This window comes from Prosopis cineraria, unplaced genomic scaffold, assembly GCF_029017545.1.
Source record: "Prosopis cineraria cultivar Desert tree isolate PC_DT_omini unplaced genomic scaffold, ASM2901754v1 PC13, whole genome shotgun sequence".
Taxonomy (NCBI): Eukaryota; Viridiplantae; Streptophyta; class Magnoliopsida; order Fabales; family Fabaceae; genus Prosopis; species Prosopis cineraria.
In genome coordinates, this window is record NW_026555344.1 from 22,678,931 (window position 1) to 22,751,019 (window position 72,089).

The window sequence follows — 72,089 nt, forward strand, 5'->3', positions numbered from 1 at the left end:
AAAAGGAAATTCAAGAACTCCTCACCAAAAAATTAATTAGAATCATAGTCCTTGGTCTTGTGCTGCCTGTTATGTTAATAAAAATGTAGAATTGAGAGAGGAGCCCCAAGGCTAGTGATTAACTACAAACTATTAAACCAAGCACTCCAATGGATCAGGTACCCTATTCCTAATAAAAAAGATCTTCTTAACTATCTACATTTGGGAAAAATCTTCTCCAACTTTAATATGAAATCTAAAGTTTTAGCATATCTAAATTCATGAAAAGGATATATATAAAATTGTAATCACAGTTCCCTTTGGCCAATATGAATAGAATGTCATGCCTTTTGGATTTGAAAAATGCCCCCTTAGAATTCTAGAGAATCATGAATGAAATCTTCAATCCATACACCAAGTTCATCATTGTTTACATTGATGATGTTTTAGTCTACTCCCAATCTATTGATCAACATTTTAAACATATTCACATATTAGTCAATATTGACAAAAGAATTGGCCTTGTTGTTTCCAAGAAAAAAATTAGCCTTTTCCAAACCAAAATAAGATTCTTAAGACATCATATCCATCAGGGGAAAATTACTCCTATTGACCAAGACATCTAATTTATTGATAAATTTCCAGATCAAGTCATTGATAAAACCCAACTCTAGAGATTTCTAGGATGCTTAAATTATGTAGGAGAATTCGTCGCACAATTAAATAATCTTACTCAACCGCTTTATGATCGACTTAAGAAACATCCACCTACATAGACAGATACCCACACTCAAATTGTCAAACAAATCAAATTACAAGTTAAAAGCTCTCATGCCTAGCTTTACCAAACCTAGATGCATTAAAAATAGTAGAAACCAATGCCTTTGATATTGAATATGGAGGAATCCTTAAACAGAGACTTGATGGGTAGGAATCTATTATTTCCTTCACATTAGCTAAGGTTGAATATAAATCAGCCAAAGACATTTTACAAAAAGATGTTAAAACCATTGCATCAAAACAAATTTTTGTAGGCGACAAGCTTTATTAAGCATTTTTGACTTTAATATTGAATACATTCAAGGCTCTGCCAAATTGAAGGAGAAGGCCCAAAAGGGAAATGGGAAAAGGGGGGAATAGGTGAGAAATAGGAAGCAGATAGACTGCTTAGTGAAGAATTTTCCTTTAAGTTTATAAAGGGCATTTTTGTCAACTAGAAATTTCCATTTGTCAATGTCTTGGAAGTAGATTTCTTCCCTAAAAATATTGTTGGAAGGAGGACGATCCTTTTTCATAGAGGGAGGAGGAGCTAGAGATAGAAGTTTGATAAGGAAAGGAAAAAATTTTGAACATTTTTTTTTAAATCTCCTCTTTTCATTTATCATTACCTTCAAGTTCCATAAAAATGCAAAGGAAGAATATTAGCCAAGATTTAAGAATCAGATCAAATATCAAGATATTAATATTATTTTGGTACTTAGTCCTAGCCATTGATTAAAGCGACTAATATATACAAAAAATTCATGCTTGCAAGTTTCTACCAAAGTATGGACTTACACCCTGTTCATTAGGGTTTTTTTACTGTCATAACCTCACAACAATCATGAAAATTTTGCCTATATTTGTCACAAAATCACTTCAAGTGGTACGTGCTATCAGATTAATAAGGGAAAAAAAGATTAATATGTTGATATAAAATCTAATATAATAAATGTTAGCTTGCATTCTATCAATACATTCCTACTTCCCCTTCCTTTAATTGTCACTATCAAAAGTAAACCTTTAAAGTCACCACTAAAAATGACCACCAAAAGTCATTTTTTTGTAATGTATATATATATTTAGTTCATTTTTAACTCATAAACAATCTTATGTAAAAAAAATAAATCTTTCTTTTTATATTTTAGTTATACCTTGAGGATTTTGTTCTTTTGTGAGTTAATTAAGTCTAGATGATAGTAAAATTTTATATAAAGCGCCCATAATTATCACTTAATTTAACAAGTTGATATATGCATAATGCAAAAACGTTATTTTAGACCCCTAATGATTTAAACATTTATTTCAATAAATGTTATCTTTTGCCATTTTTAAGAAAAATAATTCAATTAATTATTTTAATTTATAGACTAAATTTTACTCAAAAATATTTGTAGATTAAATTGAAAATTGGATTTGATGCTCATCATGCTTATTTTTTTTTATGAATTTTCCACACACACAAACATGCATTATAAAAGAAATGATTTTTGGCAATGACTTTACTACCAATAGTCCAAACTCCAAAAGTAGTCACTGCTAAAGTTTTTAGGGGTGACTTTTATCGTCACAAGTCCCATTGTTTGTCATTGCCAAAATCTTTTGCTATTAAAAGCTTATACAAAATTTTTCCTAGTGAAAATAATAAAATAGACATCTAACACAATGTCACCCACCACATTGTGCTCAATTCACGTTTTGTCACTTGTCATGTCTAGTGTTTTGCACATTAATTAATGGGAAATTTTAGGAATAAAGAGTTAAATAAAGATATTAGTTAAATATGCAAGAATGTGAGAAATGAATATTAGAATGTGGGAATTAATCATTGGACGAAGAGATTTATAAAAAATGAATAATAAATTGGGGCATAAAGAAAATGCAATTCTGTTAAATAATCATAAAAATTATAATTGAGAGTTAAAATTAGACTAAAGAACAGAAGGAAATTTGAAAATGGATGCTATTACAAAAAGGCCATATAGGATGGTTCTTTTAGCTTATATTATTGGACGATCCAATATTCAACCGTCATATATATTCACAAAACAAATAGTAGGGAAATCATAGTCTGGAAGCAGGATAGAATACCTTTAGTCGGGTGTTTCTACTACTAAGGTGTGCTCTAGTCAATATGTGATTAATCTAGGACAGCCTATGGTTTTGTGTTGGGGAGTTTCGGAGGATTGGTGAATAGATAATCATGATAGCTTGTGATTATGAAAATGTTATGTGTAAAGTCCTGACTCAATTCGAGCTTTACCATCTCCAATCACACAATCAAGAATAACCAACACAATAATATTAGAGTAATAGTCCTTTATTTGTTTTCAAATTGCGATATCTTAACTTTATATTCAAAAAAGAGAGCTAGTAGAAGTGCAAACACATTCAAACGACTCAAAAAGACACATCATTCTTAACCCTTGAAAGGGGCCATATGCCGTGGCGTGCAATACATGCATCGTAGCTTGTGGCACAGAGCTACATGCCTAACTTTCTGTGTCATGCGCTATGGCATGAGACACCATGTGCTAGGCATACTATTCTGAATTTTCTGTTGTCATTTATTAGCAAAAATGACAAACTTCCAGCATATGCCATTTTCAAATCTAACGTTCGATTGGAGTGATTCAAACGCCTACACAAAGCTTACAATGTATACTAGCTAATGGAATAAGTTTAGACTTGATCTAATAGTATGATTTAAAATTAGACACCCAAATGCAAAAAGTCAATTTTTCTTTTAAAACTTTTACCCTAAGTGTTCAATTCTCATTCCTTATCCTATTAGACCACTTTGGGCTTTGAACTAAGTCTAAAAGAACCACATATACCAAATTAACACCTCATATCACATATATCACATCATTTGCCTATTTTGGCCTCTCAATGTCACATTACACAATTGTGGACTTATATGAGGAATATACATACAACACATATTCACATATACAATTAAACTTGTTCCACTTTTAATCCTCTAACTCTTACATTTGGGGCTCCAACTCACCATATAGTCAGGAATTACAAATGTATTTGACTTTTTCAAATGGGACTCCACCTCACCATTTGTGTCAATTTCCTACATATTTACACAATTCATAATCAATTCACAATCAACAGCTATATACATAAGTGAAACAAGTTACACAATGGCATACACTTGCTTGTTTCGCATTTAGATCTACCCATATACCCTCCATTAGGACACCCTCAGTATAATGCAATACCATATATATATATATATAATATATATACAAGAAAGTTTACACAACACAAATCACTTTCTCATCTTCACATACACTTATGTATATTAGTTGGCAACTCAAACTCTATAAACAACTTTATATATTCATTTCATTCAATAGTAGTCATACCACTACCAAATGAAGCTACTCTTTCCTTGCTTCCTTTCTTGACCTTCTTGTGCTCTCTTCACCTATGTTCAAAAGTAACAGAGTGAGATATAGATACTAATAACTTAAAAGTAACCCCAATTATTGATTAGTAAGAAAAATCATAAACAAGCAATAAAATAGTATGTGATTCAGTAAAAACAATATCATATGCATATACAAGAATTCATTATCATTAATCTCGTTATGCTCACGCAATGCATTTCTGGTTCTACCTAGTGGAGTAATCTCTATGCTTGGACTAGGTCTTCTAGTCATAAGGAATTGGGCCCACTATACCACTACTCAGACCAGGTAATCCTCTTTGCATATGGGTAGTCTCTGAGCTTCGTCATGGCAGAGTTAAACTCTATGCTCTGGATCATCAGGACTTCTTAACTTTATATAGAGTAGGACCATTATCCCCTACCCTAATCTTGGGTAATCACATTGATCATTTAATATCCTAAGTCTGTCATGGCTAAGTTAAGCTCTACGCTTTGGATCATTATAATTCTTCTCTTAGGTCCATCCTAGTAGAGTTAAGCTCTACCTCTGGATCATCAGGATTTCTTAGACCTCCTCACAATAGGGTCGTGCCCCCCTCTAATCCAGGATATTCTTGTGAATGCAATGCATGGTAATGCACATGCCACCTTAAATTCATTTCAATCAATACTTACATACCTACATGCATATACTTTCACAATGCTATTATTCTATCATTTCACAACATATTGCACGTAGTTATATCAAAACACTTGCAAATAATTTCATAAATAAATAAGTAAAAGGGTTACTGTAGTTACCTTTAACCCTTGCTACTAAAGGTTACCAACCATATTAAGCTACCGGGGGTGTAGATTCTCATGAGTAATGCCATAGGTGCTCAATCTACACAACACAGTACCCCTCAATCAATTCTCAACCTTTCACATAAGCATTGATTTAGCTCAATTGAATCCTTAACACATAAAATAGTTCAATTAAATCCTTTTGAATTCACTTATCCATTATTTATAGTCACTAGCCCTATAGGCTACTTAAACGACCATAACAATCTTTTAACTCATTCATTCAGTGAAATTCTCTATTTGACATAACTTTTAGGCTATTTTGAGCTTAAATCCTCAAAGCTCAACTATTCAACTCCATACTAGTCACAAAACTTAGTTCTATATTTGATAACCCATTTTAAACCTTTTTTCAACACCTTAGAACTTCGTGATTCAATTTCTCAACTGATGAAATTTAATGAACATGGAGCATAATTGAAGCATGGGATTGCGTGATATCTACCTAACAAGTTATTAATTAAAGCAGACTCTCGAGCTCTAAATATTGCTTGCCCTAACAAAGCTGAGCTTCTCCACCCCTCTAGATGCATTTCCACACTTCCTCTTCTGATTTTACGAGCTAATCATATCAGCTTTAAGTGATCTCTAGATGATGCATCATGACACGTGCAGCTTCTACCACAGCGTGTGGCACAGTGAGTTCAATCTCACTCGTGCTCATGCCTTACACCTTGATTGTCCTTCTACCCTTCAATCCTATCAATATAATGTCCAAAAAATAAAAACATCAAATTAACACCTAAACCACAATCAATCCACTAATTACTAATTTACCCTTAATTAGAAACTAGTTCCTAGGATTGAAATTTAGGATGTTACATTATGAAAAGAGGAGATATGTTACTTTTAATATATATGTTATTTGTGTTAATAGACATTAAATGAACTATATTGATTACTCAGAATTTGATCTCACCTGTGGTTATTTATATTTTTTAAGTTTTGGTGGTAGTAGTGCCAAAAGGAAAAATTTAGGCTGAGAACTGTGATTTTCTTGATATAGCCTTGTAAGAATTGGTGTAATAAATTTGTATATAAGTAGTTATAAATATGTATATAAGTTGCCATAGGATTTGGTACATATGCATAATGTTGTGAATATTGTGTGTATGGTGGTTTTAGTTCCCTAACCCATGGTATATATGTATACATGGTGAAAATGACCATGAGATTTAGTTGATGAGTATATGAGTATGTAGAGATGAAATGCGTTTGTTATGTGTATAGTTGGCTAGATTTGGTGAGTTAAAATTAGATAATATGAACATACCTAGTTTATGTGAAATAGGCAATTTATAGGCCAAATGTGTGTGTCTGTGTGATATTATGATTTAAACTGCTTAATCAAGTGTAAATTGTTCATTTAGATGTGGTCAAGACCTAAAAGTGACTAAGTACATATAGTTTCAATCGATAATGCTCAAATGGTAAATTTTGACATTAGTTGGTCAAAATGCACTTGGGTGTTCCAACTTTTAAATAAGATGTCATCTTAAAATAGAATCAGTGTCATTGGTTAGATTTTGAAACAAGTTTCATGTGGGTGATTGAATCACCCCAATTGAATATCCAATGTGAAAACAACACATGTCTGAATTTTGCATCAAATTCTGCAATTTGACAATAGAATCTGATGTGTGCGCTGTGGCCCATATGTCAACATGCTGTGGTGCATGGCATAAAGCATAAACCAATGTCTTTATGCCACATGATGTAGCACATATGCACAAGTTGTGATGCATGGGCCACTTTTTATGTAAAATTCTGATATTTAAATTTATTTCTTTTAGGATTTACTTATTCCTTATTGTCTACTTCTACTGTATGTTGTTTTGAAATAACTTATTCCATTTTATAAAGTGTTTTCCAAAAATACTTTGGGATCCCATAACTTTCAAAGATATTTTAAATTGATTAGTCTAATGTGTGGAAGGTTGTATGATAATATTAATGAGAGCATTATAGCTTTGGTGGCTTTAAAGCTCTCATTTAGTTAGAGATGGTTTATCCTGTTTAGAACTTCCATTAAAGGTTTTCTAGCTACCATAGTTGCAGATCTTCTTTTTTCCTCCTTTGTCTCCCCCACTTTGTCTAGGATTAGGCTTCTTGCTCTTAGTAGAGTAGTCAATCAAGGACTTGACAGCTGTAATTACCTCATCCAAAGTTTGCACTTTGTGTCTATTATGCTCTACTCTATCCCAATCTTTGAGTCCATCCATAAATTAGAATAAACCTTCTTTGTTAGCCAGGTCCTCAATCTCTAGCATTATGGTAGTAAAATAAACTCTTTAATGTAGTTAGGAATACTACCAGTTTGTCTTAACCTACAAGCTTACCTTTAGCCTCCATCTTAGCATAGTGGTGAACAAAGTGTTTGTAGAGTTTTGACTTGAACAGTTACCTTGTGTTGAGAATGCAAAATCCCTTCTCTCTCTTGGCATACTTCTTGTGCCGCCATAGTTAGGCTACATCTCAATGAAAAGTTAAAGCATTATTGATTATGATTAAGTCATCAATTACTCTTATAGCCTCAAAGTATTGTTCTAGGCCAAAGAAAAAGTTCTCTACTAGTATCACATTGTGAGCACCATTGTACATCACTGGTTTAGGCATTTTAAACCCTAAGAAGTGGTATTTGAAGTACTACTACTAATAAGGCTACTTGTATGATGATGAGAATCCCTTTCATGATGAATCACATCCTTTTTGGAGTCTAGAATGCAACTTATCCTCGATGTATTTTTAAAGGTCAACAAGATCTTGAGTAAGGGAGCAAAGATCTTTCCTAAATTTGTGGCTAAGTTCTTCAGTCATCGTCTTGGCAGCATGCGTCACCTTAACATCCTCTTGGATGAGATTACTAAGTTGATTATCATGTTCCCCTACAATAATCTTCACATTCTCCATGTGAGTTTTCAAGCTATCAACATGAGGTTCAAGAGACTCACCTGCTGGAACCTTACTTCTGCCTCGTTTAGACTTGGTATGAGCTTGCTCCTCTTATACATGAGCATGCTCTTGTACTTCCATGCCAACAATCCTTCCTCAGTTATCATTACACGATACCTTCCTCTAAGCACAATGATTGAACCGTGCTATTATACCAACTATCACGAGGATAGTCTTTTGACCCACGCGACTCTTAAATACTCTTCACTGTAAGATGCTAAGTAAGCCTGATTTGTTGAGAAAGAAGATACTTGGCTAAGTTAAGGAATGGAAATCTTGAGAGCAAAGGATGATTGAGAGAGTTGTGGAAATGTGAGACTTATATTGCTTGAAAACTCAAGGGTGCTTCAAATGAGGAGAGGTAAGGTATTTATATGCCTCCCCTTGAATCTAGAAAATTTCCACCTCCTTAATGGATAATGGAGAAATAGATCCTATAATAAATGTCTAGCCTATATTAAAATATCTAGATATTTACTTTTAGCCTATGTTCCCACCTCCTTAATGTGAGACTTTTCTACAATTCTTTACTAGATATTTACAACAAACATCTAAATATTTACAAGAAAATATATAAAGTCTATATTAAAATATTCATGTTAGGGTTGTGTAGATTCTTCTAAAATGTTATTGCACACTTTAGCCTTCTCAAGGTTACCTAGGAGCCTTCTGGAGGATTCTGAAGCATTTTGGACCACCTTAACCTCACGAAAAATCACATATTGTGACATAATACTCCCTTAGGACCAATTCCAAGCCTATTGAAGGGTCTAATAAGCCTAATTGTCATCCATTAATATTGAGTTAAATCTCAATGTACTAATTTACACTTTATTAATGTCAATTAACCCTGATTAAATTCCAGAGATATTGTAGAGAAAGATTTCAATCCATCCATAATGAACATATGATTTAATGCATCCATTTTTTTAAAGAACAATGCTGGTTGAAAAAGTAGAAAATATTGGCAATAGTGGATAAAAAAGTATAAATTAAAAACACTTCAAAATTGAAAGTATAAAATGCTAGTTTTTTACTCAATTTGGTTTGCGATATAATTTAAAATAAAATAAAAGGCATCAAATAGTTATAAATAAAATTCTAGTTACAAGAAAGTATTAATATATAAAGTTTAACTGAATAAATAACAATATGTTCTTATTTGTGACAAAAATTGTTTTCATTAAAGAACTGATGTTTGAAACAAGAACAGATTATGTTATCAAGAAACTATGGCATCATATATATAGCAATGCGTCCCCATGGTTACTTGCACTAATTAACAACAAAGATTGAGGATACAACATTGTAATTGTTCTTGTCAGTAATTAGAAATGGCCAAGATATCATCTGTACTTGTGTTCTACCTACTTATTATAGTGATCTCAGGTAAAGTTTAAAATGATTGTTCTTTATTATATACAATAAATTTATATCTATTGGTCGCCTTACTCTTCCTAGAATATGAATGCTCAAATTTATTCTTAAGAATCTATAATTTCTTGTTAAATCATGTGTAAAATCTTTTTACTAGTGCAAAATCTTATGAAAGAGAGTATAAAATCTTTTTACTAGTGCAACAAATTAAAGGACATATATGGTAGAAAAAACGTGCATTTTAAATATAGTTTACTTTGCTTAAAAACATATTGAAATATCAATTTTATGAATGAATAATGTTCCTATTATCTTTTTATGTATACTATAAGATTCAATTTAATTTTGTTAGGTTTTGAATTGTGTTATGCATAAAGGGAAAGAGACAAGAAGAAGTTTAAATAATTTACAAAAAATAGTTTGAGGTTGTTCCAAAGATTTGTATGCCTCAATAAATTGAGTGTGTGAAATATAAGTGTTTTCTGATAAATATTTCAACTAAATAAACTTAAAGGATGAATGATTACGGTTACCTAAAGTTATGGGTAGATAAATGTGATTTGTGAATACTTAAATGATATGGTTTTTATATTAATACTTTTAATTCTTTCAGGTTTAACCTACAAAGGCTTAGAAGCTCAATATATATATTATGAGAACACATATTCACTCAAATTTCATGGGTGGCAAAGAATCCTTAACGATGAAACAAATATAGGCTCCTTTAATGAAATCAATGGAGATTTACATTCTTCTACTAAGCTACTACACAATAATAAAGGAAATGGGTGTTCTTTAAAAGGAATTGATAGAGAGAAACCCTCTTCTCTAGACCCTTTGCTCAATAGTATAGTAACAAGTGAATGCTCTTTTATTAAAAGAGAGGTACCCTCTTCTCTATACCTATTACACAATAGCATAGGAACAAGTGAAGGCTCTTTTATTGAAAGAAAGGTACCCTCTTCTCTATACCCATTACACAATAGCATAGGAACAAGTGAAGGCTCTTTCACAACAATTGATAGAGAGGCACCATTTTCTCCAGACCCATTACACAATGGCATTGGAACAAGTAAAGGCTCTTTTGCAACAATTGATAGAGAGGTAGCCTCTTCTCTAAACCCATTACATAATGGCATAGGAACAAGTGAAGGCTCTTTCACAACCATTGATGGAGAGCTACCATCTTCTCCAAACCTATTGCATAATACATAGTAGCAACAGAAGGCTCTTTGGAATAATTGACAAGGAGGTACCATCTTTTCCAAACCCATTGCATAATAGCACAGGAGCAACTGAAGGCTCTTTTATAGTAATTGATAGAGAGGTGCCTTCTTCTATTGACCCAATATGCAATTGAGTAAAAGCTTTTCATTGGCTTGACTTTGGTGTGGAAAAAGGGGGTTTTGTTTCCAATACTTGTGTGTGTGTGTGTGTGTGTGTTTTGATTTATAATTGACTAAGGTTATCATACTATTACTACAAAGAAGTCTATTTTACTGTACACACTATAATGTTCAACACACCATTCAATGTGTTCTGTTGAGTATGTAATGAAATATTGTAGTTTATATTTAATCTTTAATTTCTTAGATTTCATATATACACACTTTTAGGCAACAATGAAAGTTATTAGTTTTTAATAACATTTTTTGTTTTATAATATTTGGATGAAAAAAATAAATTGAAGGTTAGTTATATTAACCCAAAGCATATGATTCCTTGAGAGTTTTAATTGTTATTAAATAAAATGAAAAATGATAATTTTAAAAATTATTGCCAATTGAAAAATCCCTAAGTCATATCAAACTTCTTGAAAAAACTAAAATGTAGTTGAGTACATTCTAGGTCACCAAAATCCCAAGAGATCAAGCTTAAGAAAACAAGTTCAATTTATAAACCATTTTTACAAGTTTAAAACAATGTTTTTTCTTTTGAAAAGCATTCAAAATTTAAGGTGTTTATAAATTTTGAATTATAAAGGAAAATGTAGGATGAAGTGAGATTGATTTAACTAAGCAAACAAGTGAGTTCTCCAAGGTTTGAATTCACTTTCACCATCATAGAATCCTAAGTTCAATTCATTCAATTCTTGCAATTCATTTGACATTAAGCAAAATTTCTAATTACCATTAGGACATTAACTATGGCATAGAATTAGAACTTGCCCTACCTTGATAATGTTCTAACACTTAGAAGTAATCAAGAATTAATCAATGAACTTCAATTTAAGACCTAAACAAAAGCTAAATAGTTTAGACCTCACCACGAGGATTGAATAAATTTTACACAACAATAACCATTGAAGCAACATATAGTGTGAATCATCCAATTAAAGAGTCAAATCATAACATCTAAGTTTCTTAAATGAATAAAATCAACCTTCAATCTAACCAAAACTGAATCATCAAGTCAATAGCAACAATAAAATAAGAGGTGAATGATGGCAAAATTGAAAAAAAAAACTAAGAAAACTCAAGTGCAAGTCTCATCTCACTTAAAGAACTCTAAAGGAAATTTAGCTACTTATTTCAATCACTTCAACAAATAATTGAAGAGCACATCCATGAAGAGCTGCCATGGATGATTGCTTGAAGAAACCATGAATGAATTAGATTCATCCTAACTGAAACCAAGAGGAAGAATGTGCAATCATTTACAATGAACCTATACAACTGAGAGAAGAGTGTGTAATCATGAGCTTTGACAAACTAAAACTAATAAGAGAGATGAGTGATCGTTTGTGTCATGGCGAATGAGAGCTTTAGTTGAATGGCCAAGCTAACCCCTCTTCTCTACTGTTCCCATTCTATTCTCATTTCTCTTTCTTTCCTTCCTTTCTCGCTTTTCTTTGATTCTCAACGCCTCATCTGGTTTAAGGAAAAAAAAATAAAAGAATGACCAAATTGCCCCTTATTCCTAAAATCACGGAGCACACAAAACTAAATTAATCTAATGAAATTAAACTAAATAGTCCTAAAAATGAGAATAAAAATTGCTTAAGTAATAAAATGTCACTTCTACAAAAAAAAAAGAATATGAAATGGTTATTTTCACAAATATTTAATGATTATAAACTGTTGAGTAATCTGGTACTAAATATTTTAGGACCCTTTATTTAAATGTTAAAAATCATTGAATATTATTCCTTTGTTTAATGGTTTTTTAACCCAAAACTGTTGAATAAATGTTTGCAACATGGATATTAGAATTTACAAGAGATAATATTCAACAGTTCTAGTTTAAAAATGGCTGAATAGTTTACTATTATTCAACAGTTCTTTCTAGAAAACTATTGAATATATGTAACAATTCAGTGGTTGTATCACAAAACAGCTGAATAGTTTACACTATAGAATTGGTCATAATATTGAATGGTTTTTTCTCATAACCGTTGAATATCATGGCCTAATTTTTTAAAATAGGTAGACTACATTTCTAGCAAACCCTACATTATGAATTACAAAACTATATTCCAATACTCAAACAAATTCTAGCGAACAACATTTATATACAAACTTCCTTCATAAAACTTATATACAACTTGAAAAAATACACTTGATTGAGCACTTAAATACATAAAAACATAACAAACAAAAAATTTAGCCACTTAATGCCACTTTCACTCAATATAGCCAAAAACATAAAGTTAATACCACATACACCATTTGGCCTCTATTGCCACATAATTCATCACATATACATTATCACCACATGTATGCAACAATCCTTATACTTGTATTAATATTTTAGCCCATCATCATAAAAATAACCACATATTCACATCATATATAATGTTAGGCTAAATACAAAATATCATAGTATAATACAAGTGCAACCAATCAAAATGAAATGCATTCCTAGTTGGCAACTCATGTTATCATCCATATAAGTTTATGTACACAGCTCAAAATTAAATCGGGCTTTACAATGGTAATGCAGCAAGTACACTAGCCCTTGCCCGATTCCTTCCCTTGCTCAGACTCAACGGTAGAACCTGTAAAATGATAACCATAAGATAAGATAAAAATTTCAATAACTAAGATAATCTACATTATTGATTAACATGCTAAGTTATAAACAAGCCTTAAAATAAGCATAATAAACACACCATATACAATCACCATAATTTAAATTCATAATCACTAATCATCTGGTCTACTATACTCTTGATTGAATCGGTAGGCTATTTCATGGAACTAAATCACATGTATGGTCCCTAAGTTCACCATCCAAAATAGGACTACTTAGCCAAGGTATCATAAACCACTTCTGGACTATAGGTTCTCCTTGTTACAAGTAATTGGGGTGTCGTTACTCCAACACCGCATCTTATGGATGCTAAGAAGCATATCTCTAACTTCACACCCTTCTAGGTACTGAGGAGAGTAAGTCTCTAACACCACACCCTTTTTCGAGCACTAAGGAAAAATATGAGATGCACCTAGCATCCTAAGGTACTAATAATGCCATATAGACTGGATCTCCATAAACTCTACTAAGTGACCTCCTACCCTCTAATATATCATATTTCACTACATATCTCCATTTGACCGTACGTAAACTACTTTTTAAACCAAAATAATGAATCTTACACTTCAAAAACATGACATTTTACAAAACAATACTCCACTCATTTTCTAAAATAGTTAACATTTACAAAATGTATACACACACACATATATATAACTAATCATAGAAGAACACTTGAGAATAAGTTATACAAAGTAATAAACAATGTAAATTATCTAGTTACCTCAACTCTTTTGTTTCTAAAAGTGAAGTGTTACCTATGGTACTAAATCTCTTCTTGTATCAAGCAAGTTTTCTCACACCACAATTTACATCAACAAGTACTATATATTAATTTTTAATTAACACAAGCACTATTAGCTATCAATAACATCTCAATTCTTCCACTTCTCACTCATATTATCAATAAAGAGGCTTGTTAGGATTAAAATTTGTCCACACATTCCCCTCAAACCTCCCTCTCACTCTATCACAATATAACACTTAATATCTCAACTTATCACACTTTAAAACCCTATAATCAAGCTAGGGCTTGATCCAACTTTTACCAAACAATAAAATAGCTTAATATTACCACTTATCTAAGGTTAAGAAACTTAAATCAAACCTTTAGAATCAATTTAAATCTTTAAAACATAGACCCATATCTATTCAAAGAAAATTATCCCACTTCTAAATTCTATGGAAAATGAGATAAGAAGGGTGGAAAACTTACTCTAGAGTTTAAAAGCCTAATTTATCTTCAAAATCCTCCCAAACTAAAGCCCTAACAATGCCCAAATCCTTTTCCTTTGTGCTCTAGGTTTTCCCTCACAAAACTGCCTTTGTTTGATGATTTTTGAAATTTAACTTGTCCGTGCTGTGGCGTGCATTGCCACAACTCACGATGCAGTGAGCAAAATATTATTTTTTTCTCCCCCCAATACTACTCCATTTGATCTAACTTTCATCCTAACTCAATTTAAAGCCAAATATGACTCAAAAAGCCAACTAGCAACCTAAAAATATAATTAGATTAATTAATCATCTTTTTAACTAATTTATCCCTTAATTGGTCAATTTATTTTAGATTTGAAGTTTTCATATGTTACAATTACCAAATGAAGCACAATAAAAAGTTCTAAATAGCATTCCAAACAATCCAAATAAAGCTAAATAAAAAATGCATGACAACAACCTTATACCCTCCTTTCTCCAAACTAATGTCTACATTTGGTACCTGATCTATCTCATATTTTACATGTTAAAACACTTGGTTTTTGACATCAAATTGTGCATAATAGGGTTTAATTCTCAGTTTTGAGTTGTTATTTCTATATTGACTTTATGAATCCTAATAGTGCTATTTGATGATTGTTTTGACACTTTCATATCTTAATTTGAGATCTTGGGCATTAATTCTCTTCTCTTCCTTTTTATTTCTTTTTGTTTAGAATTTATTTAGTCTTGTGTTTTTATTTTCAGATTTTGTGGGGGCAATTTTGGAATCAAGGATCAAGAGCTAGTCAACATGCTTGGAGAAATTCAACAGATAGCAAATAAATAAAGATGAAGAATTTAGGGGCTGTTGGGCACAAATTCCAGAATTATTTGAGGGATGATGTGGGACAATTATTCAAATTTAATTGGGGAGAATTAATTAAATAAAAAAAATCAAAGGAGCATGGGAAGCATTGAGGGACACATCATCAAGTGAAGAAGAAGCATGGGAGGTGTGACATGATTAAATATAATGGGAGGACATGTGGCAGATGATTGGGAGCCTAAGGAGGAGTCACATTTCTCATACATTTCACATGTCCATTGCCACATTTTCCACCTCATTTTTATTTCTATTTTAGCTTATTTTCATCCATTTTTCCAGCTCATTTCAGATCTGGACCTTCCTTGTTTTTATCACCATCCACTTTGGTTTTATCACCACTCACATTTTTCATACATACTTAATCCTTCATTTTTCATTTTCACCTTCATTCTTCACCTTCACTTGTCAGATTTTTCCAAATTTCTCTCTCATCTTCTTCATTCATTTTCGTCCAGCACTATTCATCTATTTTTCAGATTTCATTTCTTCATCTTCCATCATCAACACTTGGTCCAAATCATCATTCCTTCTCTATTCAGATTTTTTTCCACTTTCTTCTCCATTTCAGCTTGCATTTTCGTCCATCTCTTGTCCAGATTTCCAGATTCCAACTTCTTCATCTTAATCCATGGAAGCTTCTTAAGCTCAAGGTCTGATTCAAGTAAAGAGGAAGACCATGAGAGGCTGATCATTTAGAGCTCTAAGAAAGATGACTTGACATTATGAGATTTTTAGATTTGTAATTGTTGTGATTATTTTCTTGATTTCATGTTCTTATTTTGATTCTTTGAGGATTCAATTCTGAACCTATGTTGTGATTCTAATTCAGATTTGATGAGAATATGAATGTTGAATTTAGATTTTTATGCTATTTTTAGTTCTGGAATTTATGATTTACCTTGACGTACTAGGGTTATTTCATAAGTTTTTACTAATTCTTGTTCAAGTTCTTGTGTAGTGAGTTAGATCCATATTGGCTCACTATAATCATCATTCATTTCATTCCAACTAAAACAGAATTTTACAAACATTTATTGTATAGAGTTAGTTTAGTCACTTGAAAATTTAGATTAATTTGTGGCATTTGAACAATGATTTGTATGCTTTGCTCTCCAGGAAAATGACCTAGAATACTCACTTCTACATTCTAGTAAAATTTGATAACCCAAGGCGACTAAAGGGTTCATCAGTACCATTCACTTAGCCAAAGGTTCACTAGCCACTCATTGGGTTCAATGATGGCTTACCTTGTGGTGCAGTTGGTTTCAAGGCAATAAAATCCTTAAACAACATAAAAAACCCCACAAGTCATGTGTACAACAATCTTTTAAAATAAATTTAAATCAAACAATTTAATATGCTTCCAAACACGTACTTTCATAGAAAACATAAAAATATATATAGTTCTTCATCCTACCAGCAATACATTTTCAAAACAATTACTATACATTTTTTTGTAATATCCTAATTTTCTAATCAGGAATAAGTTAGTAGTTAGTAAGGGATTAGAGATTTGGATGATTAGTTGATGATTTGCACATTTGGGATGTTAAATGAATATCTATGGGTAGAGGAATCGTGTTCCAAAGTGAAGTGTGTGTGCGCGGTGAGGATTCTCCTCACTATGCTATACACTATGATACATGCACTAGAAAATGACTTCTCAAGTCATGTATCAGCTAGTGAGGGGAGAGAGAGAAAAATAAAGAAAATATGAGGAGAGTAGAGAAGAGAGAAGGATTAGCTAGGGTAAGCATTTTTAAAGTATTGGAAGGTACTTTCAATCAGTAACTTGTTGGGTAAACTTTGTACAACCCTTACCTTTGATTCTACTATAATTCTTAGTATGAGTTATAGAGAAATTGATCGATAAAATTTAAGGGGTTTATTTCTTACCTAGTAGTAATAAAAAGGTTCTCAAGAGTTAAATTAGAGCTTCATGACTAGTTTAGAGTTGAATGATAAAGCTTTAAACTCATAAGCTCAAATTTAGCCCTAATTCAATAGAAATAGGGGTGGAAATGGTGTAAAATTAAAATGAGATCATTTGAAGTAATATAAAGTGGTAATCAAGTGGTAGTTTTAGAATAGATAAGCGGAAGTGGAAAATAATTAATTGTAACATTGAGTAGTAAATAAGTATTTTTGGTCAATTAGATCAATTGATTAATAATGTCAATTATGTGTAGATTAACATAATCCTCATGTAAAAGTGAGAAACAACTTGGTAGAGACTAGTAGTGATTGAGAAAGTACCACAAGTAACCTTTCTTGTAACAAAAGGGTTAAGGTAACCATATAACTTTCTCTATTTGATTATTTATAACTGCTTGAAAATATGAGTATTACTGCATGAAATTATTTAAGAACAATTATGTTTGCCAACTAAATGTTTGTTGCCTGACATTGATTTGTAAAGAACTGAATTTATGACTTTAAATGCTTTGCAATTATGTGTATATATATTAGTATATATTTGTATATAGTATGAAAATGTGGTAATTTATGTGAAAGCATGATCATAGGAGTAGGAGTTCATTAGTAGTGTGGAGTGTAGTGAAAGACCAAATAGCATTATTCTCATTAGTGCTCGATGGTGTGTAGTGTTAGAGAATTATATCTCCTTAGTTCCTTTTAAGGTGCAGTGTTGGAGATTATCTCCTTAGTGCCTATTGAGATATGGTGTTAGAGATTTAAACTCCTTAGTATTGATATAATACAGTGTTAAAGTCAATGACACCCCATTGTGTGTATTGGAGGAAACTATAGTCCAAAAGTGAGATAGAACAACTTTAACTAGGTGATTCTACCACTAAGGTGAGCTCAAGGCTAATGAGAGTGTATATTGGTCTAAGGTAAGCTTATTGTTTCAATCCAAGATAATTTGGAAGTTCAATCGATAGTGATCATGCTATGTAGGAAAAACATGGTAAAAAGTGATGAGTATAGTTATGAACGAAGTAAAATGTTATATTGATGAAATTTAAAGTGAGACATTGATAGAACACATTTGTTACCCATTTTTATTTGTCAATTAGGACCTTTTTATTAATGATTTATCACCTTTAAGTGCACACATTGCATTAGGTTTAGTGCATTAGGAATATTTTAGTCCAAAAAATGAATTTTTGAGAAAACATATAAGAAAAATTGACAAAGTCCATTTTATGTCTAGTTGATAAGTAATAAAATTAAATTTTTAAAATTTATTTTAGTTTAGAAGTAACTAAGTAAAAAGTCAACACTTTCTTGAGTGTCTTAATTTGACCTAGTTTTTGATTCGCCTTTGTGTGAAAATTTTTATATAATTTTGTGTATCCTGAAACTTAGTTTTTTTAATTAATTTTCCCTTCTAATTATGAATTTAATTCTGGACATTAATTAGATTTTATTATATCACATGCTATTTAATTGAATTATGTGATTTATGTGACATAGGTGACATGTGACTTGTGCATCAATTGGGCAATTGAGGTCAACACTCCTTAAGGTCAAAGCTGATCATTTGCATGTGAATTATGATTATTTTAAGGGATTAAATCAGCTTAAATGATGTGGATGACACATGAGAAATTAGGCATACATTAGAATCATCTACAAACCAATAGGAGAGTGCTACCTTGCAACTATGATAAGGCTCTCATTTTCTTTCTATTTTCTTTTCCTAATTTTTTAATTGAGCATTCAGCTAATGGGAAACAATTAGGAGCATGTCCATACACCTTATTTTTTAGATCCAGCACTCATTTCATTCATCTCCTTCATTCCCTCTCTTGTTCATGGTGTTTTTCATTTTCTCTCTTTTGTTCTTCATTTTCGAGCACCCTAACCTCTATTTTTAGCCACCAAACCTCCATAAAACTCATACATTCTTCTCCTCTTTCCATTTTCATTCCATCCCTTCTATTTTCACAAGGATTAAAGCTAATTTCCATTATTCAAGAGCTATAGAGTTTGGCCTTCACAAGCAATCACTAGGGTTCTTGAATATGATAAAGATTGGCTAAGTTTTTTGGTAGAATCCTAGAGAGATGAAGATGGAGGATGAGTCTTGAACTTTAAATTAGCTAAGTTCTTTTGTTTCCTATCCTCTTCTCTTTTTACTAGATGGTTAGATTCCTTAATCTAGGGTTTAATGATATCAGCTTGTAAATTCTAATTTGAATTTGATGTTGATGTAAAGAGAGAGGATTGTTTCATTTAATTTCTTTCTTGGACAGCCATGACTGAATTTTGTCACTTTTTTTGTGGCACATAATCTTGTGTTTTTCAATTAGTGAATTATTTGTGTTAATATTGCATAATCTTGTAGTGTTAATGCTTGTGTTGTTGAGTAGCTTGACATAATCTTGTGGTTACTCACATTGTTGTTTTGACCGTGGCTGTTGAGAGGAGATTTTAAGTGAATCACTTAGCTAATTTTTTCACCAATTGATTAATTGAAATAGGAACTTTAATCTAAGACTTAGGGAATTAGCTAATTAGGTTAATTGGCTTATGCTAATTTTCTTAAGTCATGACAGCTTTAGTCAAGAGAAAAGGGAAGTTAAACTTAGCCTAATCATGAGAAGATAATGAGTCTAAAGTTAAATAATCTCTAAGGTTCTATTATTGTGAAAAGAGAAGTTCATTTCACTTATTTTCACTAGCATTTTAATTACTTGCACATTAGGTAATTAGTTTAGATAATTAGCTAGGTAACTAAATTTCTATAAGCTTTAGTTATTTATTTCACTAGATAACTTTCAATTAGACTTAAAACCATTCCTTAGGAGATGACCTAGTTTTGGCCTTATATTGTATTAGGGTTATCTTTAGTTTAATTTTGAGAATAAGCGACTAATTCCTATCAGACATATGTTATATGCCATGTTTGGTAATATATTATGCTGTACTTTCATATAATTGCATGTGATGGTCAATAATAGAGAGTTATTCTGTTACTGAGATTTTTATCTTACTCGGTGATTATATTTTTACAGGATAGAGCAGTAAGCTGGGCAAGGGAAAAGAGTTAGGATCAACTTAGAGTTGTTAAAGCTATGTGATTGTGAAGTTTGTGTAATGAACCTAAACCTTATAGATATTGTGTAAATGAGTTGCTATAGGGAACTGCATACATGTTTTGATTTGTGAATTGTTAAAATTATAATGATTTTGTGTAAGTCCTAGCCCATATGTGTTCACATGGTGAAATAAGTAATATGGGCTAAGATTTAGTTGTGTACATGTTGTAAATATGCTAGTGGTGAAAATGAAGTGATTTTATTAGTAAATTGTAGAAATTGTGGCCTAAAGTGCATTATTGCACTATGTGTGAAAATTTTATAAATGTGGAAATTGGCCATTAAGCAACCAAATTTTGATATACGTGTATATATATATATGACGAAATGTGGTTACTCAAGTGTAATATCCTTTTAAACTTAATTCAAAGCCTAGTATGGTCTAATAGAATGAGATGATTGATTTAAGTGCTAGGTACGTTAAATTTTTGTAAAAAGTTACTTTTTATACTCGGGTGTCCAAATTATGATCAAACTGTTAAATCATGTCCAAACTTATCTTATTAGCTAGCTTATGATTAAGCTTCATATAGGTAATTGAATCACTCTGATCAGACATCATATATGAAAACGAAGCATGCCAAAAGTTCATCACTTGTGCTGTTAAATGATAGCAGCAAAAATCAAACTTGTGTGCCATGTTGCATGGCGTGTCACACCATAGCGTATGTTATAAGAGGAGATTAGGACATGTGGCACAGTGCCACATGCTATGGCATGTGTTATCCGCTGCGGCGTATGACCTATAATCTAACATGTTTTCTTCATTTTAAAGGCATGCAATGCTCTATATGAATGAATATAGTTTGTTTCCACTATGTATCACTTTAAGATGTTATGATTTTAATGATTTTACAAAGAAGTCAGGCCTAAGTTTTTCAAACAAAGTATTTGATTACTGTTTGGTGTATTTTGCAGGGTATTAATTTAACCCTTCCTTATATCAAGTGGATATTGAAAAAGGTTACACTTTTCAAAATTCACAATTCTAAATAATAATGAATTTTATGTAAAAACTACATTCAACTAATTACACAATCCATACCACAACCTAAAAGTATGGTAACCTTTGCCCTTAACAATAATGTTTCGTCGAACAAGCATTTTTCCACCACCGATGATATTCATATCATAATCTATACATAATATAATACTAATTATCATTAATACAAAACTAATTTCCACTAGTACAAGTGCTTAAACACTGATCACTCCTTAATGCTAGGGTTAGGTTAATTAATCTCTTTAACTTACATTTCCCATTTACTTCAACCATCATATTTAGTCCTTCTCATCATCATTATGCCTTTTATTCACAAATTTAACCTCTATAACCCAAAATGTCCATTAAAGTTCCTTTATGAAGCCTAGGGTTTTGAATATCATCATCCCATATCTATAAACAACATTAAAAACAACCTAAAAAACACTTACCCAACATTAAGACACCCTTGCAGTTTGAACCCATATGAACCCAAGTTTATCACCAGCCCTAATATTTTCCTAACATAATCTAGCTTAAAAAGGAGATTAGAAGCTAAAAATGAGTTTAGGGAAGTTACCTTGATTGATTAAAGCTCTAAAACCATACCTGTCTAAATAGTGGGAGGTGAGAAACCCTAGCAAAGCATTGAATTTTTACACTAATTATCTAAAAAATCCCACTCTACCATTCTATTTCGTGACAGAATCATTAAACCAAATTTTACATTTTGCATTATGGCAGACACACTGTGTTCTATGACATAGGTTATATTTGTTACACATTTTTCCTAGGAATTTAGCACCAAATTTCATGATAAGAAACTCTAAAATGTGCATTCTTAGTGTTAAATTAGGGTTTTGAGCCCTAATGAGAAAATGTGCATATTAGGGGTATTTTGATCAATTTGCACTTTGTTGGGAATTCAAGGGCAAATTTGGAATTTTATGTGTGCATTATTTTTAGGATCATTTTTATATGTTAAGAGTCTCTATATGCATCGATCTTACATTCTTAGCGCAATTTTGCCTAAGTGTTCAAATACATGTATTAAGGGTAATTTGGTCATAAAATGTACTATTTCAACAAATTAAGGTTAAGCTAGAGGTTTTTGTCTTTTAATGAGCTAAGATGATTGGTCTAATTAGTTTTTATTGATTTATCTTAGGTTAAGAGTTATTAGGAAAAACCAACATTTTAAAATTGTCACCCTTTAATTTTGGTTCAAATGTGTGCTTGTCTACACTTATTCTTATGAGGCTCTTTTCCTTTAGTCATCTAATACCTTGGATGAATTAAATATTTTTTATATTAGTTCAATTAAATAAATGTCACACTAAAATTTTTTGATTATTTGATTTAATTGTAGTTTAAGTGAATTAGAGTGACAAATAAAGACATAACTTAAAGTGGCACTTTACATGAAAGAGGCTTTGATTTGAGAATTGACTTGGCACATGGAGAGACATTGTGGCCACATGATTCAGACCTAGAAGAGACCATTTGGGCTTGATTTTCATGGTTTAATAAGGCACACAAGAGGTTTCAATGCACTTGCACACAAGGGTTCAATTTGACTTGTCAAAACTCAAGTTAATTGCAATGTGTTTTGAGAAGCTTGAAGGCAAATTTCAGATCTGAATTTGGGATGAATTAGGCATGAATTCCAAGGCAATTAAGGGAGTATAAGAGCTTATCATGTACATGAAAATATTGGATTATAAGAGCAAGCATTGGAATTATCACCTAAGTGATTTGCAATCTAGACTACCCTTAATATCACTTAATCTAATAACTTGTAATGAGTGTTGTGGCAATTTGTTTAGTAGGTAGCACTTCATATTTCCATCCAAAACAGGTTTAAGCTAGCTTAGGATCAGATTTTTCAGATAAAACAAGCACATTTTCAGATTTATTCTTCACATTCATCAAATCCTCTCACTTTTCTCTCTATACTTTCACACTCTCTCCTCCATATATCTCAATCTAACCATCTAAATTTCACAAAACCACTACTATTCTCTTCCTCTTTTCTTCCTCTACATAATCTAATATCTTTCTTAAGGATCAATCCAAGCTCTCATAGGGCAAAATCATGGTGAAGAAGATCATAATCTTGGAGCTTCATCTTGTTCATCACTTGAAGATGCAAGGCTAGATTCTTAAAGGAGCTACTCTATGGAGTAGAAAACCTTGAGTTTGTATTATTTTCTAGTTGAATTTGAATTTCTTCTATCTACTTTTCTGTCTCTAGAATTAAAAATTTATATGACTCCTTAATCTTATAATTTTAAGTGATGATATATGTGATTTAGATATGATTGTTGCAACTAGAGTTTTGTTATTTCTAGTGCATAAAATCAGCCTCTTCATGATTCAAAATTTTGGTTAGCTTGATGAGTTTAACATGTTTTCTTACTTGTCATAATCTTGCCAACTTGAATGCATGTGAATATCTTCATGTGTCATAATCTTGATTATGTTGACTCCATTAATGTGTGCTTAACCTAATTGACTCATGTTTGTAACACTTTGGTTAAGCTTAATGCTAGCATTGCTTTGGCTCACTCTAAGACCACAATCTTGGATTAGGGTTGATGAACCTTTAGTCGCCTTGGGTTATCAAATTTTACTAAAATGTAAAAGTGAGTATTCTAGGTCATTTCCCTAGAGAGCAAAGCATACAAATCATTGTTCAAATGCTACAAATAATCTAAATTTTCAAGTGACTAAACTAACTCTATAATGCAACAATAAATGTTTGTAAAATTCTGTTTTAGTTGTAATGAAATAAATGATGATTTTGGTGACCCCAAGTTAGATTTCCTAACATTAATCATTAATTTCCAGAATTATAACATCATAAACCTTTTTGATTAACCTAAAATGAGACACTTAGAAACCTCTAAGTGTGGTGCACCATTAGACTCAATGGACACTAATGAATCTAGGTCAAGTGAACTTAGGAATTAACACTATATTCAGCCTAGTTCTACACAAGTTTCAGACCAAGACTAGTGGAAAAAAAAACAACTTAAGTCAAATTCATATAACCAATATGGATCTGACTCAAGTCTACACAAGAACTTGAACAAGAATCAGCAAGAACTTATGAAATAACCCTAGAACATCAAGGTAAATCATGAATTTCAAAACTAAAAATAGCATAAAAATCTAAATTCAACATTCATATTCTCATCAAATCTGAATTAGAATCACAAATTCCTTAACTAAACATAGGTTCAGAATCGAATCCTCAAAGAATCAAAATAAGAACATGAATTAAGAAAACAAACAATTATAAATATGAAAATCTCATAATGTCAAGTCATCTTTCTTGGATCTCTAAATGATTAGCCTCTCATGCTCTTCCTCTTTACTTGAATCTGACCTTGAGAAGCCTCCATGAATGTATGAAGATGAAGATCAGATATGCAATTACTGTGTGCTGGATGAAATTATGTGCTGGAATGAAGCTTGAAGTGGACGAAATTGGACTGGAGAAGAAGAGAAGTCTGGACGTGTGATGAAGCTGGATGGAAGATGATGAACCAAATCTGGAAAAATGAGAGAAGAAAATGGACGAAAATTGAGAGAAAATGAAGAGGGAATCTGGAAAATCTGAAGAGAAGTGAAGTATATAACTGATGTGAAAAAAATGAAGGATTAAGTATGTGTGGAAAATGTGAGTGGTGATAATTTCAAAGCTAAATGGTGATGAAACCAAAGTTCTAGATCTGAATGTGGCTAATTATGAGCTGGAAAAATGAATTAAAATTGAGCAAATAAATCTGAAAAATTAGAGGAAGAATGGTGCACAAAAATGCTGATCATGGAGCAAGGAACATGTAATTAAAGTGTCAAAAGTGTGACTTCATTGAGCTTCAGCCAGCTACCACGTGAATTCTACATGGATTCAAATCTAAAGTCATGTATAAATGCTCTTTGTTAATCCTCATGATGATGTCACCCAATGCCTTCTTTGACATTGAATCACGCACCAAATGCTTTCTTATGCCTTATGATGATGTCATTCTAAGCTCCTTCTTGCATCAGATTTAATTCACGCATATATGGTTCTTACTTCACATATGATGATGTCATCTTACGATTCCTCAAGTCTGATCCTAATTTCACACCCAACATACTCCTTTAAAACTTTTATTCCTTCCTCAAATAAATTTCTGAATGGCACCAACTCAGCTCTTTAATTCTGAAATTAAAATGCTAAATAAGTCCTTTCTTGCTCTTGAATTTTTCCAATGAAGTTGACTTAGTCTTTGTCCCTTAGTTCCAATTTGCTTCTTCAAGAATCTAAAAATAAAATATACAAAACTAAATAAATCCTAAAAAGACAATTAAAAAGGAAGAAAATGAGAATTAAGGCCCAAGATCACAATAGGATATGAAAGTGTCAAAACAATCATCAAATAGCATTATTAGGGTTCATAAAGTCAATATAGAAATGACAACTCAAACCTGAAAATTAAACCCTATTATGCACAATTTGATGCTAAAAACTAAGTGTTTTAACATGTAAAATATGAGATAGATCAGGGGTCAATCAAGGGATTAGCCAAGTCTTGGTTAATATAACTAAGTTACTAAGACTAAAGAGAAGAGGGAAGAAACCAAACTAGCCAGGTTGTAATCAAATAAAAATAGGTGACCAATTCTACATAGGAGTTCCTACTTCTAATAGGTTTTCACACACCCACTTCATTCACCTTAGAATTAGGTTTATTAGCTCATTTAGTTTTAAACTCAAATTTATCCAAATCATCTTTTGACTTGTACACACTTTACTCTAGCTTATCCAACTAAGTCTTCTCACAGAGATTGACCTAGGTTCACACTATCAGTATACTAGTGTAACTTAGTATTATTTTGCTAAGGTAGCGACAACCTTAATCACATAGCACAAGACATAAAAGTAGACTCCTATACTTAAGCCCAATAGTTTTAGCCCAATTTGGCCTAGTACCTATTTTTCCCAATTAACTTTAATACATGAACCTAGGCCAAATTTCAACCATAATTAAGTGCCCAAATATTTGATTAACCTCAAGTAACCTCAAATCACAATTTATTTCTCAATTAAATCTTGGGATTACAATAATTCTAATTTAGACCCACAATTAAATTCCTAAATAAAAATGATGATTACAACCTAGAGCTCTCCTAAAACCCATAGCTTATCGACCACCCGTAGCTTAACTCTTCCTCTTTATGGGTGACATAGAGCTCCCCTTAGCTCTTCCTCTTAGTTGGTGAGCCACAGCTCCTCTCCTCTATTCAGCTTTACCCCTCTCCAAATCCTTTCCTCCTCTCTATTCTTGGCATCCAAGTTGTTTTTTTAAAAAAAATTATCGGAGATTCTACTTACCCTAGTAATTTTTTTAGGAAATTTTTTGCTTCAACTTCTCCTTGTAATTTTTGGTATATTGATTTCTAATTTATTAGGAGATTCTGCTTATCCCAACTCACCTTTTCCTTAGTTGATGTTAATTAATAACACATTGGACATTTCCATTTATGCTTCAATTTGATATTTGATTATTTGTGTTGGTTAAAATGCTTAATTTGATATTGCTGTAATTTTAGAGGTCCCATCTTTAAGGGGAAACTATCCAATTTTTTTAAAAAACTTTAATATGTTTGTGGAATGTTTAGATATAATTTTGAGAATTTTTGGGTGTATCTTGGTCTTAATTAGTGCCCCAATTCTTTATTTTTCTATCATTCTTTTGATTTATTCAATTTTTTTTCAAAATCATGGTTCATGCTTTTGGGAGCTTAATATTATATGCTTTTTTGATGTTAAGGTTGTCACAAAATTAAGATACATGTCTGCTTAGCTTTAAAAAATATTATTGCGAATTTATTTATGTCATTTTGAGAAAATTAAGCTTGCTTAGTTTTGAAAAATGTTATCTCTTATGCATGGGTATTTTAATATTGGCATATTGTTTTTATTTATGTTTAAATTTGATATTTCATGATTTGGATTGGTTAAAGTTCTTAATTTAATGTTGCTAAAATTTAAAGATGTCTTATTTTTTAAGGGAAAACTTTGCCCATTTTTTTCCTAATCTCAACATGTTTGTTCAAGCTTAAGTAAGTTAGAGAATTGCTAATTTGATAGAATATATGATAATTGGTAAGGTAAAAATAGAATGGATCATAATTGGATGAATGTTATGAGAATGAGTGATGAATTGAGAATGGTATGGACAGGTTTCTTAAATTTGCTAGAAGATATGTTCTTGGTAAAAATAGGAAGTATTCTTGTCTTTGTATCAACTGTTTGAATAAGTGTGTACTTATTATTGATGAAATAAAAGCTTAAGTAAAAATATTCCTGATCTTAACATGTTTGTTCAAGCTTAAGTAAGTTAGAGAATTGATAATTTGATAGAATATATGATAATTGGTTAGGTAAAAATAGAATGGATAATAATTGGATGAATGTTAGGAGAATGAGTAATGAATATGAGAATGGTGTAGACCGGTTTCTTAAATTTGATAAAAGATATGTTCTTGGTAAAAATGGGAAGTATTCTTGTCTTTATATCAACTGTTTGAATAAATGTGTACTAAGTATTGATGAAATAAAAGAGCATTTGATTCGGGATGGTATATAAGGTATATAAGATGGATATAGCATGAGGAAGTAAGAACAACTTTTATGTCTCATAATGAGCAAGTTGTGAATGATTTAGATGTTAGAATGAAGAATATGATTTGTGATGTTGATCATATGTATACGATAATTTGCATCATGATGCAGATAAGCCCTTGTGTAGAATTAGGTTGGCACTCAAAAGTGTGGTGAATTGGGTGTTCTTAAAATTTTCAAAGTCTTTTTCCCAACAAAAAGATGCAGCAAAGAATAGAATACTTTAAAGCACATTTTTAGAAGTAAGAAACGAGTTTAGAGTAAAAAGAAGGAATTTGACATAGATGATTTATACTGTTTAGCCTACCACTCAGCCTACCTCCAGTCTTTAGGATCACACTTGAGATTTTTCATTATGAACATAACCTTTAATGGGTGCTTGCTACCACAGTATAATAACAAGACACAACTGTGATGAATTTCAACAACAAACTTACACAAGTAAGCTATTACAACTCACGCTAAAAAAAATACATTCCAAGATTTTCAATGATAAAGTAAAACAATTTTCAAAGGTCAAACTCTTAAAAAAGAGTGGATAAAGAACAATGAAAGCCTATAAATAGATTGAGAGATTTTTCATAAATGATACTAAGAATTCAATGCAATGACACTAAATGCTCATTCAATATTGACACTAAATAGATTGAGAGATTTTTCATAGAATGACACTATAAGGTCCTATATATAGAAGAAGGTTTTTTGGGCCATTGTGACTTATTGGAGATAGATTATAGCCATTAGAGATATGTTGAAGTGATTTAGGATCGAGAAAGCACCTTTCCCATGAAGTGCATTAAATGATGTCAGACCACTCATTCAAGTATGGATAAGCATGTCCTACATGTGGATGAGCTACCTTTCATTTAAGCTTACCAATCACTTCAATGATTCAAGCATGGGCTACTCTATGTACCAAGTATAAGTGATGTATTGTGAAGCACCAAACTTCTCTCTGTGTCCAATCATGTGTAGTCAAATTTGAGTACCAAGCATTAGTGATTGTACAGAGGCATTTTGCCTCTCTGTGATGTGAATCATACTTGGGCAACTTTTGAACCAAGCTTCAACAACTTGTTCAATACTATGGCTCATTCTAAGTCAAACTTGAAGGTTATAAGTGACTCATCCATTTAAGTGTGGATTCTCAAAAATCTAAGTGTGGATTTGCTTCTCCACTATACCTCAAGCTGACACTAAATATCAATCAAGCATGGGAAAAATAATGTCCAACCTTGAATTAGATTACAGAAGCTTAACTAAGTCATTGCCCAGCACTACCTTGTTATTTAAGTATGGACATAATCATATCCAAGCGTGAATCAATACACAGTACTATGACTTAACTTTTGACTCTCTAATTCAAGAAAGGTTCATTTATGATCCAAGCTTGAATGAAATCCTCTACATCCTATATGCAAAAAAGTATAGTCAATCATGCTTGGGACACTTACAATCCAAGTGTAAATGATGCATTGTGAAGCAAAGGTGCATACATGTGTGTGTCAATCAAGTGTGGACATTTTCGTGCCCAAGCATGGATGGATCATATCAACACTAAGGACATATGAGCCTATGTCTTTCTACATGATGCATTCTTACTTTGATTCATGTATATAGCTCTTAATTTATTTTTCACAAGATTTATCTAGAAAGATAAAGTTGTTACAATCTAAAATTCTTCATGCTCACTCTTGATTCTTCATTCTCTTTAGTATGCACATGATACTTATTCATTCTTTTTTTCTTCATGCTTGCTCATCTTTAAGTATAACATATGATGATTTTACTTAAAGCTCCCTTTCTTGATGGTTTGCCACTTGAATCTTGATATTCATTTTGTACAAATAACACAAACCTTTTTTTTTATTTTGTTATCATCAAAACACTTAGTTTAACATTCTCCATTTTTTTGATGATGACAAAACCTCAATCCAAGGTTTAGTTCTATTCGAAATACATAATCAGTTATAAGAAGTTAAAAAATAAATACAAACTAAAACTTGAAAATTTTTGTTTTAACCTGTTCGTTATATTACTACTCTTCCCTTTTTTATAGTAATCATAGATCCTTTCTCCCCCTTTGACATCATCAAAAAGAATGAAAAAGAAAATAGATACAAGGAGAAAGATACAAGTACGTGGGTCTGTAGTTGTCCAGACTTGCTTTAACAACTATATAATCGTTATAGATAAAAGCTTGCATAAATATTTTTAGACATTCCGATGCTTAAGTTAGTAACTAAGCAAATAGAAGTTATAAGTATAAATAGGAGTATAGGGAGAAGAAAACATTACAGCTCATTGGGATTTACTATTCTCAATTCTCTTTGTAGAATTGTGAATTGTTCTCCAACCAAAGATTTTGTGAAAATATTAGTTATTTATTTAATTATTAGCACAAATTCTATCACAATATCCTTTGGCATAAGATCTTTAAGGAAATGATGTCTCACATCAATGTGCTTTGATCTTGAATGATTTACTAGATTCCTTGCTAGGTTGATGGTGCTTATACTATTTGATTTGATTGGAACTTCTTTGAGCTTAATTCTTAAGTTTGCTAACTGCTTCAACCATAGCACTTGCACAGTAATTTCCAATAGATAGATATTCAGCTTCACATGAAGAAAGAGAGACACTATTTGTTTTTTGCAAAACCATGACACAATGACCTTTCAAAGAACTAACAGGTTCCACTAGTACTTTTTCTATCAGTCTTGTATCGAACATGATCAGCATCTGAAGATGTTATCAGCTCTGCCTCTCCTCCTTTTAGATACCATAGCCCTAATGAGGTTGATCCATTTAAATATTTGAAGATTCTTTCTACAACTCTGAGATGGGATTCCCTCATATCATATTGAAATCTTGCACACATGCAAAACACTAAACATTATGTTTGGTCTACTAGCTTTTAAGTATAGCAAGGATCTAATCATTCGTCTATACTTGCTTTGATCTACTTTAGTTCCTTCGTCATCCTTATCCATCTTAGTCGATTAATTCATGTGAGTACTATTTGGATTTGAATTGTGGAATCCAAATTTCTTTTGCAGCTCTTTAGTATACTTTGTTTGTCCAGTAAAGATCCCATCCTTCATTTTCTTGATTTGTAGTCTAAGAAAGAAGGTTAATTCTCCTATAATTGACATTTCAAACTCTCCATGCATAATTTTAGTAAATATTTTGCAAAGATCTTCATTAATAGCTTCAAAAATGGTATCATCAATATATATTTGAACTACCAGAATATCATCACTTTTATGTTGGAAAAATAAAGTTTTATCTAAAAATGCCCTTTTAAATTTTTTGCTTTCCAAGAAGGTGCTTAGTCTATCATACCAAGCTCTAAGAGCTTGCTTAAGACTATATAAAACCTTTAATTTATATACATGATTTGGCATAGTTGGATCTATAAAGCCTGGAGGTTGCTCCATATATACTCTTTGTTGATAATTCCATTTAGAAATTCACTCTTAACATCCATTTGAAATAATTTGAAATTCTTAACACAAGCAACGGCAAGTAATAATCTAATTTCCTGAAGTGTAGCAACTAGAGCAAAGGTTTCATCATAATCAATGCTTTTTTCCTGATTGTACCCTTGTGCATCTGATCTAGCCTTATTTCTAACTATGGTTTTAGATTGATCTAGTTTGTTTCTAAAGATCCCTTTTGTTCTAGTGATAGGATGATTATTAGGCCTGGGAACCCATACTTGACTTCTCTCAAACTGATTTAGCTCCTCTTTCATAGCCATAATCTAATATTCATCGATAAGGCTTTAATATTAAAGGGTTTATCATTAGAAAGAAATGTATTAAAATGGAATACTTCTCTTAGAGAACCTATAGTTCTGAATTTGTCATGAACATCCCTTATGACTTGATCAACTGGATGTGCTTTATTGTATTTCCAACCTTTTAGAAGAGTGTTAGTTAGCTCATTTTCATTTTCAACCACGGGATCATTATTGATTTGATTCTCTCTTCCTATTTCTTTTGTGAAAGGTCATTAAGAGGTAAATTGATAGTTTCTTCCTCTCTATTTTCATCTAAGAAGGATTCTTCAAATCTAACATGAATTGATTCTTCAACAATAAGGGTTCTTTTATTAAATACTCTAAAGGCTTTACTTCTATTGGAATATCCTAAAAAGATAGCCTCATCACCTTTATAATCAAACTTATTCAAATTTTCATTACCATTATTAAGCACAAAACATTGACAATCAAATATGCAAATAAGAGAGTTTAAGACATCTTCCCTTATACAACTCATAAGGAGTCTTGTCGAGGATTGGTTTTACAAATGCTCGGTTGATGATGTAGCAAGCTATCCTCATTGCATCAACTAAGAAATATTTTGTCATTGCTTGTTCATTGAGCGTTGTCCTTGCCATGTTTTCTAACATTCTATTCTTCCTCCTAACTACTCTAATTTGTTGAGGAGTTCTTAGTGTAAAGAATTTAAGGCTAATTCCCTAATCTTTAACAAAACTCAATGAAATTGAAATTTTCAAATTCTCCACCATGACCACTTCTTATTCTCATAATTTTCATATTTTTCTCATTTTGTACCTTTATGGCAAAGGCAACAAAATAATCATAAGCTTGATCTTTGTGAGACATAGAGATGGTCCAGGTGAATTTAGAAAAATCATCAACAATTACAAAAGTACAAAGATTACCACCAAGACTTTTTACCCTTACTGGACCCACTAAGTCCATATGTAGTAGTTCAAGAGTTTGAGTTGTAGTCACAACATTTTTGCTCTTAAAGGACGTCATGACTTGTTTTCATATCATGCATGCATTACATAATTTGTCGGCTTTAAACTTCATCTTTGGTAAACCAATTACAAGATCATTCTTTACCAATTTATCAAGTTGTTTCATGTTGACATGAGCTAATCTTCTGTGCCACAGCCAACTTTCATCATTCATTATGATCAGGCACTTAGTATTGAAGGCAAATTCATCATCTAGAAATATAAGGTAGACATTACCAATTCACTTCCTAACAAGAATTTTTTGCCTAAGACATTATCAATTTGCATATTAGGGGTATTTGATTTAATTCTTAGCGCAATTTTGCCTAAGTGTTCAAATACATGTATTAAGGGTAATTTGGTCATAAAATGTACTATTTCAACAAATTAAGGTTAAGCTAGAGGTTTTGTCTTTTAATGAGCTAAGATGATTGGTCTAATTAGTTTTTATTGATTTATCTTAGGTTAAGAGTTATTAGGAAAAACCAACATTTTAAAATTGTCACCCTTTGATTTTGGTTCAAATGTGTGCTTGTCTACACTTATTCTTATGAGGCTCTTTTCCTTTAGTCATCTAATACCTTGGATGAATTAAATATTTTTTATATTAGTTCAATTAAATAAATGTCACACTAAAATTTTTTGATTATTTGATTTAATTGTAGTTTAAGTGAATTAGAGTGACAAATAAAGACATAACTTAAAGTGGCACTTTACATGAAAGAGGCTTTGATTTGAGAATTGACTTGGCACATGGAGAGACATTGTGGCCACATGATTCAGACCTAGAAGAGACCATTTGGGCTTGATTTTCATGGTTTAATAAGGCACACAAGAGGTTTCAATGCACTTGCACACAAGGGTTCAATTTGACTTGTCAAAACTCAAGTTAATTGCAATGTGTTTTGAGAAGCTTGAAGGCAAATTTCAGATCTGAATTTGGGATGAATTAGGCATGAATTCCAAGGCAATTAAGGGAGTATAAGAGCTTATCATGTACATGAAAATATTGGATTATAAGAGCAAGCATTGGAATTATCACCTAAGTGATTTGCAATCTAGACTACCCTTAATATCACTTAATCTAATAACTTGTAATGAGTGTTGTGGCAATTTGTTTAGTAGGTAGCACTTCATATTTCCATCCAAAACAGGTTTAAGCTAGCTTAGGATCAGATTTTTCAGATAAAACAAGCACATTTTCAGATTTATTCTTCACATTCATCAAATCCTCTCACTTTTCTCTCTATACTTTCACACTCTCTCCTCCATATATCTCAATCTAACCATCTAAATTTCACAAAACCACTACTATTCTCTTCCTCTTTTCTCCTCTTTCTTCCTCTACATATCTAATATCTTTCTTAAGGATCAATCCAAGCTCTCATAGGGCAAAATCATGGTGAAGGAGATCATAATCTTGGAGCTTCATCTTGTTCATCACTTGAAGATGCAAGGCTAGATTCTTAAAGGAGCTACTCTATGGAGTAGAAAACCTTGAGTTTGTATTATTTTCTAGTTGAATTTGAATTTCTTCTATCTACTTTTCTGTCTCTAGAATTAAAAATTTATATGACTCCTTAATCTTATAATTTTAAGTGATGATATATGTGATTTAGATATGATTGTTGCAACTAGAGTTTTGTTATTTCTAGTGCATAAAATCAGCCTCTTCATATGATTCAAAATTTTGGTTAGCTTGATGAGTTTAACATGTTTTCTTACTTGTCATAATCTTGCCAACTTGAATGCATGTGAATATCTTCATGTGTCATAATCTTGATTATGTTGACTCCATTAATGTGTGCTTAACCCTAATTGACTCATGTTTGTAACACTTTGGTTAAGCTTAATGCTAGCATTGCTTTGGCTCACTCTAAGACCACAATCTTGGATTAGGGTTGATGAACCTTTAGTCGCCTTGGGTTATCAAATTTTACTAAAATGTAAAAGTGAGTATTCTAGGTCATTTCCCTAGAGAGCAAAGCATACAAATCATTGTTCAAATGCTACAAATAATCTAAATTTTCAAGTGACTAAACTAACTCTATAATGCAACAATAAATGTTTGTAAAATTCTGTTTTAGTTGTAATGAAATAAATGATGATTTTGGTGACCCCAAGTTAGATTTCCTAACATTAATCATTAATTTCCAGAATTATAACATCATAAACCTTTTTGATTAACCTAAAATGAGACACTTAGAAACCTCTAAGTGTGGTGCACCATTAGACTCAATGGACACTAATGAATCTAGGTCAAGTGAACTTAGGAATTAACACTATATTCAGCCTAGTTCTACACAAGTTTCAGACCAAGACTAGTGGAAAAAAAACAACTTAAGTCAAATTCATATAACCAATATGGATCTGACTCAAGTCTACACAAGAACTTGAACAAGAATCAGCAAGAACTTATGAAATAACCCTAGAACATCAAGGTAAATCATGAATTTCAAAACTAAAAATAGCATAAAAATCTAAATTCAACATTCATATTCTCATCAAATCTGAATTAGAATCACAAATTCCTTAACTAAACATAGGTTCAGAATCGAATCCTCAAAGAATCAAAATAAGAACATGAATTAAGAAAACAAACAATTATAAATATGAAAATCTCATAATGTCAAGTCATCTTTCTTGGATCTCTAAATGATTAGCCTCTCATGCTCTTCCTCTTTACTTGAATCTGACCTTGAGAAGCCTCCATGAATGTATGAAGATGAAGATCAGATATGCAATTACTGTGTGCTGGATGAAATTATGTGCTGGAATGAAGCTTGAAGTGGACGAAATTGGACTGGAGAAGAAGAGAAGTCTGGACGTGTGATGAAGCTGGATGGAAGATGATGAACCAAATCTGGAAAAATGAGAGAAGAAAATGGACGAAAATTGAGAGAAAATGAAGAGGGAATCTGGAAAATCTGAAGAGAAGTGAAGTATATAACTGATGTGAAAAAAATGAAGGATTAAGTATGTGTGGAAAATGTGAGTGGTGATAATTTCAAAGCTAAATGGTGATGAAACCAAAGTTCTAGATCTGAATGTGGCTAATTATGAGCTGGAAAAATGAATTAAAATTGAGCAAATAAATCTGAAAAATTAGAGGAAGAATGGTGCACAAAAATGCTGATCATGGAGCAAGGAACATGTAATTAAAGTGTCAAAAGTGTGACTTCATTGAGCTTCAGCCAGCTACCACGTGAATTCTACATGGATTCAAATCTAAAGTCATGTATAAATGCTCTTTGTTAATCTCATGATGATGTCACCCAATGCCTTCTTTGACATTGAATCACGCACCAAATGCTTTCTTATGCCTTATGATGATGTCATTCTAAGCTCCTTCTTGCATCAGATTTAATTCACGCATATATGGTTCTTACTTCACATATGATGATGTCATCTTACGATTCCTCAAGTCTGATCCTAATTTCACACCCAACATACTCCTTTAAAACTTTTATTCCTTCCTCAAATAAATTTTTGAATGGCACCAACTCAGCTCTTTAATTCTGAAATTAAAATGCTAAATAAGTCCTTTCTTGCTCTTGAATTTTCCAATGAAGTTGACTTAGTCTTTGTCCCTTAGTTCCAATTTGCTTCTTCAAGAATCTAAAAATAAAATATACAAAACTAAATAAATCCTAAAAAGACAATTAAAAAGGAAGAAAATGAGAATTAAGGCCCAAGATCACAATAGGATATGAAAGTGTCAAAACAATCATCAAATAGCATTATTAGGGTTCATAAAGTCAATATAGAAATGACAACTCAAACCTGAAAATTAAACCCTATTATGCACAATTTGATGCTAAAACTAAGTGTTTTAACATGTAAAATATGAGATAGATCAGGGGTCAATCAAGGGATTAGCCAAGTCTTGGTTAATATAACTAAGTTACTAAGACTAAAGAGAAGAGGGAAGAAACCAAACTAGCCAGGTTGTAATCAAATAAAAATAGGTGACCAATTCTACATAGGAGTTCCTACTTCTAATAGGTTTTCACACACCCACTTCATTCACCTTAGAATTAGGTTTATTAGCTCATTTAGTTTTAAACTCAAATTTATCCAAATCATCTTTTGACTTGTACACACTTTACTCTAGCTTATCCAACTAAGTCTTCTCACAAGATTGACCTAGGTTCACACTATCAGTATACTAGTGTAACTTAGTATTATTTTGCTAAGGTAGCGACAACCTTAATCACATAGCACAAGACATAAAAGTAGACTCCTATACTTAAGCCCAATAGTTTTAGCCCAATTTGGCCTAGTACCTATTTTTCCCAATTAACTTTAATACATGAACCTAGGCCAAATTTCAACCATAATTAAGTGCCCAAATATTTGATTAACCTCAAGTAACCTCAAATCACAATTTATTTCTCAATTAAATCTTGGGATTACAATAATTCTAATTTAGACCCACAATTAAATTCCTAAATAAAAATGATGATTACAACCTAGAGCTCTCCTAAAACCCATAGCTTATCGACCACCCGTAGCTTAACTCTTCCTCTTTATGGGTGACATAGAGCTCCCCTTAGCTCTTCCTCTTAGTTGGTGAGCCACAGCTCCTCTCCTCTATTCAGCTTTACCCCTCTCCAAATCCTTTCCTCCTCTCTATTCTTGGCATCCAAGTTGTTTTTTAAAAAAAATTATCGGGAGATTCTACTTACCCTAGTAATTTTTTTAGGAAATTTTTTGCTTCAACTTCTCCTTGTAATTTTTGGTATATTGATTTCTAATTTATTAGGAGATTCTGCTTATCCCAACTCACCTTTTCCTTAGTTGATGTTAATTAATAACACATTGGACATTTCCATTTATGCTTCAATTTGATATTTGATGATTTGTGTTGGTTAAAATGCTTAATTTGATATTGCTGTAATTTTAGAGGTCCCATCTTTAAGGGGAAACTATCCAATTTTTTTAAAAAACTTTAATATGTTTGTGGAATGTTTAGATATAATTTTTGAGAATTTTTGGGTGTATCTTGGTCTTAATTAGTGCCCCAATTCTTTATTTTTCTATCATTCTTTTGATTTATTCAATTTTTTTTCAAAATCATGGTTCATGCTTTTGGGAGCTTAATATTATATGCTTTTTTGATGTTAAGGTTGTCACAAAATTAAGATACATGTCTGCTTAGCTTTAAAAAATATTATTGCGAATTTATTTATGTCATTTTGAGAAAATTAAGCTTGCTTAGTTTTGAAAAATGTTATCTCTTATGCATGGGTATTTTAATATTGGCATATTGTTTTTATTTATGTTTAAATTTGATATTTCATGATTTGGATTGGTTAAAGTTCTTAATTTAATGTTGCTAAAATTTAAAGATGTCTTTTTTTAAGGGAAAACTTTGCCCATTTTTTTCCTAATCTCAACATGTTTGTTCAAGCTTAAGTAAGTTAGAGAATTGCTAATTTGATAGAATATATGATAATTGGTAAGGTAAAAATAGAATGGATCATAATTGGATGAATGTTACGAGAATGAGTGATGAATTGAGAATGGTATGGACAGGTTTCTTAAATTTGCTAGAAGATATGTTCTTGGTAAAAATAGGAAGAATTCTTGTCTTTGTATCAACTGTTTGAATAAGTGTGTACTTATTATTGATGAAATAAAAGCTTAAGTAAAAATATTCCTGATCTTAACATGTTTGTTCAAGCTTAAGTAAGTTAGAGAATTGATAATTTGATAGAATATATGATAATTGGTTAGGTAAAAATAGAATGGATAATAATTGGATGAATGTTAGGAGAATGAGTAATGAATATGAGAATGGTGTAGACCGGTTTCTTAAATTTGATAAAAGATATGTTCTTGGTAAAAATGGGAAGTATTCTTGTCTTTATATCAACTGTTTGAATAAATGTGTACTAAGTATTGATGAAATAAAAGAGCATTTGATTCGGGATGGTATATAAGGTATATAGATGGATATAGCATGAGGAAGTAAGAACAACTTTTATGTCTCATAATGAGCAAGTTGTGAATGATTTAGATGTTAGAATGAAGAATATGATTTGTGATGTTGATCATATGTATACGATAATTTGCATCATGATGCAGATAAGCCCTTGTGTAGAATTAGGTTGGCACTCAAAAGTGTGGTGAATTGGGTGTTCTTAAAATTTTCAAAGTCTTTTTCCCAACAAAAAGATGCAGCAAAGAATAGAATACTTTAAAGCACATTTTTAGAAGTAAGAAACGAGTTTAGAGTAAAAAGAAGGAATTTGACATAGATGATTTATACTGTTTAGCCTACCACTCAGCCTACCTCCAGTCTTTAGGATCACACTTGAAATTTTTCATTATGAACATAACCTTTAATGGGTGCTTGCTACCACAGTATAATAACAAGACACAACTGTGATGAATTTCAACAACAAACTTACACAAGTAAGCTATTACAACTCACGCTAAAAAAATACATTCCAAGATTTTCAATGATAAAGTAAAACAATTTTCAAAGGTCAAACTCTTAAAAAAGAGTGGATAAAGAACAATGAAAGCCTATAAATAGATTGAGAGATTTTTCATAAAATGATACTAAGAATTCAATGCAATGACACTAAATGCTTCATTCAATATTGACACTAAATAGATTGAGAGATTTTTCATAGAATGACACTATAAGGTCCTATATATAGAAGAAGGTTTTTTGGGCCATTGTGACTTATTGGAGATAGATTATAGCCATTAGAGATATGTTGAAGTGATTTAGGATCGAGAAAGCACCTTTCCCATGAAGTGCATTAAATGATGTCAGACCACTCATTCAAGTGTGGATAAGCATGTCCTACATGTGGATGAGCTACCTTTCATTTAAGCTTACAATCACTTCAATGATTCAAGCATGGGCTACTCTATGTACAAGTATGAGTGATGTATTGTGAAGCACCAAACTTCTCTCTGTGTCCAATCATGTGTAGTCAAATTTGAGTACCAAGCATTAGTGATTGTACAGAGGCATTTTGCCTCTCTGTGATGTGAATCATGCTTGGGCAACTTTTGAACCAAGCTTCAACAACTTGTTCAATACTATGGCTCATTCTAAGTCAAACTTGAAGGTTATAAGTGACTCATCCATTCAAGTGTGGATTCTCAAAAATCTAAGTGTGGATTTGCTTCTCCACTATACCTCAAGCTGACACTAAATATCAATCAAGCATGGGAAAAATAATGTCCAACCTTGAATTAGATTACAGAAGCTTAACTAAGTCATTGCCCAGCACTACCTTGTTATTTAAGTGTGGACATAATCATATCCAAGCGTGAATCAATACACAGTACTATGACTTAACTTTTGACTCTCTAATTCAAGAAAGGTTCATTTATGATCCAAGCTTGAATGAAATCCTCGACATCCTATATGCAAAAAAGTATAGTCAATCATGCTTGGGACACTTACAATCCAAGCGTAAATGATGCATTGTGAAGCAAAGGTGCATACATGTGTGTGTCAATCAAGTGTGGACATTTTCGTGCCCAAGCATGGATGGATCATATCAACACTAAGGACATATGAGCCTATGTCTTTCTACATGATGCATTCTTACTTTGATTCATGTATATAGCTCTTAATTTATTTTTCACAAGATTTATCTAGAAAGATAAAGTTGTTACAATCTAAAATTCTTCATGCTCACTCTTGATTCTTCATTCTCTTTAGTATGCACATGATACTTTCATTCTTTTTTTCTTCATGCTTGCTCATCTTTAAGTATAACATATGATGATTTTACTTAAAGCTCCCTTTCTTGATGGTTTGCCACTTGAATCTTGATATTCATTTTGTACAAATAACACAAACCTTTTTTTTTATTTTGTTATCATCAAAACACTTAGTTTAACATTCTCCATTTTTTTGATGATGACAAAACCTCAATCCAAGGTTTAGTTCTATTCGAAATACATAATCAGTTATAAGAAGTTAAAAAATAAATACAAACTAAAACTTGAAAGTTTTTGTTTTAACCTGTTCGTTATATTACTACTCTTCCCTTTTTTATAGTAATCATAGATCCTTTCTCCCCTTTTGACATCATCAAAAAGAATGAAAAAGAAAATAGATACAAGGAGAAAGATACAAGTACGTGGGTCTGTAGTTGTCCAGACTTGCTTTAACAACTATATAATCGTTATAGATAAAAGCTTGCATAAATATTTTTAGACATTCCGATGCTTAAGTTAGTAACTAAGCAAATAGAAGTTATAAGTATAAATAGGAGTATAGGGAGAAGAAAACATTACAGCTCATTGGGATTTACTATTCTCAATTCTCTTTGTAGAATTGTGAATTGTTCTCCAACCAAAGATTTTGTGAAAATATTAGTTATTTATTTAATTATTAGCACAAATTCTATCACAATATCCTTTGGCATAAGATCTTTAAGGAAATGATGTCTCACATCAATGTGCTTTGATCTTGAATGATTTACTAGATTCCTTGCTAGGTTGATGGTGCTTATACTATTTGATTTGATTGGAACTTCTTTGAGCTTAATTCTTAAGTTTGCTAACTGCTTCAACCATAGCACTTGCACAGTAATTTCCAATAGATAGATATTCAGCTTCACATGAAGAAAGAGAGACACTATTTGTTTTTTGCAAAACCATGACACAATGACCTTTCAAAGAACTAACAGGTTCCACTAGTACTTTTTCTATCAGTCTTGTATCGAACATGATCAGCATCTGAAGATGTTATCAGCTCTACCTCTCCTCCTTTTAGATACCATAGCCCTAATGAGGTTGATCCATTTAAATATTTGAAGATTCTTTCTACAACTCTGAGATGGGATTCCCTCATATCATATTGAAATCTTGCACACATGCAAAACACTAAACATTATGTTTGGTCTACTAGCTTTTAAGTATAGCAAGGATCTAATCATTCGTCTATACTTGCTTTGATCTACTTTAGTTCCTTCGTCATCCTTATCCATCTTAGTCGATTAATTCATGTGAGTACTATTTGGATTTGAATTGTGGAATCCAAATTTCTTTTGCAGCTCTTTAGTATACTTTGTTTGTCCAGTAAAGATCCCATCCTTCATTTTCTTGATTTGTAGTCTAAGAAAGAAGGTTAATTCTCCTATAATTGACATTTCAAACTCTCCATGCATAATTTTAGTAAATATTTTGCAAAGATCTTCATTAATAGCTTCAAAAATGGTATCATCAATATATATTTGAACTACCAGAATATCATCACTTTTATGTTGGAAAAATAAAGTTTTATCTAAAAATGCCCTTTTAAATTTTTTGCTTTCCAAGAAGGTGCTTAGTCTATCATACCAAGCTCTAAGAGCTTGCTTAAGACTATATAAAACCTTTAATTTATATACATGATTTGGCATAGTTAGATCTATAAAGCCTGGAGGTTGCTCCATATATACTCTTTGTTGATAATTCCATTTAGAAATTCACTCTTAACATCCATTTGAAATAATTTGAAATTCTTAACACAAGCAACGGCAAGTAATAATCTAATTTCCTCCAGTGTAGCAACTAGAGCAAAGGTTTCATCATAATCAATGCTTTTTTCCTGATTGTACCCTTGTGCATCTGATCTAGCCTTATTTCTAACTATGGTTTTAGATTGATCTAGTTTGTTTCTAAAGATCCCTTTTGTTCTAGTGATAGGATGATTATTAGGCCTGGGAACCCATACTTGACTTCTCTCAAACTGATTTAGCTCCTCTTTCATAGCCATAATCTAATATTCATCGATAAGGCTTTAATATTAAAGGGTTTATCATTAGAAAGAAATGTATTAAAATGGAATACTTCTCTTAGAGAACCTATAGTTCTGAATTTGTCATGAACATCCCTTATGACTTGATCAACTGGATGTGCTTTATTGTATTTCCAACCTTTTAGAAGAGTGTTAGTTAGCTCATTTTCATTTTCAACCACGGGATCATTATTGATTTGATTCTCTTCCTATTTCTTTTGTGAAAGGTCATTAAGAGGTAAATTGATAGTTTCTTCCTCTCTATTTTCATCTAAGAAGGATTCTTCAAATCTAACATGAATTGATTCTTCAACAATAAGGGTTCTTTTATTAAATACTCTAAAGGCTTTACTTCTATTGGAATATCCTAAAAGATAGCCTCATCACCTTTATAATCAAACTTATTCAAATTTTCATTACCATTATTAAGCACAAAACATTGACAATCAAATATGCAAATAAGAGAGTTTAAGACATCTTCCCTTATACAACTCATAAGGAGTCTTGTCGAGGATTGGTTTTACAAATGCTCGGTTGATGATGTAGCAAGCTATCCTCATTGCATCAACTAAGAAATATTTTGTCATTGCTTGTTCATTGAGCGTTGTCCTTGCCATGTTTTCTAACATTCTATTCTTCCTCCTAACTACTCTAATTTGTTGAGGAGTTCTTAGTGTAAAGAATTTAAGGCTAATTCCCTAATCTTTAACAAAACTCAATGAAATTGAAATTTCAAATTCTCCACCATGACCACTTCTTATTCTCATAATTTTCATATTTTTCTCATTTTGTACCTTTATGGCAAAGGCAACAAAATAATCATAAGCTTGATCTTTGTGAGACATAGAGATGGTCCAGGTGAATTTAGAAAAATCATCAACAATTACAAAAGTACAAAGATTACCACCAAGACTTTTTACCCTTACTGGACCCACTAAGTCATATGTAGTAGTTCAAGAGTTTGAGTTGTAGTCACAACATTTTTGCTCTTAAAGGACGTCATGACTTGTTTTCATATCATGCATGCATTACATAATTTGTCGGCTTTAAACTTCATCTTTGGTAAACCAATTACAAGATCATTCTTTACCAATTTATCAAGTTGTTTCATGTTGACATGAGCTAATCTTCTGTGCCACAGCCAACTTTCATCATTCATTATGATCAGGCACTTAGTATTGAAGGCAAATTCATCATCTAGAAATATAAGGTAGACATTACCAATTCACTTCCTAACAAGAATGATTTCAATTGTTTGTTCATGTCTAACAATACACTAAACAGAGTTAAATATAACTTCATAATCCTTATCACATAATTGGCTTATGCTTAAGAGATTATGTCCTAAACTATCAACCAAGCAAACATTTTCAATACTAGGCAAAGTTAATGATTTCTTACTAAATTTTTCTACCACCAATTACCTCCTTTTGTTGTTGTTGCCAGAAGTGATAATTCCTCCATCCATTTTAGCAATATTGTTGAATACGGAAATGTCACCAGTCATGTGTTTAGAGTAACCATTATCTAGATACCATTTTCCACTAGTAGTACTCCTTTGATGCTGTACAAAAATCAAGTCTTTTCAGGTACCTAAATATGTTTGGATCTTAGAGGGTTAGATGACTCCTTTTGAACCTACCTTATGCTTTTGCTCACCATATTTCTCCTATAGTATCATGATTGAGTCATATGACCTTTCTTGTTATGGTAGGAACAAGTATATTTAGAAGCATGACATGCCTCAACAGCCCATTATCTTTTGTGAAGTGTTTGATGTTTGGGGCATTGACTTCATGAGCCCCTTTCTATCTTCTTTTGGCTTTCAATATATTCTTGTTGGTGTTGATTATATGAGCAAATAGATTGAAGCTATTCCTACTAAGACTTGTGACACAAAAATTGTGCTTAAGTTTCTCAAATCTCGTATCTTTTATAGGCTTGGTATGCCAAGAACCTTAATGAATGATCAAAGGAGCCATTTTTGCAACAAGCTTATGACTGATCTCTTATCCAAATATGTAGTGAGGCATAAAATGTCTACACCTTACCACCCCCCAACATGGACAAGTGGAGGTGTCAAATAGAGAGGTCAAGTCAATCTTTACAAAAGTGGTTCATACAAATAGAAAAGATTGGTCCCTTTATTTAGATGATGCTCTATAGGCCTATAGAGTAGCCTATAAGATACCTATTAGGATGTCTCAATTAGGTTGGTTTTTTGGTAAAAATAAGATATTAATGTGTATATATATATATATAATAAGGGAAAAGTTAAAAATTTCTTAAACCTTTAAACAGAGCTAAAGAGTGTAAGGCTTTCTCAGTTCCAATTAAAAGTAACATATAAATAGAAGAGAAAATCACAATCAAGAACCTCCATAGCATCTTATTCGCTAAAAAGGACTAAAGAATTCTAAAATTGCTTCACGAGATCAAGTGACTAAGAGCCCAAGCTTTTTGGGCAATTAAGAAGTTGAACTTGGATTATATATGAAGGCCTGGACCTTAGCCAATGATAGATTGTTTCCAATATAAGAGCTAGTAGAATTGAGACTTGATTCCTATGAGTCTTCAAGGTTGTATAAAGAGAAAAACAAAGTTCTTTATGACAAAATGATTTTGAGAAAGAATTTTAAAATTGAAGACTTAACCCTTTTGTACAAGACAAGATTCATCCATAATTATTTAAAGCTCACATCTAAATGGCATAGACTAAGGTGTTCTCTTATGAATTGCTCCAACTCAAGGATGAAGCCATAGGATCTACTTGGCAACTCAATGGCTACTTATGCAAGCTTAACAAGGAAGCTAAAGATGATGCATATGCCATTCACACTTTTGAGCTACCATGATTGTCACATCTTAAATTTCTTAATCTTGTGATTCGCTATTAATCAGGGGTAAAGGGGTAATTATTATGGGATTAGAGATTTGGATGATTAGTTGATGTCTTTGGGATGTTAAATGAACAGATACAAGTAGAAGGATAGCATTTTAGGTCAAAGCAAGTACACGTGGTGAGAATTCTTCTCACTGTGCCATGCTGTGTGGCTAGTGCTATATGCTCTATAGCACATGGACTAGAAAAATCACCCCTTAACTTGTGAAATTTCATGAATTTTAGAGAGAGAAATTAGAAAAACACATGAAAGGAGAAGAGGACAAGGGCTGGAATACTAAGGCAAGCCATTTCAAATCATTGGAAGGTGCTTTTAATTAGTAATTTAGCAGGTAAGCTATGCATAATTCTTACCTTCCATTCTACCCAAATTTCTTTAAATATGAGTTATAGAAAAATTAAATTCGTGAAGTTTAAGGGGCTTGATTCTTACCCAATAGTGACAAAAAGATTCTCAAGAGTTGAATTAGAGCTTTGCAATTGGTTTAGAGCTGAATAATAATGCTTTGAATCCATATGCTCAATTTAGCCCTTATTCATTGAGATTTTAGGGTGAAAATTGTGTTTGGGTAAAATGAAACTAGTTGAGATGATGTAAAGTAGTAATCAAGTAGTAATGTGTAACATCTTAAGTTTTTCAATTGGTAATTATTAGTGTTTCCAAGGGTAAATTGGTCAATTTAGATAAATTATTAATTAATGAGGTTTATAGGAGACTAATACAGTTTTTAGATCCTTGAATAGTCTTGGTAGAGGGTTAGGGCTATGTTTGAGTGGGCTATGGCACGGAAGAGAGTTTAAAATTTTGTGAGACTTTCTGTGCCATATGCTGCGATGGGCATATCAATGCATCGTGGCATATGTGCAAAATCAACACTTATCAATTCACAAAAATAGACTAAAAATAGAAGAGAGAAAGAAGGAAAAATGAGAGAGTAATGGAGAGGAGCTCTTGGTCTATTAGGGCACAATCCCTAGGCAACTTTAGAAGCATTTGGAGCTTGAATCACCATTAGGTAAGTTTCACATTCCCTCTTTTCTCTCTTTTATGCGAAAATCTAGATTGGTGGGGCAATGGAGGCTTTGATTTCAGTTCCCTTACGTTTAGACCGAATCCATTAGTTTATTTAAGTCTTGGGGAGTTAAATCAAGCCTTTAACCCTAAGTTTATGAGTTTATGGTGATTGGAAAATTTTTGGTGAGGGTTTAGACAAACCCTATATATAATTTAAAGATTTTGAGATAATTTGGGATATTAGTTAGTGATTTTGGTATGTTGGAATGTTTAATAGGATGGTTAGAGTATTTGGGAATGGTTGATGTTGTTAGAAAAGGAATTTAGGTATTTTAGACGCTTAGAACCTAGTGAATTCGAAGCTATCAGGAGTGATAATTGATGATTGTCGGTTAATTATGTAGATTGAGCATTACAAGAGCTATATTGTGCGTATAGAACGTGTGGAGCTAACGTTGAGCTATGGTAACTCTTTTATGTAACAAAGGGTTGAGGTAACGAAATGATTATATTATTTGATTATATTACTTAACTATCTGTGAGTATATATGTTAAATCTATTACTTGAGATTTTGCATATTGCAAAATGTGGTTTTATGCATGAAAAATCTATTTGCAAATGATGAGTATGATGAAAGTTATATATGAATCAATTGAGAAATTTGAAATGTATACATGATATATATGTTGAGTGTAGGCATGATTATGTTAGGGGTTAAGAGTTCACGCATAGGAAGGAAGTTTATATGGCATATATCTCTTTAATGTCTAGTGAGGCACGGTGTTAGAGATTTTTCTTTAATATCCATGCGGGATATGGCATTGGAGAGTAACGATCCTTAGCATCAATAATGTAGTGTTAGAGTAACGACACCCTAATCATATGCGGTAAGGGGAAACCATAGTCCAGAAGTGGGATAGGACACCTTTGGCTAAGTGATCCTACCATTGAACGTGAGCTCGGATCAACTTAAATGTGCACTTGGTCCAAGAGCCTATAGTTTCGATCGAGGCAATATGGAGGCTCGGATGGTAGAACGATCATGCTAGTGGTAAATGATTTGTGTTGATGAAAAAGAATATGTTATAATATACAAAAGTATATTTTAGTGTTTTAATAAATTTACTCCCTAATGGTTGTACATGTTAAGTAATAGTAGTGAATTATCTTATTACTGAGATGTTTATCTCACCCTATAGTTATATTTTATAACTGAGGGCTCCGGTAGAGTCAAAGAAAGGAAGGGGCAATTGAAGAGTGAAGAGCATTGTAGTAAAGCTCTTCCCTTTTTCTTGTGGGTTTGTAATGAATATTGCCATTATATAATGCCAACTTAAGAACATGACATTATTTTGGGATATCACTTGTATGAATTTATGATAAGTATGCATATCTAGGTCTAAGGTTGATGTAGTAGATTATGTGTGTGTATTGGGCCAAGTTACAATGACAAGTGTTGAATTTGAAGTGATTTATGTGCCAAAATGATTAATTGATATGTGTGTTAGAATTTATCTATCCCTTTATGTTGTTATGAGATAGGGGTTTTGGTGATCATTTTGAGTGTGAATGTTTAATTTTATCTTATAATTGAATTTTCATGTTGTGTGTAGTAAAGGTGGTCAAAGTGTCTGTGGGGCTAGTGGCAATTGGCATTGTGAGTTGGACACCTTTGTGTGTATTTCGAGGTGAAAATGAACCATTTTAGATTTGCTTGTTCATTTCTTAAATGGATTATTGTTTGAGTGTGAGACGGTAAAATTAGTTAGAGGGCTTGAAGAGCTTTGTGTGGATACTTGAACTACCCAAATCAAATATCGGCTGGCGAAACGGCACGCTCCAGAAGTTTGAAGAGTTGTCATGACAACAATCTGCTGTCATGACAATAGGTGCATGCCACGGCGTGATAGAATACATTTGTTACCCACTTTTATTTTTCAATTAGAACCCTTTTATTAATGATTTATCACCTCAAAATGCACACATTGCATTAGATTTAGAATTTTACCTAAATTTTTAGATTTAGTGTACTAGGGGCATTTTGGTCTAAAAAATAAAATTTTGAGAAAATGTACAAGAAAATTTAAAAAAGTGCATTTTATGTCCAATTGATGAGTGGTAAAATTATATTTTTAAAATTTATTTTAGTTTGGGAGTAATTAAATAAAAAGTCAACACTTTTTAACGTGTCTTAATTTGACCTAGTTTTCAGTTTGCTTTTGTGTAGAATTTTTTATATAGTTTTGTGCAACATAGAACTTGGTTAATTTAATAAATTCTCCCTTTTAGTTATGAATTCAATTCTAGACTTTAATTAGATTTTATAATGTCACATGTTATTTAATTGAATTATGTGATTTATGTGACATCGGTAGTATGTGACTTATGCATCAATTAGACAAATGGAGTCAAAAGTCCATGGGAACAAAGGCTAATGGTTTGGACGTGTAGGGACTCTTATTTGGTGGTTTAGATTAGCTAAAATTGTGGATGATGCATGGGATTAATTGTACATACATTAGAATCATTTACAAGCCAATAAAGGGTGCCACCTTACAAGTGTGACAAAACTCCCATTTTCCATTTATTTTCTTTTCTTATTTTTTAATTAAGCTTCAACTAATGAGAAACACTGAGAGCATGTCCCACACCCCCCCAAATCATATTCGTTCACCCATTCACTCATCTTCCACAATTTCTCTCTCTAGTTCATCTTGTTCTTCACTTTATCCACCTTCTTTCTGCTTTCTTCTTTTTTCCAGCACCCATAACTTCACATTCAGCCATCAAACCTCCACAAAACCACCACTATTCCATTCCTCTTACTTGGATAAACCTATCCCTACCACTTGCAAGGAGATTTAAAGCGTGATTCCACCATTTTCATAGAACTCTACTTGGTTATGTCTACTTCTTGGAAGAGTAAGATGGTTTTGATGTTTTCTAGCTACATTCTCTATAGAATTATAGGGAGGAGTTGATAGAAGAGGAGTTTTGAAGTCTTCATTTGATTAAGCTCAATTATTTCTTCATCTTATTTCAATTTCACTAGAATACTATAACTATAGTTAATTGTAGTTTAATTTGACTTTAGTTTCATGGTTGGTTGTAATTGTTAGTGTTGAAATAAGATTGTTGACTTGAATTTTACTTCCTTTTATTGTTGGAAATTTCTGCCACTTAGTGATTTTGCATTGTAATATGATTTCATTTGGTGAATGTCTTGTATTAGCCTAACAGTAATTGTATTAGTTTAAGTTTTCATAGTTTTAAGCTTAGGTATAGCTTCAGCCAGTGGCAATTGGAAATGAATTTTAACTAAACACTTGGTTGATTCTTAAGCTAAGTTAGTGAGGTTATCAAGGGGCTTGTAATAGCACTTAGGGAATTGGATTAGTAAAGTTAGGTTGCTTGAGATAGTTGTCTTAAGTAAATACATTTTTTAGCTAAGGAAGAGAAGCTGAGTGAGCTGTCACAATTAATTAGAGGCTAGATTCTTCTATTAACAATACACTGGGGTTCCTATATTAAAAGGAAACTCCATTCCATTCATAATTAGGTTTAGTTTGCTAGTTTAATTCATTAGATAATTAGTTAGGTAACTAAAATCCTTCAACTTTGAGTGATTTATTACACTATATAACTTTAAATTAGACTTAAGACCATTCCTTGGGAGATAACCTAGGGTTGGCCCTATATTATATTAGAGTTAGCTTTAGTTTAATTTTGAAGGCAAGCGACAATCCCTATCATGGTGCATAGTAGTTATGCCACGGCACAAGAAGAGCGCAAGAGGCCTTCAAGGGACTTGTCCCTCTGTGCCATCTGCCACGGCAGGCATGGCTTCTACCGTGGCGGACGGGCCAGATAATTGCAAAATGGCTTGTTTTTGCCTGTTTTGAAGTAATTTAATTTCCATGCTTTCGTATTTGGTCTTAATTAATTTTTAACCATGGTTTAAGCTTAAACACTATTTTAAAAAAATGGATTTTCTTAAGATACCATTATTTAGCTAATTATCTTTTAAACCCTTGGATTGTGATAACTCCTTCTTAGAATTTAAATATTCCTAGTTATCACAATGGCGTGTAAGAATGTTGTCCTGGTAATGTTAAGGAGAACATTACATAATAGACCTAAAATAGATAAATGAAAAAGAATAATGTAGCCATAAGTAGTAATTATGTGCTTTTGGTCAAATTGGACCAATTGTCTAAATTGTGCTAATTGTGTTTATAATTGCATATCGCACGTGTGAGTTGAAAAAGGAAGCCTGTGATGACCTATAATGATAGTTGAAATCTACGGGTAACCTTTTTAGTGACAGAAGAGTTAAGGTAACCGAATAACTTTCTTTATTTGATTATTTGTTGTAACTGTGTGTGAGTATGCTACGTAGTGCATAAATAGTTTTGAACTGAGTATGTTATGTAGTATTAAATGTTTATTGTATAAAAAGAGATTTTAGTTAAACAAGTGATGAAATCTGTGTAATTTGATATGAAAATGTGTATATGTATATATATATATAAGTAAAGTGGTGATTGGGAACCTATAGATGGTTTGAAAAGCATAATTATAAGGGTGGGAGTTCACCTAAGTAGAGATGTGGTGATAAGACCATATGGCATATTCTCCTTAGTGCTCGACGAGGTGTAGTATTGGAGAATTATACCTCCTTAGTGTGTTTTGAGGTACGATATTGGAGATGATCTCCTTAGTGCCCATTAAGGTGCGATGTTAGAGATTTGAACTCCTTAGTGTATGTGTGTTATGGTTGGAGTCAACGACAACCTATTGTGTGTATTGGGAGAAACCATACTCTAGAAATGAGATAGAACACCTTAGGCCAGGTGATTCTACCACTAAAAGTGAGCTCAAGGCCAATGAGATTGTTTATTAGTCTAAGGCAAGCCTATAGTTTTGAGTTAGGGTGATTTGGAGGTTTAGTCAGTAGTGATCATGTTATGAGAAGAAAATTAGTAAAAAATGATTATTATAGTGGCAAAAGTAGTGAACTAAGTGAGAAAGTGGTGTAATGGTTTGTATTGATGAGATTTGAGATGAAACATGTGGTATATCTTAAGTTAAATGGCATATTATGCTTTAGTTTCATATAGTTGCATGTGATAGTTAATAAGAGTGAGTTATTTTGTTACTAAAATTTTTATCTCAACCTTGTGGTTACATTTTTATAGGACAAAGCGGTGATCTAGGCAAAGGAAAAGAGTCTGGATCAGCTTAGAGTTGTTGAAGCTATTTAAACTCAGAGGATTGTGTAATAAAGTAAAAACTCATGTATATATATATATATATGTGTAAATAAGTTGTCATAGGAGATTGCATGCATAGTTGAGTTTTGTTTTGTTGAAAATGTTTGTAATGAATGTTGTGAGTTTTTGGTGAATCTTAGCTCATATATGGAATTATGAGAAAATGAATAATTTGGGGCTAAGATTAAGTTATAATTATGTTATGAATATGAATATATGTAAATTTGTATTGAAAAGGGCCAAGTAAGCCAGTTTGTGTTAAGTGGTGAAGTTTTGTGAAATTTAAAAATAGGCCGTTGAGGGTCAAATTCCAATATATATATGTATATATGTGATATATTGTGGTCAATTAGGTGTAATGGTTCTTTTGGACCTGATTCAAGGCTTAATGTGGTCTAATAAGATAAATAGATCAGTTTGAGCGCTTAAGTGCGTAAAATTTTTATGACTTTTTGTGCCCGAGTGTTCAAATTTTGATCAAATCATTAGATCATGTCCAAACCTATCTCATTAATTAGCTTCTAAGTTAAGCTATGTGTGGGCGCTTAAATCACTCTAATTAGACGTCATATGTAAAAACGGCATATGCCAGAAGTTCATCATTTTTGCTATCATATGACACCAAATCAAACTGGCGTGCTATGGCACATGACGTCTCATGCTATGGCGCATGACACAAAAGGTTAAGCCCGTAGCTCTGTGCCACATGCTGATGCATGCAATTAGTGTTATGAATGCATGTGACTTGCTTCCACTGTGTATTGCTCAATGTGTTGTGGTTTCAATAGTTTTGCAAAACGAGTCTTAAGCCCAAGATTTGCAAACATGGTATTTGATTATGTTTTGATTAAGAGTGTGTGGTGATTTAGTTAATTTTCTCTTGTATCTGGAGGACATGGGAAGAGGTTACGTAGTAAGGTTATATCTCTCTAATTTTGAGCTTTTACCTTGCTTTGTTTGATATCTTTGATGATAGGTATAGTTCAAGTGTGGGGGAGATCAACCTAATAGGAAAAGTTAGAGTTTATTTGCTTTGTTTAGTTTGTTTGTTTTGTATTAAGTAGTTTTTTTTGTTTAGTAGTTATTTGTATGAAAAAAACTATGCACTTATGCTTTTATCATGCATGCATCCATATTGATCTTACCATATCATATCATTAGTTTATGCATACATTGAGGATAATGTATGATTTAAGTGTAAGGGAGAGATAAAAATATTTTGATTTGTTTTATTTTTGTTTTGAGAAAAATTATAAAAAATTTGTTTTTTTTGTTTGAGGTTATTTAAATAACCTAGCTCTTTGAATGGATATTTTGATTCTTAAGATATTGTAATTTTTAGGATTAAATAGGTATGAAGTGAACATTCTTTACCTTGAGTTAATGGATAAGAATGGCACATTACCCTTTGTTGAAAAGGAGCAAAACACTCTTGTGTGTGATTAGTTTTTTTTTTTTAGTGATGATACCCTCTAGAACTTGTCTCACTTCTTATTTAAGGCAACATTTCATGCACTTTCTTGATGGAAAATGATAGATGGCATTTATAAAAAAATAGCCAACCATTTATTATTGATTATCCTTTGTTAGCCAATTTGAGCCTTTCATTTGATTGTTTTTAAAAAAGAAATATTTACCCTATTTTACCATGGGATGCATATTATATTCTTATGTCTTACTAATGTACATTGTATACCCTAGATTAAGAGAGTGGATATTTTCTATTGTTATTTTTTCATCTATTACTTTATATCCTCCATTGTCATATCATTATATCCACTATTACATTGTCTACATAAAGAGTTAGGGGCTACCAAAACAATAAAAAAAACAGAGATATTGAAAAAAAAATGTGAAAAGAAAGCAACAAAGTTGCTAGAAAAGGAAAAAAAAAAGATAGATAGATAAAAGAAAAGAAGATGAAAAAGAAAAGAAAAATAAAAATGAAGTTACCTAGCTCATTTACATTCATTTGTTCCATTTATTTCTTATCATTTCTCTTCATCATCATTGTGTTAAGATTTCCACTCAATTGAACTCAGTTAAATCTTGCAAATTAGGGGATGTATTTTGTCCATGGCATTATTTTGATGCTAGATCTAGTTTCTCACATTCATTCATTAGTCATCCTTTTATAAGCCGTATTACAACCTAATAAAGTACACTTGATTTTTGATTGCAAGTTCTATTTTAGTGGTGGAGATGTAGAAGGGTTACAAGCTTATGGTAGGGTTTATACTAAGAAAACTTGAGTAAAATTGAATACATTATACACTTTGAGTGAAGAGAGCAAACACTTGACCTAGTGAGACTTACTCTTTGAAATTAATTATTGATAAGGGTTTGTTTGTGAAGTGTATAATTCTTTCCTAATTGCTACCACATTGATTGATACTTTGTAGAAGTTTGTGATGTAGTTATTTGGTAACTTTGAGCATTGTTTTTCTTTGTTTTGGTTTGATTTTTCTTGGAAGAAAGCTTCTTTTATCTTTATTTTGCATAGAGTGTAAAAGATAAGTATAGAGGAGTTAACAAGACACATTATTTACACACTTTATCCATTTATTTAGGACCCATTTTACATGTTATATTCTCTAATTTGGTGCATTCATAGTCTTAAAAGTAAGAAAATTGCTTAAGGGGCAAACTTGTACACTAGGGGCATTTCAGCCTAAAAATGTAATTTTATAGAAATTCAAGTTAATGTTGAATTTAATTTTTTTTATTTCCAGGAGAATGGATGTAAAATTAGATTTTGAAAATTCAATTTGGTTTGGCAGATATTAATTAAAAATCATAATTGATATTTGTTGACTTTATTCACCTAATTAGGGTTTTTGCACATGTGTGTGCGTGGCTTGTTTTGCACATGTGGCAGCCCTAATCTTTGTTCCATTATTTTTCTCCCAACTAAATAATTAATTTCATGTTCCAAGATATGAATTATTATGTTACACATATTTATTTGATTAAATTTTGTTCATTATATGACATAGGTAACACATGTGCATTTGGACTTGCATCAATTAGTCAAGGAAGTGCAAGAGGATATTATGGACCATTAAGTGGCATGCAAATGGCTTAATGGATGAGGTAGTATTGAATAAAATGTTTTAATGATTACAAAATAAGAGAAGAAGTGTTTGTTACTTGTGTAGATATCAAGATCCATAGATATGACAAAACCTCCAAGAACTTGAAGAATCAAGAGAAGAAGAACTATAGGTTTAAGTTATTTATTTCTCTTAGATTCAATGTGAAAACTATGAGAGCTTAATCACAATATTGTAACATCCTAAATTTCAATCCTAGGAGCTAGTTATGAGGGGTAAATTAGTAATTGGTGAATTGATTATGGTTTGGGTGTTGAGTTGATGTTTTGTGTTGTTTCGACATTACATTGATAGGATTGAAAGGTAGAAAGATAATTTGAGGCATAGCGCACAAGCACAAGTGAGAATGAACTCACTGTGCCACGTGCCGTGGCGTTCAAGCCTCAAAATGTGATATAAGTTTTGAGTTTTAGATACTTAGATGCTTGAAAATATTTTAAAAACTAACTTTTGCATTTGAGTGTCTAAAATTATCATGTGGTGTTGGATCGTAATAAAACTTGTACCATCAATTAGCTTATTCAATAAGCATTGCATGGGTACTCCAATCGGATATCGATTGCAAAAATGCACATGTTTGAAGTTCATCTCGAAAAGTGATCATAATAACATTTTTGCTATCATAACAAGGATACGTGTGCTATAGCGCATAGTACAGCAGCCAAATTGGCCTCTCTGTGCCACATATTACGGCTCATGGACCACAAGCCGCAGTGCATGTACCAAAATACTCAAAAATGATATTTTTGGCCCTATTTTCAAGTGTTTTGCTTCCCAAACATTTACCATGCTTCCCATATCTTTATATATCATTAAGTTTAAGCTCAAACTACTTATTGAAGGTTTTTTATGGGATCCCAAATATTCAAAAATTATTTTTAAAATATTATTAGTTTCAACTCTTTTATATTTAATGTGAGTTTAAGAGCAATCCTTGCTCCTAATTACGATTATTTGTTGTAATTGTATGGTGAATTTTGGTAATGTCTAAGCAAACATTACAGCAATCACATGATTAATTGTATAACATGCTTCAGGGCACAATATTATGTTAAACACTAGTTTTGATTATTACAAAATAGAGAAAATTTTGTTTAATAGGGAAATTTAATGGTATTTAATGGAAGTTAAGGGTAACAGGACTCAAATGCATTAAACTCTGTTTCCTAATGCTTTTTGTCCTTATACCCATACTATTTTTCCTATATCAGTATAAGTATGAATCTCCTAAATTTCTAAGCTCTAAGTTTATAAAATTCATATTTGATTTTTCTTAGAATCTTTGTTAAACTTAGTTTTTTTCATACCTTTGTCATTTGAGAAGTATTTAGTTGCCTTTAATGTTATGATCTTGCTTTTGAGGCAATAAACATTCTTTATCTTATAAAACTCTTATAAGGATTTTCATAATAGCACTTGTTGTTTATATTGATGCAAAGTTCCCTTGCTCCCTTAGAAATTCCATTATACATGTACCATCTCTCTTTTTCTTTTATTATCTTTTATACCAATATTAACACTCTTTATACTATAGTGGCCTTTTGTTCCCTTGAAACTTAACTCATACCGATAGAGTGGCATTGTTCCCTTAAGTTTCATATCATACCCATACCATCCACTATTTTGGTACAAACATGCTTGTTTAGGTACAGACCTCTCTTATTAAGTTACAAACACCATTTATTCTAGTATAGTGTTCTGATCACCATCTTTTATGAAAAGCTATTCTGGTACAATTCATTTATACCAATATACTAAATTGGCACTTCTTCTCAAAATATTCTTTCTTATACCAATACAATAAATGTTGATACCAATACAAACATAATGAAATGTCCTCTACTTTTCAATTCTCACTTGTTACTTAGTCTCTTCATATTCTATATGTTGTGTTAACATTTTTATCTATCTAGAAGCCTTTTAAATACAACCCCAGGTAGGATTAAACACTTATCAAATCTTACAATACCCCTATATACCGTATAGCATTTGGCTCTACCGATATTAACCTACCTCCTTTTTGTTAGATCATCAAATGTATATAGTTGTTATTTTCCTCACTTACTATAAGTGCTCAACTTCATTATAAAGCAATATTTTATCACCTCATTTCTAGAGAAACTCAAAAGGAGAGAAGGTAAAGAGTCTAATGGCTAATTAAATGTGTATAATGGATCATTAATTGTCTCCAACTATAAATAGCACAGTTTTGGAGATGAACATAAAAGAGTAATTACACGATGTTAAGCATTCAATTCCTTACCTTTTTGTGATCATATTCATTACTCTGTGAGCTTCATTGATTGTATATTCACTCTTAGAGAGAGTTGGTGATAGGAATTGTTCATTCTTGAACATACTCCATTTATCCTTGTTTTGTATACTTGAAACATAAGAATCAAGTTCGGAGAGCTTTAAAGGGTCATCACATTACCTTTATAAGAAAGAGTGATGCAGACTTGAAGTCTAGGATTGTACTGAGACAACCAAAAGCTTGAATTAATCTTGGTAAAGTAAGTGATGAAAATTTCAAGTGTGAATTGAATATTAGACATAGGCTTAAGTGGTTAGAGTTGAACAAGAATAAACCCTCATGCAAAGCTTATCTATGTCCCTCTCTATATATTTCGTGATATCATTCCTAAACTCATCTCTTTTATTACACAAAATTTGTTAAATTTTTATCTAGCCTAAATCATCCCCCACTTGGGCACTTTTGCATAGTATTAGTTATTAAGACCTCTATATCTCATTCCCCATTATTAACATTTTTACAAGAAAAATTCAAGCTAAAGAAGCACCAAAAGCATAGGTGTGGTGTAGGACACTACCTTACCTTATTATAGGCCTCTTTTAGTTTGTAAACTATATTTTGCCAACCTTAAGACATAGTTTGTGTAAATGATCATGTGACTCTCCATTTGTTTTTATTAAACATGTATGTGATAGCTGTGAGGCTACTTTTTTACTCTCATGGTCTTAAATGTAATGATTTGAATCTAATATGAATATGTAAATAAATTATGATTACTTTTTCCAATTATCCTTAATTTACTATGTTGGGTGGTTGTAACCCAACTTTGAGAATTTAATTGTATGAGTAAGTTTGTGAGTCCAAGTTGTTCTTTGGAATGTATATGGCATGGTCAAGTATCCAACACAATGCTTGTTGTAAAGTTCCTTACTTAATCTAGACTTTACCATTCTTAAAAACAAAATCATTGAACAATAACAATACAATATCAGAGTAACAGCTCATGTTTTGTTTTTGAAATATTGGATCCTGACTTCATAAAATATATGTTTAAATAAGAGGGTGAATGGAAGCATAAATATCATTTCAAGACTTAAGAAACACAAATCATTTTCCTTAAAAAAGGGCCATGCGTCACAGTTCACACCATCATGGGCCATGGCATGTGGTATAGAGCCACGGGCTCTTTCCTCTGTGCTATATATTGCAACGTATGTGATAACAAATTCTACTATCACATGATAATTTGTAGGGCAAACTTTCCCTATGCTCTATTTCTACATTCGATGTCCAATTGGAATGATTCAAGTACCACACAAAGCTTATAATGTATTCTATCTAATGAGATAAGTTTGAACTCAATTCAATATTCCAATCTAAAATTAGACATCCTAGTGCAAAAGGCTACCTCTTTTTGAAAACTAGCACCTTAAGTGTTCAATTCATAACTCTTGTTTTAGTAGACTACTTTAGGCCTTGAACTAAGTTCAAAAGGACTATATACATATGATTAGCATGTCATATCATATACATCACATCATATACTCATTTTGACCTCTCAATGCCACATTATACACTTGTGGGCTTATATAAGGCATAAACAAACATAAACATATATATATATATATAGACTTGTTCTACTTTTAATCATGCAACTCTTATATATAGGGCTTTGTCTTACCATTTGGTCAAGAATTACAAGTATACTCAACTCTTTTAAATGGGGCTCAGCCTCACCATTTATGTCAAGTTCTTACATATACATATAATTTCACATTTAATACAAGTAGAACAAGTTACATAATAGCATACACTTGCTTGTTTGGCATTTAGGGCCTACCCATGTACCTACTACTATGGTACCCTTGACGAGATGTAATTCAAAACATACAAGCAAGTTTTCAATCACAACTTATATACACATTCATATATTTATTTTCACATACACTTATGCATCCTAGTTGGCAACTCAAATTCTAACAACATATTGTGCATTCGTTATCTACAATGGTAGTTATACCACTACCAAGTAAAGCTATCCTTTCCTCCCTTCCTTTCCCAGCCTTCTCGTGCTCTTTTCACCTGTGTACAAGGGTAATAAAATGAGACATACATTCCAGTAACTTGGATATAACCCAAATACCGGTTAGTAAGTAAGATCATAAATAAGAGGTAAAGTAGCATCATTTCAATAAGCAGTATAATATGCATATATATGAATTCATACACATTATCTATCATGCTCATGCTTATGCACTCCTGGTTTCACCAAGCAGAGCAAGCTTTATGCTCAAACTAGGACTTTCAACCTTACACAAAATAGGGCCCACCAAACTATTATTTAGACCAGGTATCCCCTTCGTGTTTGGGTGACCTTCGAGGTCCGTTGTGATGAACACAAGCTTTATGCTTGAGACCTTCAAACTTCCTAGCCTTGCACAGAGTAGGACCACGACCCTTTACCCTAGTCTAGGTTATACTCGTGGATCATTGTCCTAGGTCAAGACCTTTAGGCTATGTTTGGTAGGAAGGAATGAGAGAGTGAGACTGGGATTGGTATTAGATAATCCCACCTTTTCTGTTTGGTATGAAGGAATGGGAAATTTAATCCCAATATCAATCCTATCTAAGTGGGATTACTCAATACCACTACCCCCCATGGTACTAGAAAATCAATCCCAAGATTGATTATTTATAGACCAAATTACCCCTCATTATCTCACCATCATCTCCTTCCCTCTGCCCACTCCTCCTTCATCTCCATGTTGTCTCTCCACCCTTGCCCTCCTTTCAGAGCAAGCAACGCTAGCGTCTCCTCTACTGTTACCAATCTCCCATCTACTAATGTCATTACCAAATCTATAGGGAGAAGGAGGACATCGAAGATGAGAGAAGGAGGAGAACAATCGACGACCTCATTTGCATAATCGGTCTGAGCTCGAGCTATGGCCACCAAATCTCGCCACCGTCGTCGACTTCGCCATCATCTACATCCTCATCATTCTCATTTCTTAGTTCAAACTAGAAGGGAAAAAAATAGAGGAAAGGGCGGCAACGAGGTTCTCTTGTGCAGCCATGAGTGTTCTTTTTGGGGGAGAAGAGTAATAAGAAGAAGGAAGAAGACGATGAGGATAACCAATGGAAGCATTTCCTCTGTGGCCATGAACGTTCTATTTTAGGGGGAGGAAAGTGTTCTGATGATGATAATGACATAAATATTCAATATAGTATTTTTATATTTTTGTTTAATTATAAAATAAAATAAAAGTAAGCATTCTCTCCTAATATTACTCCATACCAAACATAATTTTAAAACTTCATTCTCACTCTCATTCTCAATGCCAATCCCAATCCCAATCTCAATCCCAATCCCTCTAAATTGAGGTCTACACACCAAACAGGGCCTTAGGATCTCTTAAGTCCTTCCTGACAAAGTCAAGCTCTACGCTCAAGACCTTCAGGACTTCTTAAACTTACACAGGCAAGGCCGTGACCCCCTACTCTTGTCTAAGGTGATGCAATGCATATGTCTCTTCACATTCATTTCATACATAACTCACACACCCACATGCATATTCTTTTCATAATTTTGCTACTCTATTAGTTCATAAATCACAATGCACATAGTTATATAACATACTTATAAACAATTACAAACAAACAAGTAAAAAAGTTACTCCAACTACCCCTTTGCTCTTCTTACTAAGGGTTACCAATCACAGTGGACTCTTAAAGTACAGATTCTCACGAGCAACATCTCAAATGCTCAATCCACATAATGCAATGCTTCTCAGTCAGTTCTTAATACTCGACATAAGCACTAACTTAGTTAAGTCAAAATTCTCAATGCATAAAACAACTCAACTAAGGCTATTTAAATGAGTTTATATAATCCTTACTCTATAGTCATTAGTCTTATAGGCTATTTAAATGACCAATACAACCTTCTAACTCATTTATTCATCCAATTTCTCAATTTTAGCCTATCTATTTAGACCATTTTGAGCTTAAACTCTTAAAGTTTAACCATTTAACTCCAAATTAGTCATAGAACCTTAGTTTCACATTTGAAAGCCCTTTTTAAACATTCCTTTTAGATTTCAACACCTTAATACTCCCTAATTTGATTTCTCAACCGATCAAATTTAATGAAAATATGGTAGAAATAAAGCTCAGACTTGTACAATACTTACCCGACAAGTCACTAGCTGAAGCAAACTCCCAATAATCTAATAATACTTTCCCTAGTAAAGACAAACTCTCCTCCTCTCCACATATATTTTCCAACTTCTCCCTTTGTTTTTTATACATTCTGACTTAGTTCTTTAAGTAAAATTTTAGGCAATACGCCATAGCACATGCAATACCCATGGCGGTACATGGCATAATGAGACACTTCTCACTACTGCTTGCGCATTATGTCTTGGACTACCATTTTACCATCTAATCCTATAATCACACCAATCAACCAATACCATGTATTAGTCTAACATCCAAAACCATAATCAATCCACTAATTACTAATTTATCCCTGATTAACAACTAGTATCCTATATTAAAATTTAAGATGTTAACTTGTTAAACCTTAATTTTGATGATAATAAATTAGAAAAGATTTTGTTTAACAGGTTAAATTGTGCTCAAGGAAAGGGCATTTAAGGTATAAATGAGCTAATATGCTTTAATCTCTTATTTTAATTTTATATAGTATCACTACTAGTATTACTACCAGTATTGATATGACACTCTTCAAGAATTAAGCCTTTAATTCTCATATTCTTTATAGGAAGTGTTCTTCACAATACCTATATCTCAATGGTATTGGTGTCTCACTACCAATATTAATGTCTCACTACTTGTCATAGCACTCACTTCCCTTAATGTCCTGTCAGTTTCATTCTCTCCTCTACCCATATTCATACAACACTACTGGTACTATAGTCTTACCTTCTAAATTATTCACTCACTTCTAGTATTTTTTGGTTTAAGACTTAATGACTTTTATGAAGAACACTTCAGTACCAACCTTTTACTACTAGTATTAATAATAATAAGGAGGCTTTGTTTTTCTTGATCTTTTTTTAAGATTTGTTTCATTAGTTTAATCCTTTCCATTCATATCTAATAGTTATGTACACTTTTTCGATCATCTAGAATCATTCTAAACACGACTTTGGGGAGACTTAAACATTTAATAATTCTAAATCAATTATTACTACTCGTGTTGTATTCTAAATCCATTCTTACTAAAATTCTCTTATCTACCTCTTTAGCATTAAATTCATTTAGCCATTTATTTCCTTACTTGCCATAGGCGAGAAACTTCACTTAAAAGCACTGTGCAGACACCATAATTTCCATATAAGCTTAGAAGAAAGAAGATGAACACCCTAATAGCTACTTGAATATGTCTAATGAATTTATCAACCTCAACTATAAATAGATGCATTTATGAAGATAGATGCAAAAGAATTATTAAACAAACTAATGCTTTCATTTTTTTTTACCAATCTTCTGTGATTTCATTTATTGATTTTGCACTTCATTGATTGTAAATCAACTCTTTGAGATAATATTTGCTGAAATATTTCACTTTATGAACTTGCTTTGTTTACCCTTGTTTTACATACTAAAGAAATGAGGACTTAAGCTCAAGGAGCTTAAGTGGGTTCAAACTAGTTGTCTGAGATTGTACTTGTTGAACAATATGTTTTGTTGATAACAAAACCAAGATAAAAGTGTTTGTTACTGGTGCAAATTATATATATATATATACACATACATTGACTAAGTGATAAAACCTCAAAGAGCATGAAGATCAAGAGAAGACTTAGTTTTATAGGTTTACTCTTTTATTCTTCTCTTAGATTCAATTGTAAAAACAAATGAGTTATCACATGTTTTGAAAATGGTAAAAGTGTATCTTATTTGAACCTATCTTAGGTTCATAAGTCTATTAAACTTAAGTGTCAAACCTTTAGAATGCATGTTTGTTGAAATGTCCAATTCACATATGTTCTGAGATGAACTCATGCATGTTTTGTCCACCCTTTTTGCATCTTAGGACTTAGAGGATTCACTTCATGCTTGAGTCATCTAGATATCTCCTTCAATGTGGGTCTTTGTGCAAGATTTCAAATAACTCCAAAGGAATCCCATGTGGCAGCAGTGAAAAGAATATTCAGTAAAGATGAGGATGCTACAAGAATTGAGTATGATTACAAATCTTACAAAGGTTTGATTGGTTCTCTCTTGTACCTAATAGCTAGTCATCTATATATCTCCTTCAACATGGGTCTTTGTTCAATATTTCAATTAACTCCAAAGGAATCCCATGTGACAGTAGTGAAATGAATATTCAGATATCTTAAGGATAGTATACACTGAGACTTTGGTTTGCCAAATAAGGAAGTGAATACTTGATTAGTTACTTTAATGTTAACTTTAAAGGTTGCAAGGTAGAAAGAAAGAGTACAAATCAAATCTACCACTTCTTTGGTCATTCACTTGTATATTGGGTGAATAAGAGGCAAAACATAATCTCTTTGTCATCTACTAACTTAGACTACATTACTGCAAGATTATGTTGCTCACAAATACTTTGGCAATTGGAGGACTTTAGGATTAAGTTAAAGAAATCCTAATCAAGTATGATAACACTAGTACAGTATGCTTGACTAAGAATTCTGTCTAATACTCAAGAACTAAGATATTGATATTAGACACCACTTTATCAAAGACCATGTTCAAAAGGAAGATGTGGTGGTAGAATTCATTCCCACGGATTTTCAACTAGTACACATATTCAAAAAGCCTTTGGGAGCTAAACAATTCATGTATATAAGGAGAAAATTAGGTTTGTCAAATCTCAATGAGTTGTAAGTATTTCTAACTCAATTCAGTTTTAAGTTCCTTATTAAATCAAAGACCAATTCAAGCATCAAATTGTGTTAAAGTATTTTTGCAAGTTTTTGATGTTAATTTCAATACTAAGGTATCAATTGGGGGTATTGACTAGATATACAATACTAGAAAAAATGTGTAATTTGAAAAAGAATATTGATTCTCACTTCTAGTATTGAATAGTTTCTTTAGGTAGTGGTTCTTTAATACTAGTAGTAATGATGACTACTAGTACTATCTCTAAGATCTAGAAAGAAGAAGGAGCCATACTTCTGGAATGAACATCTTTCTTTAGGTAGTAACACTATCGGTATTGACTAACTAATATTGGTATTAAAGCAAAAAAGAGAAACTCTAAGAATAAAAAAGAACAAGAAGTAATGCCAAACTTGTTCTCTCACTTAGGCTATTAAAGCACCAACATCAATATTAGCTCCCTAATATAGTACCAGTGAATGAAGTGAGCCAGCAAGGAGTCACACTTTTAGTACTGAGGTCCTTTAAAGGGTTACCCTATTCATTAGTTCCTCATATTTTCTACAAACCCTAGTTGCGCTCTTTCATATTCTCTTAACTCAATCTCTCATATTACCTTACTTGTACTAAATTCCTGCCATAAACACTCTCCAAATCACCTCTCGACCAAAACCCCTCAACCAAAACTCCTCCAAATCTACAAAATTTGCATATGAAATTCTTCATCATCTATGGCTTTCGAATGAATGGGAAGGGTGAAGAACACAAAAGAGAAGCTATAACCTATGGGAATTTCAACCATAAGTCTCCTCCTCTTCTACCTAGAGACCCTACATTACCATAATCATCTCAACCAATCTCTCATTTTAGAGGCACTAATCCAATTCAAAGAACTCCTTAAAAAGTAACTTAGCCTCTGTCATTAAAAGGAACACCAGAAGTTATAGCTTAACAAATTAAGAGTACTATAACTCATTTAAATGCTGGTGAAGCAAGTTTTCAAAGCAAGCCTTCTTAAAGGGTCCCTGTAAAGAGAAGCCTGTCAAAGGCATAAAAGGGAAATAATAAAATAAAAGATAATGAAGATAATAAGTTTTTAGGATATATCAATGACAAGCTTGACATTAGGATTATCAAATCTCAATAAAGGAAAATGTGTACAAAGAAGTTAGGAAAATGCTGGTGTGTAAGTTTCATAATGTTAGAATCAAAAGGCTATTATCTTGAAGACACTCTAGGAACTAATATGAAATTCTTGAAGCTCAACTACCAATCAGTAAGCAAGTATGCAAAGCCTTCTATAGCTTTATGAAAGTGGATAAAGATGCGAGAAAGCTCAATGTAAATATGAGAGGGCAAGAAATATAAATGTATAAAGCTTCCTTGATCAAGCTATTAGGTCTAGATATTGATGGGTTAATGAATAAGGACTCAAATTTTAACTTTGAGAAGACTCAAATGTTTCAGACTCTTCTTCACAATTGGGACCTTAAGGATGGTCCAGTGACAAAACTAGCCTTTGTGCACAAAGTCATTCACCATATTCTTACTAGAACCATCATGTACAAGTAGCAAGGTGTAAATCAAATGACTCAAGAAGAATTGATCAACGTGATAACTATATTGAAGGGGTTCAAGCTCAATATTCCCTTCATCATCATAAATAAGATAAGGGATATTGTGAAGCTAGACTATCAAAGAGCTCTACAATTTTTCCTATATGGGTCTGTCATATCTAAAATCTTAAAAAATGGCAAGATTCCATACTTGGAAAGGAAAAGTAGTGCATGATGTTATGGGAACTAAGATGTAACATCCCAAAAATTGTAAGACTCGGATTTATTTTAAAAATAAAATAAAATATCTATAATTAAATTAAAATTTAGAATAATTTGATAGAGGTCCGAAGTTTGAATTTTTTCAGTAAAAGTTTGGTTTTATTTGATTTTAACTATGGAAAAATTACAAAAGTTGACCCAAACTTTTGTGCTATAATAAAAAATGTTAGGCCCTTTCTTATAATTTACCCCAAAGTCTTATATCGAATTTTTAAAGACCAAAATAGAATGCAGAAACTGAATTGAAACAAGAAAAGGAAACGCATGAGAGAGAGAGAGAGGAAAAAGAGAAGAGAAAGAGAGGGAGTTAGGCTTGGATCTAGGAGGCTTTACGACTGTTGTGAGCTCGGCTAAATAATAAGTAAACTCCCTACTTCAATCATCTTCCTTCCCTCTTGATTTTCTTCAATTTTTAAAAGAGAAAATTTTTGGGTTTTGATCCCAAAGGCTTTATTCTTGTAAGCTTTAGTTTCTTTGGATCCTTAAGAGGTTGTTTTGAGTTTCTACATGATGCCCTAATATTTTGAGCGGGTAATTGGATAAAAATGGAGTTTTAGGGCAAAAGGTAAAACCCAAGAGGTTGGGTTTTGCTCTTAAATGGTTTAAGTCTATTGATTTAGTTATAATTTTGCTATTTGAGTCCAATAAGATTTAAATTAAGATTTGGTTTTTATTATAAGGGCTAATGGTAAAAGTTGGTGACACTAAGTGAAGGTTTTTAATTGATTAAAAATTATATAAATTGAAAATTAGTCTCGTGATTGCTAATAAATGGTTTTGGTGGTTAAGTAGTATTATGTGAATAACTGGTTTAATATATAGACTACTGGGATGGATTATGGCTCATTAACCCAAATTGTATGGTATGAGCTATAGTCTTTATTAATGCTATTTGTCATAATAAGTGATGTGGATCACTTATATGTTGTAAGGAATTATTGGTGGAACTTATTAAGAAGTTCAAGAACAAGCCAAGTCCTATTTTGTATAAGAGAAACCCTTTTGGTACTAAAGGGTTGAGGTAACAGGAGAATTTATATTTCTTATTACTTTGTTTTAGCTATTTTTGAATAAATATTACTAGCTATCATGCATTACATGTTTTAAAAGATTAAATGTGCTTTATAAGGGGTTATGGGGTACTACTTTGATTATAGTGCAAATATATTTTCTAATTGTTTAACAACAATGTTTTTATGGAAATGAGATTTGTTTGCATGTGTTGTAATAATAAAAAATAGAAGTTGTACTTAAGGAAGTGTAACTATATAAGATATCTTAGATAGGCTAAAGAACCATTTAAGGATGATTTATAAATGTTATACTACCTTAGAGTGTTAAAGTGGTCGATACTCGGGAAAGGTAGACATGAATAAAAGGCATGATCTCGGTGGGATTTCACTAATGAGAAGGTGTGAACTTTTGATATTCTATGGCACACTGCCAGTACTCAGTATTGCCTTACATATTGTGGGCTCAGTACACTAAAGTGGTTAGTGTATTGAGTGTTTGACACCTCTTAGTGGGAAAGAAAATCCGACATATGAAGTGTGAGGTTGAGTGCCTAGGCCAAGGTAGTCCTCACATAGAGAGTAAGTCAGGCTAGCTTTGGGAGGGAGTTAGCTTTAACTACTCAGGATTCACGTCGAAAGGGCATAGGAGGTTCAATGGATTAGATCATGCCTTGAATTATGTTTTGTGCCTGTGGAAGTACAAGTGGGTATAAGGTTTACCTGCGAGTTAAAGAGTGCCAGGGGGCATTCTATTGGTCATGAAAGGCCATATCGACCTATGTCATGCATTCATACATTTTAAATGGTTAAATTATATACTATGTTGAATTCATTATTTGTTTATTCAATTATGGCTTACTTTGTAATAATCAATGTAAATTTCTCTATTACTAAGACTATGATTGTCTCCCCCCTTTATTTTCAATATTTCCAGGTCCAAGCGAAGGAACCAATAGAGGATGGGAAATGGAGCTAGGGATTGTTTGTGAATTGTAAAGAACTGCAACTCCTTTCTTTTGAGAAAATCTATTGTAATGTATTTAGAATTAAGGTGCCAGTAAGATGTGATTATGTATATGTGTGCGAGTATGTGTGGATTGTATGGCTTGTGTATGAATTTTTGTTTGCTTGTAGGCTTGTGGCTAGGAAACTTAGCTATGGTGTGTGGTTATTAATGGATTTATTTAGTAGAACAAGTTTTCACTACAAGCAAATATTTATCTTGGTATATATGTGATTCTACAAGCAAATACAAACTGGTTGCATTGCAAATGGTGTGCTACGGGCAAACAAACACCTTGGATAGAGAGAGTGGGTGCGTAGGCTCCACCAAGATCTCTAAGCCAAGTGAAAATGTTTAGCGTGTGTATTTGTATGTGTATATGATATTTGGAATAGTTTTTGACCACTATTGTGTGATTTGTGCATTTTGGGAGTTTATGGTCCATTTTGGGAAATGGCACCTAGGTGGTCAAATTTGATATAAAGGGTTTTTCTATAATTTAAATATTCTATCAGGTTTCTTTAGTCCTATTTGACGTGTCTAAAGTATTCCCATAGGTTTGTGACCATTAGGATGAGTTTTGGACAATTTTGAAAATGGTTTTTACTAAAAAACTGCACTTTTGCATCCGGGTATCCAAATCTTAATCCGACTGTTGGATTTCTCTAAAATTTGGGTCATAAGTAAAATCTTTTATAAGTTTTGTGTGGGCTTTAGAATCACATCGATCGGATATTGAAAGGAGAAATGGCATACTTCAGAATTTGGTCCGGAGGAGCTATCATGACAGCAACAGTGATGATGTTGCAACGTGCACAAAATTCAATCCGTCCTTTGGATCTTTTCAAAATTTGGTATACTAATAGTAATATTTAAAAGTGACATATGGACTTTAGAATTTCTCCGATTGGAGGTTGGATGATGAAATGGTGCACTTCAAAAGTTAGTCCAAAGGTGCTGTCATCACAGCTTTTTAGCTATCATGATAGCAAAAATGACCAAACTTGTAACATGTCCAATTTTTTATCCGATTATTAGATCTTTTTAAAATTTGGTACACGTATAGTACCCTTTGAATGTGACGTTTGAGCTTTAAAATTTCTTCAATCGGGGACCAGATGATAAAATGGCGCCTCCCAGAAGTTGCCCCGGGAGGGCTGTCATGACAGCATTTTTTTACCCCGCTTTCACTTAGCTTGCTTCTGTATGCTATAAATAAAACCTATAAAAATTTTTATTTAAAAAGTTTTTAAATGTTTACTTTGCAATCGTGTATCTGCTTAGTGATTTAAATGGTTTGTTTTCTAGGTTGGTTTTATGATTAACTCTTTAACCACACTTAGTTTATTTGAATTGTGTGATTTTTAGATAACATTCGAAGCAAGTGTTACACATAAATTGACACGTACACCATGGCTAAGTGTCATTGCTCCATGACTTGTTCACTTCTGTGCCATGTATTGCAACATGAGGTGCCATGCGCCGTGGCACATTGCATGATATATGACAGCACATAGCTACTATCTTATGACAGCATTGGGAGTGAACTTTTGACTCATCCCAAACCTTTGTCCAATGTTCAAATGAGGTGGTTTCAATGTCTACATAGAGCTTTCTCCTAACTCTAACTAATGGCACAAGTTTCACACTCAAATTTATTTTCTATAAAGAGTTAGACACCCAAACCCATTTTTATCACTTTTTCACAAAAACTCACAACAATGGTGTCCAAACTCATACACAAGTGCCAAAAGCCTATATTGACCACACAACCACACCTACTGGACCCTAAAGAACTCGTGCAATACACCACACTTATAGAAATGTGTACATATCAAAAATTCATCACTCGTCCCCAAATTCATAAAATAGAAGTGGGAGGAATTCTTTGCACAAATCATTCCTTTTCATTTTAAATCAACCCAAAATACACATAACACTACTTGTACAAGTATTTTGACTCTAAACAAGGGTTACAATCAAAACTCACTAATTCAAGGCACAAAATACACAAGATATGCACAAACATAATACAAGTAGTTTAAAAACAATGTCATATGACCTAATTGGAAAATTAACAATGTTAAATACATAAAAATTACATGAAGAGACATACAATAGGATTACTCCAATCCTAAACCTTGGCATGTTTTCCCCAACTTTGATCTGATGAGTTAGGCCTTAAAATATTAGGAATTGAGGTGTGAGTACAACCACTCAATAACTAAGTTTCACCTAATCTATACAGTTGCATTTCAATTGAGAATAGATGAAATTGGCAATAAACACACATATGATAAGCATAGCCACAGTTCATAATACTAGCAATCATGTGATTGGGCCTAAAGCATATATATCCATAATCGATGACAATGCACATCATAGGGTTGCAATAATACCAATCATGCACACCGAACACATATCGAACCACAATAATAACAATCATATGGCCGGATCTAAATGCATGATCGAATCTAGCCTTATACCCTACTGTTACCTCTAACATGAAACCGGTGACTATTATGTGGTGATAAAACATATTTGTTACACACTTCTCTATGTCAATTAGGACCATTTTATTAATTTTTTATCATCTCAAAGTACACACACATTGTTGCATTAGAATTAAAAATTTGCCTAAGTGTCTAGGTTTTGTGTACTAAGGGTATTTTGGTCCAAAAATAAACTTTTGAGAAAATATATAAGAAAATTAACAAAGTGCATTTTATATCCAAAAGATGAGTAGTCAAATTATATTTTTAAAATTCATTTTTTAATTTGGGAGTAATTAAATAAAAAGTCAATATTTTCTTAAGCGTCTTAGTTTGACCTAATTTTTAATTTATCTTTGTGTGAAAATTTTCATATAATTTTGTGCAAGCTAGAACTTGGTTATTTTAATAAATTCTTATTTGTAAATATGAATTTAATTCTAGACTTTAATTATATTTTATAATGTTACATGTTATTTAATTAAATTATGTGATTTATGTGATATAAGTGGCATGTGACTTGTGCATCAATTGAGAAAATGTAGTCAAAAGTCCATAGGGTCAAAGGCTAATGGTTTGGATGTGTAAGGGCTCCTATTTGGTGATTTAGATCATGTAAAACTTTGGATGGCATATGGGATAAATTGTACACATATTGAAATCATCTACAAGTCAATAAAAGGATATCATTTCAATTGTGACAAAACTCCTATTTTTCTTTTATTTTCTTTTCTTATTTTTTTAATTGAGCTTTAGCTGAAGAGAAACACCTATTAGCACACCATTCTCACCAAAAATCAAATTCATTCACTCATTCATTCATCTTCCACATTTTCTCTCTCTTCATAGTGTTCTTCATTTTCTCCTCCTTCTCTCTATACACACAACCACTTCCAGCACCATTTCTATGCCATTTTACCATCAAATTCACTCAAAACTTTTACCCTTTTCTTCTCCATCCTTGGACAATCTCACCCTAACCAATTGGAAGGAGATTTGAGCTTAATTTGTTCATGAAGAACACTCTCGCAGCCAGCATGTGTCTTGGAAGAAGCAAAGTGTTCTTGAATTTTTCAAGCTATATTCTCCATGGAATCCTATGAGATTTGACGGAAGAGGATATTTGAAGTTTTCACTTGGCTAAGCTTAACTATTTCTTCATCTTGTTTCAATTTCATTAAAATACTATGACTATTATTAATTATAGTTTAATTTGACTTTAGTTTCATAATTGTTTGTAATTCACAATGTTGAAACAAGATTGTTGAGTTAAATTTCATTCTCTTTTTGCTGCTAGAATTTTCACCTCCTTATGATTTTATATGATAATATGTGATTTCATTTGGTGAATGTCTTGTACTAGCCTAGCATGTAATTCATAGGGGATACATGATGAGTTGCTTGAGTTTCATAGTCTTGAGCTTAGGCCTTAGGCAGTGGCATTTGGGAATAAATTTTAACTAAACACTTGGTTAATTCTTGAGCTAAGCTTTACCTAAAGGGCTTGTAATAACACTTAAGGAATTGAATTGGTAAAGCTAAGTTGCTTAAGATAATTGTCTTAAGTCAACACATTTTTCAGCCAAAGAAAAAAAAATTGAGTGAGCTA